Raw genomic sequence first — 72089 nt, forward strand, 5'->3', positions numbered from 1 at the left:
CCCCCAAAAGGGAAGCAGCAAAATACACAAGCGAACTCTTAACCAGAATACAGAGACATATAGATAAAAATACGTTAATAGTAGGGGACCTCAACACTCCACTCTCAGCAATAGACAGATCACCTAAGCAGAAAATCAACAAAGAAACAAGAGCTTTGAATGCCATACTAGACGAGTTGTACCTCATAGATATATATAGAACACTACACCCTAGAACCAAAGAATACTCATTCTATTCTAATGCACACGGAACATTCTCAAGAATAGACCATGCTCTGGGTCACAAAACAGGTCTCAACCAATACCAAAAGACTGAAATTATTCCCTGCATATTCTCAGACCACAATTCTTTGAAATTGGAACTCAATCACAAGGAAAAATTTGGAAGAAACTCAAACACTTGGAGACTAAGAACCATCCTGCTCAAGAATGATTCAATAAACCAGGAAATCAAAAATCAACTTAAACAATTTATGGAGACCAACAAGAATGAAAACACAATGGTCCAAAACCTATGGTACACTGCAAAGGCAGTCCTAAGGGGAAAATACATAGCCATCCAAGCCTTACTCGAAAGAACAGAAAAATCTAAAATGCAGTTTTTATATTCTCACCTCAAGAAGCTGGAACAGCAACAGAGAGACAGGCCTAATCCACGCATGAGAAAGCAGTTGACCAAGATTAGAGCAGAAATCAATGAATTAGAAACCAGGAGCACAGTAGAGCAGATAACAGAACTAGAAGCTGGTTCTTTGAAAGAATAAATAAAATACACAAGCCACTGGCAAGGCTTCTCCAAAAGAATAGAGAAAGGACCCAAATTAATAAAATTATGAATGAAAAGGGAGAGGTCACAACCAACAGCAATGAAATAGGAAGGATTATTAGAAGCTTTAATCAACAGCTTTATGCCAATAAATTAAGCAACCTGGGAGAGATGGAGGCCTTCCTGGAAACCTATAAACTACCAAGACTGAAACAGGAAGAAATTTATTTTTTAAACAGGCCAATTAATTATGAAGAGATTGAGTCAGTGATAAACAACCTTCCAAAAAACAAAACTCCAGGCCCGGATGGTTTTCCTGGGGAATTCTACCAAACATTCAAAGAAGAAATAATACCTATTCTCTTAAAGGTATTTCAAGAAATAGAAACAGAAGGAAAGCTACCAAACTCATTCTATGAGGCCAATATTACCTTGATCCCCAAACCAGGCAAAGACCCCATCAAAAAGGAGAATTACAGACCAATTTCCCTAATGAATATGGACGCCAAAATTATCAACAAGATCCTAGCTAATAGAATCCAACAGTACATTAAAAGGATTATCCATCATGACCAAGTGAGATTCATCGCTGGGATGCAAGGGTGGTTCAGCATTCACAAATCGATCAGTGTCTTCGACTTTATCCAGAAGGAAAAAGCGACAAATCATATGATTCTCTCAATAGATGCAGAAAAAGCATTTGACAAAATACAGGATCCTTTCCTGATTAAAACCCTTCAGAGTGTAGGGATAGAGGGTACATTCCTCAATCTCATAAAAACCATCTATGAAAAGCCTACAGCATATATCATTCTCAATGGGGAAAAGCTGGACGCCTTTCCCTTAAGATCAGGAACACGACAAGGATGCCCACTCTCACCACTATTATTCAACATAGTACTAGAAGTCCTTGCAACAGCAATCAGACAACAAAAAGGGATAAAAGGTATCCAAATTGGCAAAGAAGAAGTCAAACTGTCTCTCTTCACAGATGACATGATACTCTATATGGAAAACCCTGAAGAATCCACCCCCAAACTACTAGAACTTATAGAGCAATTCAGTAATGTGGTGGGATACAAAATCAATGCTCAGAAATCACTTGCATTTCTATACATGAACAATGAGACTGAAGAAAGAGAAATTAGGGAATCCATCCTATTTACAATAGCACCAAAAATCATTCGTTACCTTGGAATTAACTTAACCAGAGACGTAAAGGACCTATATTCTAGAAACTACAAATCACTCTTGAAAGACATTGAAGAAGACACAAAAAGATGGAAAAATATTCCATGCTCATGGATCGGAAGAATTAACATAGTTAAAATGTGCATGCTACCCAGAGCAATCTACACTTTCAATGCTATCCCGATCAAAATACTGATGACATTTTTCAAAGAACTGGAACAAACAGACCTTAAATTTGTGTGGAACCAGAAAAGGCCACGAATCGCCAAGGCACTGTTGAAAAGGAAAAACAAAGCTGGGGGCATCACAATGCCGGATTTCAAGTTGTACTACAAAGCTGTGATCAGAAAGATAGCATGGTACTGGCACAAAAACAGACACATAGACCAATGGAACAGAATAGAGAACCCAGAAATGGACCCTCGGCTCTTTGAGAAACTAATCTTTGATAAAGCAGGAAAAAACATCCGGTGGAAATAAGACAGTCTCTTTAATAAGTGGTGCTGGGAAAATTGGACAGCCACATGCAAAAGAATGAAACTTGACCACTCTCTCACACCATACACAAAGATAAACTCCAAATGGATGAAAGACCTCGATGTGAGACAGGAATCCATCAAAATCCTAGAGGAGAGCATAGGCAGCAACCTCTATGACATCGGCCACAGCAACCTTTTTCATGATATAATCCAAAGGCAAGAGAAACAAAAGAAAAAATGCAGTTGTGGGACTTCATCAAGATAAAAAGCTTCTGCACAGCCAAGGAAACAGTCAAAAAAACTAAGAGGCAGCCCACGGAATGGGAGAAGATATTTGCAAATGACACTACAGATAAAAGACTGGTATCCAAGATCTACAAAGAACTTCTCAAACTCAATACACAAGAATCAATTAAACAAATCATAAAATGGGCAGATGATATATTCATATCATATGAACAGACACTTTTCCAATGAAGACATACAAATGGCTAACAGACACATGAAAAAATGTTCAAAATCATTAGCCATCAGGGAAATTCAAATCAAAACCACACTGAGATACCACCTTACACCAGTTAGAATGGCAAAAATTGACAAGGCAAGAAAAAACAATTGCTGGAGAGGATGTGGAGAAAGGGGATCCCTCCTACATTGTTGGTGGGAATGCAAGTTGGTATAGCCACTCTGGAAAACAATGTGGAGGTCCCTTTAAAAGTTAAAAATTGAGCTACCCTATGATCCAGCAATTGCACTACTGGGTATTTACCCCAAAGGTACAGATGTAGTGAAGAGAAAGGCCATATGCACCCCAATGTTCATAGCAGCATTGTCCACAATAGCTAAATTGTGGAAGGAGCCGAGATGCCCTTCAACAGATGACTGGATTAAGAAGATGTGGTCCATATATACAATGGAATATTACTCAGCTATCAGAAAGAACGATTTCTCAACATTTGCTGCAACATGGAGGGCTCTGGAGGTGATAATGCTAAGTGAAATAAGTCAAGCAGAGAAAGACAATTATCATATGGTTTCTCTCATCCATGGAAGATAAGAACTAGGATGATCAGTAGGAGAAGAAAGGGATAAAGAAAGGGGGGTAATCAGAAGGGGGAATGAAGCATGAGAGACTGTGGACTCTGAGAAAAGAACTGAGGGCTTCAGAGGGGTGGGGCGTGGGGGAATGGGATAGGCTGGTGATGGGTAGTAAGGAGGGCATGTATTGCACGGTGCAGTGGGTCATCGAACTTTACATCAAAAAGTAAGGATGTACTGTATGGTGACTAACATAATATAATAAAATATATTATTATAATAAAAAAATGGAGTCTGAAATTTAGAGACAACTTTTGATAGCATATTCATTTCAAAATAATCTTATGGAAATGGTGTACTCTTTTGCCACTTTAAAAAGTTCTTCTAGTTACTACGATAATTATTTTCATCTCTTAGATGAAACTGCCATAGGAAATGCTAGCTTTCTGGAAATTACAAAAATTTATAATCCAGAATCTCAGTGGAGACTTCAAAATTTTATTATATTTTTTGGTCAGCTGCCTCTCATACATGTCAGTAATGGTTTTACCCTGAAATTCACTCCTTGAACTTCAACCACCTCTCTCTTCTAGACCTTTATTCCCTAATTCAGCTGGGCTTAACTGCTTCAAATCCCTGCCCTTCACCCTCCCACACACACCATGTAGATCTCTCCCAAACCTCCGTTCCTTCATCCAGCCTAACCAAATATGTTCTACCTCCTCTTAGTGAGACTTAACTTCTCTGCCTCTGTGATTGATGCTGTCCTTGGTTCATTTCCTCAGGACTGTATGTTGTGACCATCATACAAAATAGCAGCTTTCTGGATCCCTTAGTAATGGCCTGGAGTAGTAAACCCAAAGGAGAATATGTTGCTTACAATCACAGAGGCAGAGAAGTTTCTTGAGAAACCTCCATATTGTTTTTCATAATGACTATACCACTTTACATAACCTCCAACAATGTACAAGGGTTTCCTTTTCTCCATATCCTCATCAGCATTTGTTATCTCTTGTCCTTTCTTTTACAATTGATTGATTGATAGATTTGAGAGAGAGAGAGAGCACATGTGAGCATGGGTAGGGTCGGTGGGAGAGGGAAAAGCAAAGAAGCAGACTCCCCACTAAGTGTAGAGCCAGACGCAGGGCTTGAGCTCACAATCCTGAGTGAGAATCCTGAGCCAAAATCAAGAGTTGGACACTTAATCGACTAAGCCATGCAGGTACCCCTCTTGTCCTTTTGATAAGGGACATCCAACAGGTGTGAGATGATATCTCATTGTGGTTTTGACTTGCATTTCCCTGATGATTAGTGATGTTGAGCACTTTTTTTTTAAGATTTTTTTATTTGAGAAAGAGAAACTGAGAGTGACAGCACAAGCAGGGAGAAGAGGGAGAAGCAGGCCCCCCAGTGAGCAGGGAGCCCAATGCAGGTCTCCATCCCAGGATCCTGAGCCTCAGGCAGATGCTTAACCAAAGGAGCCACCCAGGCATCCCGCGTTGAGTACCTTTCAATGTATCAGCTAGCCATTTATATGTCTTCTTTGGAAAAATATCTACTCAAGTATGTTGTCCATTTTTCAATTGAGTTAATTGTTATTCTGCTATTGAGTTGTAGGAATTCCTTATATAATTTGGGGATCAATCCCTTATTGCAGCAGTGACTGGCAACTATTTTCTCCCATTCCATAGCTGCTTTTTATTTTGTTGATGGTCTCCTTTGCTCCTTTGCACAAGATTTTTGTTTTGTTTTTGTGTTGATTTTATGTAATCCTACTTCTTTATTTTTGTTGTTGTTGTCTTTGTTTTAGTGTCAAATCTGAGAAATCCTCTTTAAGACCAATGTTAAGTAGCTCACCACCTGGTTTTTCTTCCAGGACTTTTACATGCTCAGGTCTTACATGAAATTTTTAAATCGATTTTAAGTTTATTTTTATATATGTTGTAAGATAGTGGTTCAGTTTCATTTTCCAGTATAGCTGGTATCCAGCTGATCTTTTAATCAGGATTGTATCTGCAGCCATTGCTCAGGAAATTGTTTTTATTTAAGAGAACCTAAAGTCATAGTACTGAATCATCACTTAAATAACAATGATCCTGAAGGCTATTTTTTGTGGGTTTTTTTTGTATTCCTAAATTTAATATTAACAAGCACAAGTATCTACATTGATAATAAATCCCTTGACATATCCCACTAAGGTGGGAATCTTTTAATTATGTGTGCTCATGTAACTTTATTTGAATTATGAGCACTCCTTGGATAACTTTAGTACTTTAGCAAATACTCCCATTACTCTAACCATCCTAGAAAGATGTGACCCATTTAATATATTTGATATGGACCTCATATTCATGGTGAAAAACAAGACAATGTTTCTCTCAATTCTATTCTAGGGATGGCCTCAGGGGCATTTTTGAAAGAGTTTTTCTAACCAGGGCAGGGATCTCTACTACTGATTTGTTTTTTTCCAAGTACGTAAAGAAACAGTAGACACACTCTTCTGGGATTTCTTAACTATGAAACTTATTTCCCATTTCTCTAATATGCTTGGAGATCTTCACAAAAACACCATAGCCATTTCAATTTTTGTTTTTGCTCATTTTGGTCCCATGGAAGTACCAAATCACCATGTTTATTGGGCAAAGACACTTTGATTTTTTCCCCCAAAGTAAAGAAATCAGCTGCTTGTGAAGATTTTGTAAGTGCTGTGGCATCAATAAAAAAAATGTCTCAAATTTGAAGTCACTCAGACTGGCCCAGTTTAGTGAAGGCCCATCTTGGTGAAGAAGCCAGACATGACTGGCCACAGTTCACAATTCTTTTGCTTGATCTTTGGCCACCTGACTTTTCTAACTTAGAATGATTGAGTCAATAGCCCCTACTTGTCACAAGAAATGTACTTTATAATCATTCTCCTACTTTCATCCACTTCATTTGACTCTATATCTTCTTAAGGACTCCACAGAGCTGTGCGGGACTGATACCAACAGCTTTGGTAACTTGTTTACTACCTCCAAACTTCCTTGCCTGAGAATATGTTTTCCGCTTGAAAATGCTGTCCCAGCATCTCTTTCTGGCATGAAAACTCACCTGCTTGAATTCTAATCTAGATCTTAAAAAAAGATCAATATGTACTAAGTTAGTCATTGACTTCTATAAACTACATCAGAGGTGATTAATTTTCTCTGAAAGTAATACATCAGAAAATCATTTAGGGCAGGCAATTAGCCTTAATATAGCTATAATATTTCTTTTATTTCTACTGGACCTACGATAAGTTTCTGTTCATATACTACAAAATGTCAGGAGACAGTTCATAAATTGTATGGCTGGTTGACTTCTGCTACAGCTGACGATTAAGACTTTTACAGAAAATTTGCAATTTCTCTAAACTCTATGAAAGAATCAACTTCCAACTTTTGAGAATTTTAATGTTCCCATTCCAATATCATCATAGAAGACAACTGGACTAAAGACCAAGAGAGAAATACCTAGCTATATAAGTCTTGGACTTCAAATACTATCATGCATAGATTTTCTGCTTCAGCTCTCATGCTATATGACTCTAAGCTGGCTATCTCCACAGTTGGGAGGTACACTAAAAGCTATGCTGGGTAAACCACTGGAGCGTCATAAAAACAAATAATTAAATCACAATTTTAAGCTTCGATTTACATGTATTTGTATGTATTTTTAAAAATGTATATTTTCTATATGTCTCAATGTACATTTAATATTGGTACAATAGAGTGTATAAAATATTTATATATACATATGTGTGTATTGGAATACATTCAAAAAATTTTTACTGGTAGGGCCAAATAATAAGGAAAATTATAGAAACTATTAGTCTAAATGACTGCTTTAACTCTGCAATTCCATAAACCTGGGAGCCTGTCCTAACCCCCCAAAATGGGATTTAAAATTGATTTGAGATTTGGGGGGTTTTGAAAGAACTACCAAACTGTTTTCCAGAGTGGCTGTGTCAGTTTACTGATCTCGTCAGCAATGTATGAGTGATCTAGTATCTCTACATCTTCATCAGCATTTGGTGTTGTCAGTATTTCTTAAAATTTATTTTTAGCTATTCTGAAAGGTAAGTATGACATGTAAACAAGCAACTTTCATATAACCCAGCAAATTGTTTTCCTGGGAATTAATTTCAGAAAAATGAAAACTTACATTCATACAAAAACCTATATATGAATGTGTATAGCAACTTTAATTCGTAATAACAAAACACGGATGGACCCAGATATTCTTTAACATGTGAATAAACAACTCTGGTACATCTGAATCCATCTGGTACATCATGGAATCCAATTCAGCAATAAATACAAAAGTGCTTTAAGAGACACAAAAGCCTGCATGAATCTCTAGAGAAGTATGCTGAGTAAAAAATAAATCCTAAAATGTTATATACAGTATGATTCCACTTATATAATATTCTTGAGATGACAAAGTTATAGACATGGATAATAAGTTTGTGGTGCTAGAGGTTAAAAAGAAGGTAGGTGAGAAGAAAGAGATATGGCTATAAATGGGGAACCCAGGTGCTGATAGAAATGTTCTGTATCTTGACTATATCAATGTCAGTATCCTATTTGTGATATCATCCTATAGTTTTGCAAGATGTCATCCTTAGGGGAAATTGATTAAAGGGTGCATGGGATTTTTCTGTATCATCTTTTGCAACTGCATGTGAATCTATAATTACCTCAAAATAAAGAGGTTGATTTAAAAAGCAATGTGTGTCTTCTTTTCCTATTTTGGGCAATCCTCCAAAAATAGAAGTTAATAATTTTATGCCCTTGTATATCCTTCACCAAAGAAATGGTGAAAGAGGAGAAAAGAAAGGGACATATAGCTAAATGAAGATCTTTGTAAAGTTCAAAACTCCTGAAGATATTTTCCATCCCATATCACCTTCACAGCTAGCAAAACATTTTCCACATTTTATAATTAATATATTCCAATTGCATTTTTCACATATCTAACCAAACTCTCAGATATCAATTGATTTTTTTCACACATCTGAATGAATTTCAAGGTGACATTAAATATAATAGTAATCAACTCTCCAGATTGACCTCTTTTCTAGACTATTTCACCTTCAAGCATTTAAATGCTTACTAAGTTGCTCTTTGAATAGTTTAGCCAAATGAGTTGATTTTTCAAATACAGCCTAATGCATGGTCTAACTGTTAGTTCTCTATTTCGTAATCTCTATTCTTGCTTCAAGGTGAACACCCTAAAAGAGTATATCTTAAATGTATCACCCTATCTCTCTCCAGAATGTCAAATCAAGCACATATCATTTATTTTCATTTGGCCTCAAATTTATATAAAAATGTATACAAAAAAATTTATAAAGATGCTTTCTTTTATTGTAGCTGAAACTGCTAGAAATATTCCTACAAATGTGCTATGGACAATAATAATGTGTCTTTCAAAAAGTGTCTTAAAATATAAGCTTAAATTCTACTCTGAAAGGATGAAATGGATGTACTTTGCTCCTATACCTTCTGTTAACTACAACTAAAATACTGGATATTTTATACAAAACTATTTCAGAAGACTCTTAAAGAGAATAAGAGCATTGAGGAAACTTATAACCCAAGAATATACAGTGGCTACTGCCCTGGGTCTTCTTTTTGCCTCACATATCAAGGACTTAGAACCTAAAAAGATGGAAACCAACAACAACCAATAGGCGTGGTCAAGAATGATCTAGCCAAATCCTGCTCTCCCTAGGAAAAAGACCAGCAAAAAAGCAACTTAGCAAGAAAATAATTTTATTAGATGTAACAGCTCTATTCAAAGCAAACACCTCAGAAAAAAAATGACCATAACCCCACCCACATCAGCAAAGGCAAAGTGGGGAGCCTGACTTTCAACCCTAAGAGGCTATGAAAATGCACCCAACTCTGTTGCGAGAGTGGTATAGATGAGGCCACAGAGGCAAGTAGGAAGCCAAGATTTTCATTCCTGTCTGGTAGTATCAAACTACCTTCTCCCCAGATAGTATCAGTAGAGACAACATGGAAAGCCTGAACTTCCAAGCCCACCCTGAAGTAATAGGGTAGCCCTTCCACTCCCCAGTACTAATGTCAGAAGTCTAATGGAGAGTTGGGAGCACAACAGTAATATGGATACCTCCACCACAACCATTATGGAGACACCATTAAGGATTGAGAACTCCCTGCTCAAAAGGAATGAGGAAACTTCCCGAATTTGGGTGTCAATGGAAGCCAAGGAACCTATACAGTATTCCTATCTGGTATTAAGGAGAGAGGAAAACCAACCTTTTCCTAGCAAAAGCAGTGTCAGAAAAAGCCAATTAAAAGAGGTTTCCAAAAACCCAGAGACCCATAACATAATAAAAAATGTTCAGGTTTCAATTAAAAGTTACTTGTCATACAAAAAACAGCAAGATCTCATATTTTAAGTTAAAATGTTTGCTCCAAGAAAGATACTTTGAAGAGAAGGAAAGTAAAAGATACCTGGTGAGAAAAGTATTTCAAACCACATGGATAACAAAAGACTATTATTTAGGTAATATACAGAACTCTCAAAACCCAATAATAATAATTCAGCAATCCAATTAAAAGTGACATGAATAAAAGGTATCCAAGTCAGAAAGGAAGAAGTAAAATTATCTCTGTTCAGAAACGACATGATCTGATATGTAGAAAGCCCTTAAACTTTCACATAAAATAATTGTTAGAAATAATAAACTAGGGGCGCCTGGGTGGCTCAGTCGTTAAGCTTCTGCCTTCGGCTCAGGGCGTGATCCCGGAGTTCTGGGATCGAGCCCCACGTCAGGCTCCTCTGCTGAGAGCCTGCTTCTTCCTCTCCCCCTCCCCCTGCTTGTGTTCCCTCTCTTGCTGGCTGTCCCTATCTCTGTCAAATAAATAAATAAAATCTTTAAAAAAAAAAAAACAAAAAAGAAATAATAAACTAATTCAGTAAAGTTGCAGGATCCAAAATCAACATACAAAAATCAGTTGCAATTCTATACAGTAATAATGAACAACTTGAAAAGGAAATTAAGAAAACGATCACATCTACAATAATGACAAAAAGAATAAATCCTTAGCAATAAATTCAATCAAGGAGGTGAAACTACATGACATTGATGAAAGAAATTAAAGAAGACACAAATAAATATAAAGACATCTTATGTTCACAGATTGGAAGAATTAATATTGTTAAAATGTCTAGGGGCACTGGGGTGGCTTAATCTGTTAAGCATTTGCCTTCAGCTCAGGTCGTGATCTCAGGGTCCTGAGATCAAGCCCCACGTTGGGCTCTCTGCTCAGTGGGGAGCCTGCTTCTTCCTCTCCCTCTGCCTGCCATTCCCCCTGCTTGTGCGCTCTCTCTCTCTCTCTAATAAATAAATAAAATCTTTAAAAAAATGTCTATACTACCCAAAGTGATCTACATATTCAATGAAATTCCTATCAAAATCACGACGGCAGTTTTACAGAAATAGAATAATCCTAAAATTTACATGGACCCACAAAGGACCCTCAGTAGTCAAAACTAATCTTGAAAGAGAAGAGCAAAGCTAAAGGCTTCACATTCATAATTTTAAAACGTATTACAAAACTATAGTAATTAAAACAGTATGGTGCTGGCATAAAGACAGACCTACAGACCAATGGAAAAGAATAGAGAGCCCGGAAATAAACCAAGGCAAATGTGGTCAACTCATCTTTTCCAAGGACACCAAGAATATACAATAGGGAAAAGAGTTTCTGCAACATCCGGTGTTTGAAAAACTGGATATAAACGTGTAAAAGAATGTAAAAGAATAAAATGAGTATAAAATTTCAGTTACGTAAGCTAAAGTTCTAGAGATCTGCTATAGAACATTGTTCTTAGTTAATAATACTGTACTATACACTGAAAAATCTGTTACGAGGGTGGATCTCAAGAGTCTTTTCTTAACTATAATAAGAAAAAATAATATGAAGAAACATTTCACAAAAGAGGATCTACAGATGGAATATAGGCACAGGAAAAGATGTTCAACATAATTAGTCATCAGGAAAATGCAAATTAAAACCACAATGAGATGTCACTACACATTTATAAGAATAGGAAAAACAAAAAATAGGACATATGCTGGCAATGATGTGAAGAGATTGAATCATTCATATATTGCTGATGGAAACATGAAAGACTAAAGCCATTCTGGAACAATTTGGCATGCAACTACCATATGACCCAACAATTGCACTCTTGGAAATTTATCCCAGAAAAGTGACGACTTAGGTTCCTCCAAAAATGTGTACACAAATTTTTATAGTAACTTTATTTTCAGGAACCACAACATCAAAACAGCGTATGTGTCCTTTAGCAGGCAAGGAGTTAAACTATGATATGTACATATCTTGGAATACTACCCAGCTATAAAAAGGAACACTCTATTGTAACAAGCAACAACCCCTCTGAAGAACTTCTAGAGAATTATGCTGAGAAAAAAAAATACCCCAAAGGGTACATAATGTATGATTCAAATTATATAATATTCATGAAATGACAAAATTATGGAAAACAGATTAATGTTCTACAGAGCTGAATCAATTCTCCAGATAAAAAGATTAGTGACTCTGAGAGGTCAAGGGGAGGAGGACAGAGGTGGGAAGGAAGTGGGTGTGGCTACTGAAGGGAAACATGAGGAATCCTCCTGGTGATGGAAATGTTCTGTATCCTGACTATATCGATGACTATATCCTGCCTGTGATATTTGTGCCACAGTTTTGCAAGATGGGAGCACTGTGGGAAACTATGTCATGGTAATTAGGGTTCTCTGTTTTAATGCTTAAAACTACATGTGGATCTATAGATACCCAAAATAAAAAGTTAAAAAAATTAAATCTAGTGTAGTTTATAAAATCATGTATTAAAGATGCAGTTACATAGGTGCAAACATCCCTCAATTTTGTTTGTATAAATAAATGAAAGAACGTACATACATACATACATACATAGATATGGAGTGTGTGTGTGTGTGTGTGTGTGTGTGTGTGTATGGATATTTAAGAAAGTAATTGCTAATCAATTCATTAAAGTAACAATAGGGAAAATTATTGTCAAAATTAAGATAACTGAAATGCATTATTCTTAAAATGTATGCATTAAACTTAAAACAAGAAATATTTGTAGTAAAATAAAAAATACCTAGTTACCTAATGTTATGCCAATGTAATTGAAATATGGTATTTTTATCAATAATTCCCTTTGAAAAATCAAAAAAATAATGAATTTTTCTTGGAATTGATATTACATGATTAGAACTGTAAGTAATTCTAAAAAATAATTTATATTTAGGTAAATGAAAGAACTGAGAAACCACAAAAATAAAGGCAAATGTTGATCATTCTAGGCACATGACTATCTTTATGAAACTTAAAATTTATAATATTGTTCAATTTAGCATCAGCATTTAAAAATACATGCAATATCACCAGGACATTCCTATTTTAATAGTAGGGTATTGCAATGCACTAGGCCACTGAGGAACATACTTTTATAATGAGTTCAAACCAGATTCATCTGAGTCATAAAAATATAATGATAATAATATAATGGTAATGATGATAAAGTGACTTGTACTAGGTCACTATAGTGAGTCGGGAGTAAATGTAGTTAGAAAACTTAGGTGATCAGCCTATTCACTAAATCATGCTGCCTTTCCAATTTTAAGCACTCAATAATAATGCATATTCATTAAACATGTAACAGCAAAAATTAAAAAGCAATACATCCTAGCTGCCTAAAGGGGAATAAATGGTTTCCACTTCTGGTCATTTTCCATCTGCACCTATGGTATTACCTAAGATATTAATCTCCTTTATTATTTCTGGAAATTGTTGGCTTTAACTGACTGCCTATTGCCAGCAATATCTTTTGCTATGCTTAGAGGAATAGAGAAATTCAATTCAATAGCCATATCAAAGGAAAAGGCCATTGTATTAGTTTTCTAGGGCTGCCATAAAAAGTACCACAGACTGGGTTGCTTAAACAACAGAAATTTATTTCCTCAAGTTTTGGAGGCTGGAAATCCAAAATCAATGTGTTAGCAGGCTTGGTTCGTTTTGAAGGCCATAAGGGAAAGATTTGTTTCTGGCCTCTCTCTTTGGCTTATAGATGGTCATCTTCTTCCTGTATCTTTACATCATCCTCCCTCCATCAGTGTCTGTGTCTAAAGTTCCTCATCTTATAACACCACCAATTATATTGGATTAGAGACCACCCTATTGTCCTCATTTTAACTTCATCGCTCATATAAGGATCCTGTCTTTAAATATGGTCACATTCTGAGGTACTAGAGGTGAGGGCTTCAACATTCAAAATTTGGAGGATACACAGTTCAGCCCATAATGCCTCAAATTTTGTTTCAGCTAAGGTACGAGAGTGACAAGAAGAAACTAAATGAAGGGATTTATGACTTTCCTTTAAAAATACTATCAAATATTATATTTAAATGACAACCTTTGTAAAGACAAGAAGTTAGGGTTGTATTTAACTTTGGTAGTCACTGACATATCTTGCGGAACTTCAAAGAAACATCAGCAAGCTATTAAAAGGATCATTCTATGTATAGTAAAAATCGATAATTGAATTATATAATTTTATTAAGACTGACTAGGTAAAAATTAAAAGCATTTTGGGTAATTAATTATCGCCCTTAAAATATAATTGAGTTGTAGTTATCTCTATCCACAAAATTAAAAAAAAAAACATATACCCACAAATGTTTTCTGATGTATCACAACTTGGGAGATGGAATAGTCATGCAAGTAGTTGACTCATATGTTTCCCTTGTCAAGGATTATTTTTTAGAATTATCATCATCAGTAGGGCATCAATGCTACTGTATGTCAATTATTAATAATATCAAATATTAAAAATGTTTGAAATAAAAATGTACTGGCCGTTCATCATCATTTTCTACTATTTTATAGGAAAGACATGACAATCCTCTGTATCGGACGATCATTTAGTTTTCTTCCAAATACTTAAGGGTCCATAAATTTAAATAGTTAACGTTGATTAGCTTGATAGAGATTCAGACTGAGGGATTAGATATAAAGGCAATATGGCTAAGGTATCAGACTGACTTCACTGATCTTGCCAGTGAAGTAGAAGCCCCATTTTGCTTTAACATAGAAATTTGTTTTGGAGTGTATTTGTTAGAAGATTAAAAACACTCAAAAGCAGAAAAAAAAATCTTCTTTACTTAAGGTACATACATGCGTGTAGGTACACACACAGGAGAGTGAGAGAAAAGAAAAATAATCTTAACAGAAGGCAAAAATAGCAGTCTATGCCCAATATCATAAAGGTTAGAATTCAGTTTTACTGTTGAACACAAGGTATTGTAGAATGTGTGTACTTTACATACAAAATACTTCAAAGGTCAGAATCAATCAGCTGTATTTTACTTGTCATGCCTGCTGGGCTTAACCAATATAACGAATACTGTTCTGTATTTTAGTTTTGTCCCAGCCTGATTGATTCTCTATAAACCCATTATGAAGGTCAGTATATTATGGGTCAAAGGCTACTGTGAAATGAAAAAAAAAAAAAAAAGGAGAATAAGCACACACAACTTGTGGAGATAAAGATTTAATCAACCCTATAGGTAACAAAGTGGTAGCAATACAGTAGTTCCTAAGAGCCTTGTAAAAATGTTTATGTGTCAGAATTTTATAATATGAAGAAAACTTTCCTCTATCAACTTTTTTTGTAGCCTGAGGACTAAAATAGTTATTTACAGGTTTCAGTATTTGGGACATATAAATACGCTAAACTGAAAGAACAAAAAGAAGTTCTGATATAATATGCCAATCATGACCAATTTCCAGTATCATAACAATATATTAAAAAATCTGAGTATGCAAAATAGCGTTTGTTGTATACAATATAAAAAGACAAGAACTAGTCACTGCTTTTGTCACTGTTTATATCTTTATAAGATATAAAATAGGGACTAAATGTATCATGATATTATAAAACTTTTATAGAGTATGAATACAATGTGTATGGGATAATTGATAGAATCACATTAAATTCTACTATAGTCTCTGGTCCTCTATTTGGGGTACAGGTTTAAAGGAATAAATGATCCTTTATTCAGCACTAGCTTGCATTTATGAATAAGGACAATTATTTATGGGGAAATGATTAAAAATGCTTTATGATGATTTTAGAGTAGCCTCTTGGCAACAATGCTTTAACTGAAAGCTGCACAATTAATTCGGATTCGGTTGGCTCTTTAAAACTCTGAATGTACTTTTATATACGTTATCACAGTTGACTGCTTTTTCCTAGAGAGAAAAAGGCTGTGTAAGTCTTACCACAGGTCCATGACTTTTCTTTTTAAGATTTGATATTTATTTGAGAGAAAGAGAATGAGAGAGAGAGCACAAGTGGGAGGGGCAGAGGGAGAGGGAGAGAAAATTCCCCACTGAGTGCAGAGCCGGACAGGAGGCTCAATCTCACAACCCTGAGATCACGACCCAAGCCAAAACCAAGAGTTGGATGCCCAACTGACTATGCCACCCAGGTGCCCCAGGGTCCATAACTACTTAAACACAATACCGAAATACAAAAATCTCCTAAAATTTAAATTTTTCTCACCACCTTCTAGGTAGCAAAACTGACCTGAATTGATGTGGGAAAACCTATAGACCAGTCTGAAAATACATTTCATTAAAAGATAGAGATATGTTTGCTCCTACAGATCATGCTGGGGCCATTTCATATATCTAACATAGGGAACAAGCAAAATAAAATTGAATTCTAAAACATATGTAACCCCAAGGGTTTGGGATAAAAGATCACCTACCTGTTTTCCATAGAAATGAGGAGAGAGAAAGGCTGGTAAAATTTGAGTTGCTCAAGGTTATATAATCTACCTCAACTGTATAAAGTAATTATTACTATTCCCATTGACCTATTGTGAAAAAATTAAGACCAAGAGTTTCAGTAATTTGTCAAATGAACCACAATTAAAGATTGTCTGGACTGACAATAGTATCTCTCTGTCACTAGCAAATGACATTCTTAATCATATACTATCTTGCTTCCTAACACTTTTGGCTTTTATTGTTTATTTGCTTGCCTATGTTTTTGTTATTTCCAGAAATTATTTTGTGGCTCCATTACAACTGCTATACAAATGTCAACTCTGACGTGGTTAAAATAGATTTTACCATTTAGCTAAGGTTAAAGTAAATCTACTAATCCACTGACAGAAACTTGGTTTCTGTGAATCAAATATACATCTTTTAAAATGTCTTCTGTGTTCCTTACTGTATCATACTTTTCTATTATGCCCTCATAAATCCTCAGACATTCCCTTTTAAACTACTTCTTGATTTCTCTAGAGCCTCTTTCCCTGCCTGTGCTACATAGCACACTCTCAATGTATCATTGTGCATCAAAGTTATCTCATCTGAAAGGGCTCCCCTAAAATAGCCCTCCCCCATCATTACTCTCTCTCCTTTTCCTTTATTCTTTTTTCCTTTTCCTTTATTCCTTTCCATGGGAGTAATTTTCCTAATTTACACTGTAATTTTATTTATTTATTAGTTGTTTATCAGTTTTCTCCTGTTAGAATGTAAGTTCCATGAAGGACTGACTTCCATGTACTTCCTCCCATCCTAGTATCATATACTAAAAGGACAGCATGGTGGACACAGGAGTTCAGAGAATAAATAATCCATTCTATCACTAAGGTCAAGAATTCTTCACCAACAACTTGCCTATTGCAATTAACTTGCTCACCATATCTTTGGATCTCTTAGTGACTCCCTCACTGCAGCTTGTTTTCTACTTCGCATCTAGCTTATTTTTTAAAAAAATAAATTTAAAAGTAAACTTATTTAAATCTGTTTATTTTTCCTCCCAGTACTCATCTGCAAAAGCTTAAAGCACTTGAGTGACTTCTTGTTGCTCTGAATCCATAAGATGCTCCAGAACATTCTCCACAGACTGATCCCTGACTACTTCTTCAACAAATTTGTTCTCATTTGTTTTCACTTATTTCCTTCTGCTGTAACTTCAGTAATCTTTCAGATCCTATGCTAACTCTCCCCTTGCTTCCTCCATGTAGGCCTTCTGTCAGAGTGGCTTCTCTGCTTAGAATCCTTTCCTTTCCTTTCTACCACATATACCTTCTCTTAGATACCTCTCTTTGTTTGCTTCAGATCTAAATTTTCAGACCAATTTCCTTAATGCACCTTTCTGTGATCCTCTGAAAATGTCAGTCTTTCTAAACATGTTTCCAGAGCATCAAAATTTCTTCTCCTTTGTGTGGTTACCACAGTTGTAGTTTCACATGTGTATGCCCGTACACACATGTGAGGATATTGGCCAAATGCCTATCTCATTCATTAACCTATAAATCTCACAAGGGTGGGTGCCTGGTTTTTCTTTAGCCATTGCTATGGACTGAATATTTGGAGCCATTCATATGTTAAACCCTAATTTCCAACGTATTTGAATGTGATGACTTTGGAAGTAATTGGATTTGGATGAAGTCATAAGGGATGAAGTCCCCATGATGGAATTAGTGCTCATATAAGGGAATGAAGAGACATGAGATCTAACATTGAGGATATGCAAGAAGGTGGCCATCCACAAACCAGAAAGAGGGCCTCTGCGAAGAACCTAATGAAGCTGGCATTCAGCCTCCACAAATGTGAGAATTAAATGTTTGCTATTTACATCACCTAACCTATAGAATTTTTGTTATAGTAACCTGAACTAAGAGTCTCATCATGTATCACCAGTTCCTCACACAATGCCTAACGTAATAGGAATTCAAATACTATTTAGAGAGTGAAGAAATGGCTGAATAAATGAATGGTATACTAGACCTTAAGATATCCACTCTACCCTAAAGGAAGAAGCTGCCATGCTACAATACAGCTCCGACTTCTCTTTTAAGTGACAACAAGAGTATGAATAGGAATTTGAACTTAATGACATGAATTTATTTTCTTTCCATGTAGTATCTTTGCTTTATATATTTTTCAATCCATTCTATCTTTTCACTGAGGTTATACAAATATTTTGTTAAAATAACATTTCCCTGGTGGTTGGAGGCATTTTGTGCATCTTTGGTGGGGGTGGAGGAGTCTTGCTATTAATGATGAGCATCTAAGGCAATAGCATTAAGATAAATCATAAACAAATACAGATAAGTATCTTGGTGGGGACAGGAAAGCATAATCAGTAAGAAGTCTAGCTAATATAATTAGTGTCTTGGTGTATACAATTATACGATGATGTGTTCCAATATAATTCAAAGGGAGAAGACTAATTAGCTTATCTCTTTAATGGACAGAGCAGAAACATAACTTGCAAAGGCATAAAAAAAAACAGTTTGAAACCAATAATATCTCAGAAAGTAGAACACGTTTATGATTCTCTTTCATACAAACACATGATACATACATTTGCGTATTTGTATATATAAAATTAAAATATTTAAATAATTTGCATAAAAAGAAACCACCAAATTACTTGCCAATCACTGCTGTAAAATAAAAAATTGATTTTTTTCTAATAGGATATTAAATGATTTAGTTCTTCTGAGCCAGCATTAATTAAATAATTAAGATATATATGGTTACCTGCTTTTTAACCTACAATATGAGTCACGAAAATATTAAATATGACAAAATGAATCAAATTATATCTATGTCACCTGGGTCAACTGATTTTTAATATGATCTATAATAAGAGGGAGAAAAATACAACACAATCAACAAAATTATCTGATTAATGAATTACTTTAAAACACAAATATGAGCTTCCTGCTTTTTCCCCATTTTTCTAATGAAGATTTAAGGTATTTACCTAAGTGTACTCAATTTAGTAGCTGCACTCTAAGGACAGAAAATCTAACCATACAGTTGCTGATAATGGCATTTAAAGTATTTTATAACAATAATTTACTTGAACTCCACAATGTCTGTCTAGGGAAGACAAGACAGATTCAAAGGTAATGAATCAGACAAAATAAATGCACAGGTTTTAGTGTTCACAAACTCCCAGCAGTGCTAATATTTCATGTGAAACACATAACATGTCAATAAAGGGAAATAATGTTAGCTCACAGCGCTATAATTTTTAAATAAAAGGTGCAATTAATTAAATCATTAATTTTAATTCAATTGAGTATAGTAGGCATTATTTTTCTCTGCACTAAATTGTTTAGCTTGAATCCTTTTTTTCTTCCCTTTGTGCCCACAGACACCGACTCGAGCCTGGTGTGATCCTCTGTTGGATAGGCCGCGGGGTGTTTGTTGTTACTCAGTATGGCTGAATATGGCCATTCAAAGTGAGCTTTTGATAAATTGTTTATAGATCAAAAACTATTGGCAAATACACCTATGTACGTCATATATTACTAAATGTATATATATGACCAAGTTTATGCAGCGTGGTAAAAGACTAAGTGCATTTGACACAGCCGATTCCAATGGGAGCATTATGTGGACAATCAAAATTTCTTTATGGAGTAATTTCAGACAGTTTCAGGAGTTCCACTAGAACCCCTTATCTCCTATCTGTTGCCTGAAATTATTTTTATCAGTAAGAAAGAATTCTATAACTAGACACAATGCTACGGATTTACGTCTACAGCATACAATAATTTGAATTACTTCCTTTTGGTCTGATGCCTTATTACTCCCATACATCTGTCTCACCCGAGTCAATAGCATCAGCCTCACCTCAGATCTTGAGGAAACACAGTTTCAGGTCCTGCCTCATACTTACTGATCAGGACTCTGTATTATAATAATCTTCTGACCTGATTTGCATGCACATTAAGGTTTGTGAATAAGGGATCTTTTTTTTTTTTTAAGATTATTTATTTATTTATTTATTTGACAGAGAGACAGCCGGCAAGAGAGATAGGGAACACAAGCAGGGGGAGTGGGAGAGGAAGAAGCAGGCTCCCAGCAGAGGAGTGCAATGTGGCGCTCCATCCCATAACGGGATCACGCCCTGAGCCCAAGGCAGGCAGATGCTTAACGACTGAGCCACCCAGTCGTCCCTGAGAATAAGGGATCTTAAAGGTAAATGACAAACAGCAGGACCTCTACATAAAACCTAAGTGGATGAGAATAAGAAATAAGAGGTCAGAAGTATTCTGGAGTTATGAAGAAAAAAAAAAGACGGATGCCATAAACACAAACTAAATGAAAGATAAGCCCAAAAAGAGTGCTGGATTGATATGATTGATAATATGTTTGTATCCCATTTTTCTCCCTCTCAGAAAATATAAATGCCATCATCTCAGATAATCAGATCACAAATCCAGGACTTACTGTTAATCATTCCATTTTGTTCACATCCTAAATCAAATCTATCAAGTATGCTAACTCCATCCCTAACTTTTACACTTCTCCTTATCTCTACTTTCAGCTGAGTCCACACTGGTCAAGGCAGACCTGACATGAAGACTGATATTTATATTCCGTTTTGTTCCTATTCAAAAAGTCCCCGTTACCTAGAAGACTCTGTTGCACAAAATTTCACCTTCAACATTCCCCTATATATAAGGTATAGAGAATGTATGGAGCAAAATCTAGTTAATGAAACTTTTCTAGACGTTACCTGAAAGAAGAAAAATGATAAAGTATGATTTTTTTATGCCAATCCATTAGTGGGGTGGGGAAAAGACAGAAAATAATTCATTGAAGGTATTTAGTTTAACATACTCAATAACTCATAAGATAATTGTTAGTTCAATTTTTTGAACTCAGTTTTAGAAAATGAGTTTTGTTTTGTTTGTTTTTTTTTGGAAAATGAGATTTTCAATTGATATTTACCAAATGAATGTGTACAGTTGCTGGGCAGGCAGGGTTGTAGGGCTTAGAGTATCCTATGCACAGGAAATTGTATTCATATTTTCTGAGACCGTTCTGAATGACAAAGAGCTTTGTGGTCCATGTATATTAAAACTTTGGATTTTATCCTGAAGGCAACAGGAAATCATCACAAGTTTCCTTATAAAAGATTTCACTTTGCACAATTACCTTTAAAAAAATAACAACAAACTAATCTTTTCCTGGTAAACATTTTGCAATGTATGTGTATCAAATCCTCACACTGTATACCTTAATCTTATAGAATGTTATCTCTCAATGAAGCTGGAAAAATAATAAGAAAATGAATGGATGAATGAATAAACACATGATTTCACACTCCAGTTTCACACTACAAAATTTTTCTTTCCCCTCACAATGTGGTCAATAATTTCGTTGGTAAGACTGTTGAGAAAGAGAATACTTAAGGCACTGTTTAGCAGGATGGGTGCAACCTGACGAGCCCCTAGGCTAAATACTAACAAGTGGGGATGCAGAGAAGTGTAATTAAAATATAATTAAGAAAGTAGAATTGACAGAGTTTATAATTTTGGATGTACTGTCAGGGGTGATTCTCAAATTTATGGTTTCTGGACATGGTGAATGATGAAACATATTACTGAGAAAAAGAATATAAGATCAGAAATGTGGTTGTAGGTATCCTTAGGCAGTAATTGCAAGAGGAAGAAATAGTGTCCATTACCAGCATCATACAAAACCACTCTCAAAACTAAGATGAAAAGCTTTTGTAAACAGTAAAGCTGTTGCTGTATTTATATGAATTTAATGAGTTAGATTCTATAAAGAAAATATGCAATATAATATTGTCAATGCTTGAGACATACTCTATGTCAGACATTACATTAAGTACTCTAATATATTATCTCTTTTAAACCTTTAAGGAATCCCATGAGGTAGGTTCTATCATAATTTCTATCTAATAGATGAGGAAATGGAATTTCAGAATGATTATATAATTTACCCAATTATACACCTGGTTATTGAATAAGCCAATATTAAACCAGAGCTACCTGAAGTCTGTATATCACCTGTGTCAGCAAGAATTCCTCTTGAAAACAGATGGTGAAATCAAATCTGCTAATGGTAGAAGTTTATGAGGGGACTGATCAAAGATGTGTGAGAAAGACCAGGGAGAACTAGCAAGGGATGGTCATGCAACTTTACCTCCCACAGGCCAGAAGGGACAGGATGACAGTGACGATTGTAACCCAGAAGCAGGCAAAGAGCCAAGTAAATACCATACTTCTTTTAAAAATGGGAATTTATCCCAACACAATTGATGTAACAAGGAACATTTGTGCATTTGAAGAATTTTGCATTCATTTATGTGAGAATTTATTTGCAAGGAACACTACGTAACCACAGAAAACTGTACCTAGCTGAACAGAGCAGTGTAGGGATATGAAAACAAACATGAACAAACATCTCACGTATCTACCAGCTATGCTAGTTCATTGTCTGCGATAGAAGCCATGCCATCTACATCTGGTGTTAAAATTTTCTTTCCCGTTTCGGATCATTCTCTTTTTCTGGCTTTAGAAATCTACATCTCTTCCACACCCACTTTCATAAGCAAACGTTGGAACTCTTTCAATAGAAAGGGCTGTATTTATTGTAGAATTTATGCATTTCTTAACCATTGAACATGTGGAAAACAGGGCTACTATCTTCATTAGACTTCTGGTTTTTTTAATGTAGGTTTTAAATGTATCACTAGAGAAGCTTTTGAGTGGTATACCCATTTTTGCCATTAGCACGATGGTTTTAATTGCATAATTTTATATAAAGCAGTATTAATTAGGAAGATATATATATCACGTTTTAGCGGAACTGACTGTAAATTCCTCTCCGAACTCAAGTAAAATCCACAGAACAAAGGAACCAACAAAGTCCTTAAATTCAGCTCCCTAGGGCCACAAATACTAAGAATGCAGAGTGGACATGGAGAAGCAAACAAAAAATATTTACCATAAACCTCTATGCTGTGCTGCTTTCCATATAGAAATAAACATGTTCTTCAAGATCCACAATTGAGATTAAAAATTATTATAACCAAAAGAGAGGATATAAATGTCAGAAAATTTATGTCTAAAGAGGCCACATGACATAAATACACAAGTTACTTATATATTTAGAAGATATAATAGTTAGTGGCAAATCCAGAAAAATAAGGAATATGAAGGACTGAAAATATTCAAATACCTAATAAAAATACTTTCGAAGTTAAAGATGGACTGAAGCATAAAATTCAAAAGTCTTCAGTGAATTTCAGGAAACAATACATTTAAACTAATTGTATAACATGTAGGGAAAACAAAACAAAGTCAATATAAAAAAGAGCAAGTTATTTGTAAATTAGTTGGAAAGAAAGGACTCAAGTTCTCCTACATATTATCAAGTGCCAAAAGGCAATATCAAAAATTTCAGAAATATGCACCCAACAAATTCTACACCAAATTATGTCATTGTGCAGAGCCATGGTAATAGAATGGGCACTCTTAGATATGAAGGCATTCGTATTCTTTACGAGTGACATAGTCTTTTTTGGAATAATACTCAGAACAATATTGTGTAGGAGTGAGCAATTAACCAAAAGTGAATATCCAAATGCAAAGGGCATTCTAAAATACAGAAACGAGTAGTAAGGGCACAATTTGTCTAACCCACTGCTGTAACACTATCTCATATTATTATTTATGTGCCACCAAATTAAGCCCAAATTTATCAGCATAAAGGAGAATAAAATATGAAAACCATCAGCAGAGATGAAAATAAGGTAACCAAATTGCATAAATTATATAAAAGAATTTATGATAGAGTTAACTGGACCAGATTGAAAAATAATACATACAAGGACCTGACACAAGGATAGGGGAGGACAAAAAACAAAACATCTTTCTGAGAAAATGTTGGAGACTTAGAGATAGTAAATAGAAGAAATCCCAAATAGATCTCCACTCTGGTGGTTTTAAAAACATATTCACAAATTCTTTGACACGTCATCAAAATATAAAATCTGATTTTCTTTCCTTTGAATGTGGGCCAGCTTTAATAACAAGCTTCTGAAAAATAGAATATGGTGAGATTGATGTTGCATGACACTGAGGCTAGGTTATAAAATAGTATAAAGCTTCCACATGTCTCTTTGTCTCTTGGGATGCTCACCCTGGGTCAATTTGCCATGTAGTGAGAAAATACGAAGAGGTCATGTGTAAATGTTCCAGCTGACATTCCTGGCTAAGGTCCCAATGATGGTCAGCATGAACCACTAGACATATGAGTGAACTAAAATTCAGAAAAATTTCTCCCGTATCATCTTTGGGCCAACCCAGCTGATGCCAAATGGAGCATAGCTGATCTGTCACCATGGAACCTTGCTCAAATTACAGATTCATTTATTACAAAAGGATATTGTTGTTTAAGGTACTAAGATTTTTGTGGCTTAAGAAGCATAAGATAAATGGGATAGGACTATAATTTTAAAAGACAAGAACAAGTGGTGAGGTTGGCTATTCAAGACATTTGTAGAAATTATTTTTCAAGGAAAAATCACGTGTATTTATAATAAATCAACTGTTCAAGAAGGCCCCAGAATAAAGACATAGCTAATGATTGTGGAGGCATTGAATTAGCCCAGAAACAGTTCACTGTTTCCATATTCTGGTTCAAGACAGAAGTCAAAAACCAGCCATCTCAGGTACCAGGAGATGAAAACAAATCAGAGAGAAAATTGTGACGGAAATCTGTCACTACCAAAGTTACTTCAGCATCAGAAAGAAACTCTTTTATAGGGTTCTGGGTAAGTCTGGGGTCATAAAGTACAAGAAAATGAGCATTTTGGGGTTTTCAAATAATTTGTTTACTCTTATAGCTGACTAGATTTTCATATTAGAAAGAACTAAATGTTCATACCTATTGCAGAAGCCTAATATGTGTTACATTTTAGAATCTGAACCACATGACTTAATCATCTATACATACTTCAGCTATGCATCTAATTATTACCTTACATCCCACTGTATACAAATGGGTATAAACAGTGAGCTTTAGGTTTCTTTTAGAAGAAACCTATATAAATATAACCAATATTGTTCAGTATAGTTTTGGAAATCCTGGCAAGCACCATAGAACAATTAAAAGATAGGAAAAGTATAATTATTCATAAGTTTTGTCTTAGATGATTCTATGATACGATCAATAATCATAAAATATCAGAACTCACAAGAAAGTTTAACATAGATGCCAAACATAAAGTTGTTTTACAAAATTCAGTAGCTTTCTTCTACATCAGTAATAACCAAATGGAAAATATTAAAGGACATATTCCATTAACAACAACAATGTAAAATATAGTTCACTGTTACTTACTTCTTTACACAAAAATGTATTTCTCACTTTTTAACCAAATTTGTCCAAAAATCTGAAGTATAACTTTAACTTTATGTAATTATTGATTTAAAAATATAAATATACAAATTTTATGTACATCTTTTTGGTTAGTAAATATTGTACTTTATATAAATCAAATATAAACTATTATAACTATATATTACATATTATATTTACTCTAAATACTACAAATATGTTTTTAAATATATATTAAATTTATAGAAAGTAAGACATATAAAAGTCAAGTGGTGGAACGTCTAGAGAAAAAAGAAAAGTATTGCAGAAGCAGATTATAATTATAGCAGAAGTTACAACTTTGGCTAGAAAACTACAGTATGCTAGCCACTGAAAATTACGGAGTTTCTAATACTGATGAGTTGACTAATGAATATTCTTCAAGCTGTGAGGAAAAAAAATAAAAGATAATGCTAAAAATTTCAGCCTCAGTGAACATCAGTAAGAAAATAAGCTGCCGTTTAAAACACCTTTTAATAATCCTCCTCCATGAAAATTAGGTTTAGTAAAAAAGTGATTTTAACAGAATATGGAGCCAATCATGGACAAGATGCAGATTTTGGAATTTTTATTTCACATGACAGCCAAATTTTTTTCAAAAAATTATTTAATAAAAAGTTCTAATGGTGAGTTGATTCACCATAATCCATTCTTTTATTTGAAAGAAACCTTGCATTTGTTTTGCTTCGCAGGTATTCTTTTTAGCAATAATAGTATAAAATATTTGCAATTCAAAATAAGTTTCAAAGATTGGAAGAAATTATTATGACCACAAAAATTCCAATTTACATTATGCTTTTTAAAAATGGAAATGCCGGGGCGCCTGGGTGGCACAGCGGTTAAGCATCTGCCTTCGGCTCAGGGCGTGATCCTGGCGTTATGGGATCAAGCCCCACATCAGGCTCTTCCGCTATGAGCCTGCTTCTTCCTCTCCCACTCCCCCTGCTTGTGTTCCCTCTCTCGCTGGCTGTCTCTATCTCTGTCGAATAAATAAATAAAATCTTTTAAAAAAAATGGAAATGCCTTTAAAAATATTCAAACTAATATTTTAATACTTGACACCTTGTAGAGGTTGAATACATAAGATAAACAAAAACGGCAGAATATCTTGAGAGTGATTTTAAATGTTGCTGTTTTGTACAAAAATTAATTTACATCTTAGAAGATCAGAAGAATTTATTTAAGTCCAAATGCCAGAAAATTTCTAAATTTAGTTGAACTTACAGATCGTTATAATGCCGATATGGCTAATCATAACAAAGATCTCTTACTTAGCTAATAAAAATAAAAAGTAATTTATAATAACAGTGAAATATCATGTTATATAGGAACTACTATGAATATACTAAAATAAGCAAAATGTTTTCCCTTGTAATGAAATATAATACAACACTGAGATGCATAATCAATTTATTTGGCCATGTGGTTATGCTTCCAAATTAAAATAAATGGTACTATCTTATCATGAAATCGAGGTTGGAACTAAACCACATTTAAGTGGTGCCTCTGAATATATTAAGTTATATACAAGGATTCTAATTTATATGCATTCCCACAGTGATCACTGACTCTCAGCCAGGTAGATGACCTAGTCACCATACTTTACTCTGAAGTCCAGCGGCCTAAGGCAACAAGTTTAGTTTTTTACTCATACTACATATCTAAAGCAGGCCAGAGGGGAACTTAGCTTCATATATATGCTCAAGGACTCAGGCATAAGGCAACTGGAAGATCTCTGAATGACACAGGAGAAAGGAAAGATGAAAAGCCACGTTATCTCTTAAATATTTCAACTGCAAGCAGCATATACTCCCATTTCATTGACTAGAACACATAACATGGTCACACTTTATTCTAAGGAGACAATGAAGTAAAACTCTCCTTAATTTTCAGAAAAGTAGAAAGGAACTTTATATTAATGCACAGTTATAATATTGCCCCAGCACTCCCCGAATACACATTTATTTGTATATATTTACATCTATATGCATCTATATCTATTTGCTTTATATTCTCCATGAGATAGCTTAAGAACATTTCCATAATGTATTTCCACATATTACCTCAGCAATTAACAAATTCTTGTGAAAATATATGGAGTCATTATCTTCGTGTATTTGTAAATGACAGAATTAGTATCATAATCCAAGTATTCAGGTTCCGAATTTTCTGTTCTTTCTTATATGAGTTAGAATATAACTTCAGTTAAGTCGTAAGTGCTATATCAGATATTTACTCATAACACTGAACCAAATCACCAATGACCTCAAATATATCTGGGAATAGATACTGTAAGCAAGAACCTTTTACCCGGATTCCATTCAGAATTAGATAATAAGTCATAAATTCTTCAAAAATTAGGAAAGCATTATCTTCCATATTATTTTTTAATGTCTGCATTTCTGTCATCTAACTATTGCTACACAGTTAACTTCCTTTAAAGGGTGTGGCCTAATATACAATGATCTGTTTTTCCCTCCTGATTCTATGGGTTGGCTGGATGATTTCCCTACTCTCTTGTCAGGCTTCACTCCTGTGGTTGCATCCATCTGGTGGGTCAGCTGTCTGACAAGGCCTCTCTCTTGTCTAGTAGATAGTGCTGGTGGTTAACAGGGTTGCCTCGCTTCTCCTTCATGTTGCTTTCTTACTCGAGTTAGTAGGCAATATCAACCTCTATATTCAAAGCATCCTTCCAAGCTTTTGAAGATGAAAGTTGCAAAACCTCTTGAGGCCAAGCACCATAACTCACCTGTCACTTCCATCAAATTCTTTTAATCAAAGCCACAAGGGCAGCCCAGATTCAAGTGGTGGAAATAGTTCCACTCTGCATGTGAAGAAGTACAGAAAAACTTTTGGCTATATTTAATCAACTGGAGGGTTTATTATTCTGATTTTGTAGACAAGGAATTAGATAAATTATCTAGAATAACAGTTATCACAAAATGTTTCTGAAACTATTAATAAGTAAAGTCTCTTCAATAGCAAGTCATACAAATTAGAGGACATAGGACCAGAAAAATATTAAAGTAAAATGCATGTGAGTGCTGTGTGTGTCAACAGGTTATGGGGAAGTGGAAGAGGGATGGTTTTTTCCTTTATGTTTCAGGCCATTTCTTCATATTTTTTTTTACCAATATATAACAATAGGATTTATTTTAAAATTGAGCTTCCATTCATGAATACAGGGCTTTTGGGGGTTGCTTGTTTGCAATCAGATGATTTAACAAAGCTACACACAGCAGCTGTTTGAATGTTCTATTGTCTTCTGTGAAAAATGCCATATTAAGGCCAAATGAGGCATGTGGCTGTAAAAGTCGCTACCATCAGTAAATGATAGGATGCATTTATAAAAGCTAGGTGATCTGAAATATATTAGAGATCTTTTGACAAAATGCTCTAGACTTAATTTTCAGAACAATGCCACAGGTGGAGGACTTTACAAAAAGGGAAAGATAAAATGCTGATTGAAAATTAGCAGACAAGAATCACAAACTGCTTATACCCAAGTGTCCTAGCAAATGATTTAGATTGACAGATATCTTGGAGAGTTGCTAAAATGGGACCATATGTCTGATAATTTCCAGGGTGATGACAGTTGAGAAAAGTGAACATTGCCTTGATTGGGTTATAGAACTTGTGAATATCAGAATCTCTGTCAGAAACTTGAGAGGCACAGGCACATATTCCTCCACACCAGTCAGAGGCAGAACACAGCATTCAGTTGCACAGCTCATGTAACAACTCCATGACACCCTCAACCTTTTTCATGTCTTTTTGTTTTTTTGACTAGACAGAATCACCCACTCCACCATCTGATCATAAGGGATGAAATTTTCTTTTATTAGCACTTTGGATTGACATACCTAAAATCAGAATTTTAAAAGTATAAATAGGAAATGGAGGAAACAATTTATTTTGTATTTTTCTCAAAGCTTTAAGTAGTACTTATTACCAAATGGCTCTAACACAAATATTTTAATAAATATGAGTGTTAAATGAGTAATTTTTAAAGCTTGCGAAATATTGCAAATGTGGGGAAACAAAAATACCAGATTCCATATTAGTTTACTATGCATAGAAACAAACCACAAAAGATAAATCTCAAACTGTCTTCATTTCCAGTAAAGATAAAACTTTAATTAAATATAAATAACATTTTAAATCCAAGGTTCTCATGAAAAATATACTAGAAATATTTAAGCAGATATCTTCTCTATGATAGTGAGAGAGTGTTAGGGTACAGTTCATCTCCTGTATATATAGAAGCTACTAAATTATTGAAATTTAGAGCATAAAGAATGTGATATTATCTTTAATAGGGAACAGAAGATGAAGATCATGTTTCAAATTAGATGAGATTTTTTGTTTGCTTGTTTTGTTTTGTTTAGATATACTTAAGATATCTGTGAGGCCTTCACATGGAAGGAAGTCAGTTAGAAATGTGTGCCTGCAACTCAGGCTAAAATGCAGAATTAGAATTAAAGACATTCCATGGGTGAGGAGAGAGAGAGAGGAGAGGCAAAACCCTTCAGAAGAAAAACATCAGTGAACTTGGTGACAGCAATAGAAATTATACAACATGAACAGAGAAAACTCATACTTCAAAAAAAAAAAAAAAAGAAAAGAAAAGAAAAAAGAAACATGTTATCAGGGACCTGTGGGGCTATACCTAAATATCTAATGCTTGTGTCACATGAGTCCTGGAAGGAAAAGATGAGAAGGTGATCAGGTTGAAGCCAAAAAAGTGCAGAGAGAAATAAGCAAACTTCCCAAATTGGACAAAAGACAGAATTTTATAGATTCACGAACCTGATTGAACTCTACGGAGGATGATTTCATTATAGTCAAACTTCTGACAACTAAAGGGAAAGAAAACATCTTGAAATCAGCAAGAAAGAAATCACATTTTACCTATAAGGGAGAACATGGAGGTTCAAGAAAGCGATGTAACATCCTTCAAGAGTTTAAAGAGATCTGTCAACCAGAATTTTAAATCCAACAAAAATATCTTTCAGCATCAGCAGAAATCTAGAAATTCCCAGATGAAGGGAAACCTGAGAATTTGATACCTACCCTAAAAGGATGCTAAAGGAATTTCTCTAAACAGAAAGAATGTGGTACACAAAGAAATTTTGGAATATTAGGAAGGAAGAAAAATACAGAGAAAAAGCAAAAATATGGATAAACACATTTCCCTTATCTTCTTGATACACAGAACGACCTAGATAAATATCCAAATAACCATGCTATTGGGAAAAAAAAAAGCCAATTACAAAATATTGCATTCTGTGTGAGTCCATTTATATAACATTTTTGAAATGGTAAAATTGTAGAAATGAAGAACAAATTAGTGGTAAAATTGTAGAAATGAAGAACAAATTAGTGGCATCCAGTGCAGGATGAGGGAGATGGGTGTGTCTATAAAAGGGCAATCTGAGGCATTCCTGTGATTATGGGGATGTTCTGCATCTTGATGTATTATTTTCAATATCTTGGGTTTTTTTTTAAAGGTTTTATTTATTTATTTGACAGAAAGAGAGAGCACAAGTAGGCAGAGTAGCGGGCAGAGGGAGAAGCAGGGTCCCCACTGAGCAGAGAGCTCAATGTGGGGTTGGATCCCAGGACCCTGGGATCATGACCTGAGCCAAAGGCAGATGCTTAAGTGACTGAGCACCCAGACGCCCCCAGTATCTTGGTTTTGATACTGAATTACAGTTTTGCAAGATATTATCATCAGAGGACAGTAGGTAAAGAGTACAGGGCATCCCTGGTATTTCTTACAACTGCATATGAATCTACAATTAATCTCAAAATAGAAAGCTTAATTAAAATATTTAATGGTGATAATTATAACACGAGAGAAAAAAACTGTGATCTTTAAATTTTATTAAGTGTCTAGGCCCTTCTATAAGAAATTGAGAAAGCATTTCCTAGATTATTTCAATAATGGACTCCAGTCTAAGTATATACCAGCCATATTTGCACTGCCACATATATAGATGAAGATTTTCATCTTCTTAGTTGCTATATGGCAACCAGTCTAGTGTTCAATAGCATAGGATTTAGAAACTTACATGCAACACTGGCAGTAAAGCAAAATAAGACATGGAAAATAGAGAGAAGCGGCTGGCTCTTGATAACTTTATCTGAACAATCTAAAGTATTAGCCTACCGATAATATAAATAAATAATTTTCACATTTCGTAATTCATAAAGTGTTTCTTTTAATATTTTTATTGTTACTAATTATAGAAGTAATTAGCACAATTGTAGACTAATATAGGTGGGGCAAGGGACCTAATTCTTTTAAACCTTAGTTTTATCACTTGAAATAGACTACATAAACTACCTCAGAATATTATTTTGAGTTATAAGTGAATATAATATATATGAGAAACATTCATGAAATGCCAAAATTACAGAAATGAACAGATTACTGGTTTCCAGGCATTATGGGTGAATGATGGATAGGTCCATAAAAAGGCAGTATGGGGCCCGTATCTTTTACATATATTTCTATATACACACAAATTACTTGCGTGTATGTGTGTATATACACACACACATGCACATCTAAGTACTTAATCTAGATTCTGATACGCACTAGATGGTTGATATATAGTAGCCATTGTTTTCAATAACTGTTATTATTCTCAATAATATGTTTGAGATGAAAAATGATTATGTTAATAGAAAAATACTGAGAGAATAAAAAGTAGTAGTAACACAGTCATGCTTTGAAGAATAAGCATCATTTTCAGAAGCAGAGAAAAGAGTGAAAAATAATTTCAATCCAGATCAATTTACTGTCATCTAGTGCAGTTCCATAAACATTAGCAATATCCCGGAAACAGAACAAAAGGATCAGTGATCATACAGAGCTGCACAGAGAATTACAGCAGAGTTCCAGCACGACACCAACACAGAGCTCTCCATCACTAGTATTGAATTTGCTTCATATTGAAAAAGTCATCCATGACATCCTCAATCACATTGATTCAAAAAAGATAGTAAACAGGCTTTTAACTAAAATAACTTATTATCCTAAATTGTCAGCCTTGAAAATCACTAAAAACAGAGAGAAGCAGAAAGGAAATGAGATATGTTACGAGATATGAGCAAATAATACAGTGTGATTCATTTTTAAAATAAAGAGGCTATTATGCCCAATGACAGAGTATCTATGACAGATATATTTAATATAAGTGGAATCTTAAAAACAAAGCTGAAAAATATACTGAAATATCAAGGAACTACAAATCAGATTTAAATTTACAGTTCAGTAATATAAGGTTAAAAGGTCAATACAATAGCAGTGTAAAAATCCAAGATCATATATTGAGAGACATAGGCACTTTTTTCCTGATGTACTTGCACCTAACCAGAAAATGTCCATGTTCCAAATAACAATGTTACTGTGTTCCAAACTTTGAATTAATGGAAGAATGTATTACAATCTATTGTTTATATTATGCAATATCTATTCTGTATTATACAATCTATATATGCTCTATCTATATTATGTATATCTATGTAATGTCAATTATGTAATATCTATCCCAATCCATTGTACCTCCCCTGTTTCTTAGGCAGTTTTTGAGGTTTTTTAAATTTATAAAGTCTTCTCATCTCAAACTTCCCATTTCTGTATTCCCATCCTCATCTATAATCAAGGAGAATGCCTGTAAGAGACACTCATTATCTTGACCCAAGGTCAGGTTGCTATTTTTTCCATTATGGAACGATATGTATTAATAAGGAAAAGGTATGTTCTATACCTTCAAAAAGAGATGAATGCGCATTTATACACTGTATTGCAAATTTGCACCTGTTTACCCTCCAAATGCAAACTTCTTTATATATCATTCACTCATTCACAAAGCCAATTTCTGAATAATTCCCATATGCCAGATATTTCACTAGATAGCATCATCTGCTCCAGTTCCAAAAGAGCCTGCCTAAGGTTAAAGTTATTAACCACACTTATATGTGAGATAGAAGTAACAATATAAATCATACATATTGTCTAGGTGATCAAACAGATAATGTGTGAAAAGTGTCTCATGTGGACAAGTTTAGAAAATGCATGCTTTATTTATAAGATATTATGATAGAGGGGTGTCTGGGTGGCTCAGTTGTTAAGCATCTGCCTTCGGCTCAAGTCATGATCCCAGGGTCCTGGGATTGAGCCCCACACTGGGCTCCTTGCTCAGCGGGAGGCCTGCTTTTCCCTCTCCCACTCTCCCTGCTTGTGTTCCCTCTCACTGTGTCTCTCTCTGTCAAATACATAAAATCTCTTTAAAAAAAGATATAATAGAAAACATAATAAATTTGAATTCTGGAAAGTACTAAATAGATACTAAAGGAAAAAAATAAGTTTTCTTTTCTTATATGCTGTTTTCAAGTCTCAAATGTAGTCATTTTTGTTATATCAGTATTCAGTTTTTAGTATTCTAAAACTACCCTACCCAACACAGTAGCCACTAGCTACATATAGCTATTTAAACTCACATTAATTCAAATTCATTTTGTTAAAATTCAACTTCTTAGTCACAATAGACTTATTTCAAGTGCTCACTAGCCATATGTGGCAAGCAGCTATCCAACTGGAAAGCCAGCAATAAAACATTTCCATCATCACAGAATGCCTTAAACAATACACTTAATATAGTGGTATTGTTAGAATCTTGAGGAAAGTGTTAAGCCATCCTAGATTAAAGTTTCATATAGTCAAAATCGTTCTTGCAACTCTCTGGAGTAATCAACATTTAAGAGGCCATAATTAAAATTCTTAGATATTTCATAATGGCTTTTCTTGTCTCCCTCTGCTTTGGAAAATACTGGTTTCCCTGGAAAACGCAACATATAAAGTAGGTGGTTTTTATATGGATTCCATTTATTTTAATTAAAAATTACATCTCCTATAAATACTGGACTCACAAAGGATAGGGAGACACAAGAGAGTCACAAGGGAACTGACACTGAGAGAGAAACAATTTTTCTGTCTGGCTTTAAATACTCACTTGGGGAAGTACTTTTTAGTACTATGCACTATTTATGGATTGACAGTAAATTCTCTTCCTCACTCTCTTTCTCTTTCTCCTAATTACTTAGAGGTAAGTTCCACTTTGTTAAATAAATTTCTGAAGTGATTCTACCTCCAACTCTTGATTTAGCTCCCAGTGACAGTAAACACGGACTCTCTAGAAAAGAGATGTAGAAATTTGGAATTGAACTTATAGTCACATCCCCCTTTTCTTTTTGACATTTCCACCACTTTTAGACCTAGCACTTCTAAGACAAATTATGCAATCTATTCAGAAAGCACCTTTCTTTCTTCTTTTTTTTTTCTTTCTTTCTTAGCTTAAATGCAAATAGTCTTGTAAATGGCCTTTGTTAGTGGGCAGATAAGCCACGTAGGGACGGAGTTAATTGAATCAGGTTTCCCATCAAGCGTCCTTGATTAATAATTCTCCCAAAACTTGTCTATAAACTCCAAGCTTGAAGAATTCCCATTCTTCCACCTGGCAGAATAAGCTACACATTTTTTTTTGTCTTTTTCAGTACATATTTGGAATTCAACTCAGGTGTATATTTAACGAAAAATCTACCAGCTTGCTGTATTCCAGAAAATTATTAAAAATTCTGCTTAACCAATAGCCCATCCTCTTAGCCTTTGTATCACTATAAATTTGTCACATGTACTCTTTTGCTGTCAAAGTAATAGAAATTTAAGAGGGGGAAAAATATATATGTAAGGTCAGTCTCTTACCTGAACCTGAAAGCTGAATACAATTTTGAAGTATTTTTTATTATATGGGATTCTGCTATATGGAAATAACATTTGGGCCAGCAACTAGTATCTAGTGTTAGATTTTACCCTAAAATCTGTTCAATCTCTTATGAAAAGAAATAAAAGTGCTAGGAGTTTTATGTTCATTCCTCCACTGAACAGGAGAGTACAAAGCCCAGCTCTTTGCTTTGATGTATAAGGAAAATTTATTCTCCAGGGCTCCTTGCAGGATCAGGCTGTGTCTGGGATCTAACTTGAAATTACAGGCTTGCTTGGCTTCCTCTCCTTCCCTATTCAATTCCCCCCAGTCTCCAACTGGTTTCTCCTGAGAACACTTCCTTAATATATCACTCACACCATAATCTTTGGTTTGGCATCTGCTCTATGAAAACCTCACCTAAGACATTTGGTATTAGAAATGGTCCTGGGAAGCAAGCTCTAAAACAGTAATTGGATCACTTGTCATCCAGATGTTAATGAGGACTCATCTCTGGTATTAGGTGAAGTGGTGAAAAGCCTGGTATGCATCCAATTTTAATTATAAAATAGCATTTAACATATAATCTGAAATACATTTCATTTTGGATTTTTTCCCTAAAGGAATGGGTAGGTATATGCTTTGCATCTGGTGACTAAAAGCTCATTGCTCAGATCGTTCCCAGAATAAAGAGAAGTGTAGTCTAAAGACTAATTATGTTTTCCAATACAGAACATAGAAAGTGGTTATAATGTCCCATTGGCAGAATACCAATTTTAGAGAGTATGAGATCATACCTGCACTAAGCACTTTATTCCCTTTTCTTCCTGACTTCTTTGCTTATGACACTTCTGTGTCCTGGAATGCCATCAACTATCACCCTTTTCTGCCTGCAAAATCTGTAAGGACCACCATCAATGTCACAGAGACAGTGAATCTCTCTAATCTTCCTTTCTAAAGGAGAACTCCCATTATTCTTAACTCGTACAGTTTCATTACAAGTTCATACTATAAAGTCCCAAATCACTTGTTCTATAAGACTCTGAATAAAGAAGCCACTACCTAATTCTCCACTCTCAGCTCAAGCCAGTCTTCTTGCTTATATATACCAACTTTACCGGCCTGCTTTCAGTTCTTTAGATCCTCTAGCTACCTTTCCCTTAAGACCTCTGTTCATGTTGTTCATGTTCCTTCCTTCACTGAATTAACTCTGGCACTTCCTCCAGGGTTCTGAGAGGCCCTGCGCAGTTCCGCAATAATTAGTCCAGTTATGTAGTCTTGTATTAGGCTCACTTTCATTTTTCCACTTATACCATGACTACAAATTTAATAATTTTTGCATTTGTTATAAGCATTGTTGTAATCTGATCAACTAATACAGTTCTTATACTATTGCATATGTTCAATAAATATTTATGGAATAAATGGGTCAATGAATAAATACTTCATCCTATTTAATATATGCTCTTTTGTTACATAGATCTATTTCAGTTGTAATTGCATCTCTGAAGTTAAAGTGTTTATTTTTTTATTATTTTTTTAAAGATTTTATTTATTTTTTTGACAGAGAGAGAGACAGCCAGTGAGAGAGGGAACACAAGCAGGGGGAGTGGGAGAGGAAGAAGCAGGCTCCTAGTGGAGGAGCCTGATGTGGGGCTTGATCCCAGAACGCCGGGATCACGCCCTGAGCCAAAGGCGGACGCTTAACGACTGTGCCACCCAGGCGCCCCTGAAGTTGAAGTGTTTAAATCCTAGAGTAGAAATCTTTTCAAGAAAAAGTTTTTGTGCTTTGAAGTACTTCAGTAGAGTTAAGCAAATGCAGAACCAAAACATGCATAATATTTATTTAAAGACAGATATGTTGTAGATGATATTGGTTAGAGAGGTCTTGGTCTAGTGGTGGGGGTAGAAACTTCACTGAAGTGGGTTGAGGACTAGATGAGAAGTCAAAGGGAGGGTAAAAGGCACTAGCTCAAAAGTATGTGAAGTCATGAGATACTGTGTGTGTATATGTGTTTACATACATGGAGGATATTCATTTTCAGGTGGAAAAGATGTGTGTGTTTAATGTTATGGAACTGTCAGTAGGGAATTTAGAGCCATGGAGGATAGCCAAAATTACAGATGCATGTCCCTGGAAAAGAGAAACGAATTGGGATCCATTTTTGGGGGAAGGATTAGCCTTAGTCTGTGATATGTCTTTTCATTGTGATACAAGGGAAGAAGAAATGTGTAGGTAGGGTTGCAAGTTTAGTGACAAGATACTGAGGGGTTTCTTTTTTGATAAAAGTTAGGATAGAGGTAGGGAAGTAGAATTAGAGGATAATGGAGAAATATTGCAATCTATGCTATATTAAATTAAAGCATGGACTATCAATGGATATATGGAATTTCTGGGTAATATTGGTGGCTACATTAAGTTAACAGACCAAAATTTCTAATGTTCTCAATCTTCAGATATATATATATATATATATATATTTTTTTTTCTAAATAGTGTTTAGAAGTTCAAGGATAAGTTTAGTCAAAACGGCAAGAAAGCTGATATTGACAAGAGAATGATTAAAGTTTTAAACTATGTGGGATGAAAAAATAATTAAGGAATTGAACATTTTAGAGATAAAAATAGGCTAAATGAGTGTTTTATGTCAGAGTTTTAATTCATTCACTAATGATCTTCCAAAGTAAGTTTCGTTCTTAGAGTGGCATTTGTTATGATTCCTTAAGGTTATGGCTATTGTTTCCATTGCTGACTAGCTGTACATGCAAGGAATGACTGTTTTTTACCGTTCATCTTTAAAGATGAAAAACAGAGGGATGTCAGGAGGACTATTTTATTTCAGTATTCAAATATTTTATGCAAATAGGTAAGAAATAAGATGAGTTTCCATTCCATGTAATTTTATTTATGAAAAGGTTTATGTTTGAGTTCCTCATGGAGAATGGGGGGGGGAGGCGGGAATACATGGTGAGAAACTGTATTGGTTTGCTTGTTTCTATTTTACCTGATGTTTTAAATGTGGATACCACTAGATGAAGTTCTTTAAATCATATTTCTGTTCTGCTGCTGAAAACTGGAAGGGGTCTGTGTGAGGGCAGAACTACAAGGAAAGAAAAAAAATGGGAACAAATTTCTATGGAAATTGTGAATTGTCTGGGAAATTCTGAATAGTATGTTTATTTTTTCTGTTTGTTCTATGGACCAAGATTAGTTGGTTTATTGTATTCTAAAGCAATAATAATATAACCACCTTTAATAAAGAAAATACTATTTACTAAATACTAATTTTGGTCTGGCCATTGTGCTAAAAGCCTTGTGAAGATTATCTCAATTATAACTGTAGCCTTAGCTGCAGGGAGTATTTTTATCAACACGTAATAGATGAAGACAGAAAAAACTTGAGAACTTACGTAACTTCCCCAATGTTACAGTTAGTAAAATTCAGAGAGGGATTCAAGTGCAGGAAGCAGCCTATTCCATAGTTTATACTCTCTTTTCAGAAGTGTATAGCAACCACATTTCTATATTACTCAGAGTGACCTTTGCCAGGTGAAGCAAGAATCATTGCCGGCTCCTGTGTGTCAGAGAGAAATGGCTCCTTAAGTGTGGTTTCCAGGCCCGTAGCAGTGCCATCACCTGGGAATTTGTTAGGAATACCAGTTCTCACACTACCACCTCAGACCAACTGAAACAGAAGCTCAGATTGCCAGTTGAGGCAATCTAACACAATTCTGACACATGCCATGATCTGAGGACTACTAATGTAGAGTGCGGTCACAGTTTCTGAAGTCATTTGATTTTCTTCACTGACTGTCCATGACAGGGTTACTCGCATTGAATTCTATGCTTAGGCATTTTCATTTCCTGAGCAAGAACCTCCTATTCCTGTATTGTTGGAAAGTAAGATCAATACTTAATCTGATCCCATTTTCACTGAGTCATTTAGACATTTTAAAATTTTTCTGAACTGTGGGTAATATTCTTCTCATCTTTTATCTGATACTAGTGGTCAAATTTGCCTGGCTTTAGTGAATGTCCTTTGTCATTTCAATAGATGGAGATGTTAAGCGATAATTTTAAGTTCTCTAGTAATTCAAACATTCTTTTTCTCCCTTTTCCATGGCACCATAATCGTTCTGCAACATCCCTCTGATGCTCCTCATCTGACCTTACTTTATAAGAAGAATTTTCTACAGGATTTTGTATTTGATTTTCTCTAAACAGAATTTACAGGTTGAACTGAAATCTAAGCTTTGGGAACCACTTAAGTCAATATCTAATACGCTAAGATTACTATTTTAAGAGTCATGAAAACATTTGACTTCTATCCTGAATAGATAATCCCTGTGTCTTTCACACATTCCTGTGGGCGGGTCAAGCTGGGACACTTTTGAGATCCATTTAGATTCATCAGCGCTCAGGATATTTACATTTTAGAAGACTAATAGTTTTAAAGGCTGAAAGGTCAAAGATTATTTCCTCCTTTAGGAAATAATTTTTTTCTTGAAAAATCTGCCTGTTATTTATAATCAGTTGAAAGAAACTAGAAACAAATACCATCTTAGACTCTCATTTTCATAGTATGTGTCCTTTGTTTTCTATGTTTACTATTCTTCTTTTAAAAAATCAGCACGTTGGGGCACCAGGACATTCGTTGAATGTCCAACCCTTGATTTTGGCTCAGGTCATGATCTCAGGGTCATGAGATCAAGCCCCACATCAGGCTGTATGCTCCGCACAGAGTCTGCTTGTCCCTCACCCTCTGCTCCTCCCCTCGCTTGTGCAGTCTCTCTCTCTCTCTTAAATAAACAAATAAATAATCTAAAAATCAGCAGGTCATCTTTGGAAATATGAATCAATGAAAAATGTTTCAAATACTTTGTCTTAACCACAAATGCATCCTAATATTTTTGCTTGTTTCTATAGCAAGCTTTGCTTTGTTTGATAAATATACATAGGTTACCTTAAGTAGACTGCCACACATTTATCAACAAACTGATAAACACCAAATTTATGTGTATGTTCTGTTAACACTACATCTCAATACATTTTACATTGCTCCTATCCATGTTACTAGTATTTTAAAAACACTTTAAAGCAATCAGGGGACTATATAATGAATGGTAACTGTATTCTGGTGTCTAAAGAATGTTTATAAAGATGGATATAACATTGCTGGTGGGGAAATCTTTGCTTGCTGAGTAAATCACAAACATCAGTAATGGAGTTTTGGCTTTGATATGCTGGGGAATTCATTCTCAGAGCACTCTTCATCCTACAAATAACTCATCAATAAATCATTTCAAATAAGTTGGCATATTCTTCCTTTACAACATAACTGGTTAAATACAATGTGAAAATTTTGTTCCTGCTATAGTTAGTGCAAAAAAAAAAAAAAAAGTGTCCTATGCTATGATGATCATATTAACATTAGAATTCAGTGAGAATTTTTACATAACAGGAAAAGACCCATTAGGTATGAATTCAAACTTTTTGTATTGATTCAACAGCATATTTCAATTAAGTATTGGCTATGTTAGACTGAAAACATTTTTTGGAAGCACATTTTCAGATATCAGTTCAGGAAATCCCTCTTGTTTGAAGTTAGTATCCTATTAAACACATCTTTTAATACATCAAAACACCTACAGGCTTTGATACTCTTGTACATTTTCGTCTTTTCTATAAATGAATCAGTTGATAAATACAATTTACTTTTCACTGTTCTGGTCACACACAGCATTATCTGAGTTCTAGGTGTTTCCATTTAAGAGTTGTTGCAACAAACTGGAATTATTACATAAGAGAACACAGGAAGGTAATTTTGGGTAAAGAGCTTTTAGGATGAGACTTAGGTCAGGGACTTGCACAGAGAGTCTGTCTACCATCAATTCCTTCATCCAGCACCTAACAGCATAAACATTGATCCATGAGCTAACATCTTCCCTCCTATGTCATATGCAGAATGTAGAATCAATGGTGTTTCCAAACTAGCATCACTGTAATCGAATTCGACAGGAAAAAAAAAAATCTTCAGATGAATAAAAGTATACATTCATGAAAAGTACCTCAAAACACATACTTTACTTTTTTATTCTTATTCCTCACTTTGAGGAAGGAAGTGAGATAAATCAACTTCAGTATCAGTAAGATCTCAAAGAGGTACTTATTTCTTAACTTTCATAAAAATTTGCCTAATTGTCATTTACCAGTACTTTCTCTATGACTCCAAAATATAAAAATTGTATTTTCTGAGATCCACATATTTCAATGTGTAGCACTCTGCTTCTCTTAATACTTTAAGAGGCATTGTAATGTTGATGCAGTATATTGTATTTAGTGTCAATCCTTCCATTTCTAACCAATACAGTATTCTATATCCCCTCTTTCCTTTATTATTATATAGTTTTCTTCTAAAGCTCTACCTCCGAAGGCATATGTTACTTTTTGATAGCTACATTTTACAATTTGTCTCAAAGAGAATTTCCTTTTCCCTCAGGTTGGGACACCATAAAAGTTTTGACAGATGAATAATGTGACTTACAATGCTTTTACATTCATAGTTTCCTAAACTTAGCATTGCGATTTTTCTCATTTTAACACCCTATTTATAAGAGAAAAAAAAATAAAGATTGCAATATCGCTTTTGAGAAATCATTCCCTTCCACGTTGCTTTTCTCTTTTGCTTCCCCACTTTGCACAACAGGCTCATTCTTACTTTGCTGTGAGCTTTTTGCACATTACGAGGCAGAGAACTCACATCAAGTCAAGTGAGGAAGACAGGTGAATGACAAACTGGAAAAGAAAGCATCAGTGTAGCATTCCAGTTATGTACTCATTACTTCTTAATAAAATGTCTTTAGGAAAACCACCATTACCCTAGTAACCTGGATACATGCAACCTTTACTCGCCTCCCTGAACCAATTTCATTTTAAAGTGATGATATATCAAAACCATATTTCATCGTAATGAAATCACTATGAGGCAAACAGCATTTGAAAAAGTAGGCTACTAAAACCTTTTCTCTACTTTTCTCCCCCATCTAAACACAAAGAAATACACATAAAAATTGTGTAACTGGGCAGGCTCTTACTCCTCTGATAATAAAGCTTCGCATGTCAAAAACAAAGACATAGGGTCTTAGATAATAAGTTACTCATGCAAGATTGTTCTTTGCTGATATTCCAAAAGTAACACGACATCCATCTAACTGCTCCGGTTTGGGGCCTTCTTCCCTTTAGGATTGTTCCTCACCCTTTTCTGTTTATTCTGGACTGGAGTGCTGTTCACTGCAGGTAAATCATCAAGGCTTCCACATCAGTTAAGTAAGCAGAGTCACTGCAGCATGCTGGAGTAGCCTAGTTGTTTGGTTCTCTCTCTTTGTCCTGGCAGAATCTTCAGTAATAAACTGAGTCTTCTGCCAGGGACCCTTGTTCCTGAACTCAACACCACTTCCTCTGGCCTAGAAGAATATTTTTTTTCTTTCTCTTGCTGCTTTCTAGGCTTGCTCATTACATCCAGTTTGAATTTTCAGCTCTTTCATCAATTATGTAACTAATTCCCTGCATGAAGTTCCCTATGCTTAAATGTTTAAGTGTACTTCCAATTGCTTGGTTGTTCCCTGATACACTGCTTACAAAATAAAGGGTTATAAAGAAGATCTCTATTATATACCATATGGCATTCAGCCAATAAATATTTTTCCATAAAACCTCAAAATTTCAGTGTTACAATGGATCTTAATATCCAGGTATTATGTAACTATCATCCTGAATATGGTTCCTAGCAAGGTCTTTGTTATTTCCAGTATTTGTTAGATCTAAGCATGATTTTGCCTGTTAACTTATAACACACACACACACACACACACACACAAACACACACACACACACACACACAAATTCTTTCTTCCTGTCAAATTGGAATCTGACCTATTTGGCTTAGATCTATTACTCTTTCAGGCCTTAGACTGTGAGTTTAAAGAGCCTACATATGGTACTATATCACCTTATTTACTTCATCTGAAAATACAGCCTCAAAGCTTTTGCTGAAATAACTAAATGAGATGAGGAATGTTAAACCATTTGTTTGCCAGAAGTATCAATTCTTTCCCTCCTTTCTTCCTCTATTCCCAATTCTCCTACTTCTCATATGACAGCTTCTTGGATATTTTAAGAACATCTCCCAAGTTTTTCTTATCCAGTTCAAGAAGCCCAGACTACTCAAGCATTCCTTGTAGTATGTATCATCTTTTTCTTTCAGACTATCATTCATTGATCTCTTATGTAATAATCCCAGTTTGTTGCAATAACTCTTAAACACCTAGGTGGCTCACCTGTTAACTCTTAAACACCTGGGTGGCTCAGTCTGTTAAGCATCTGCCTTCAGCTCAGGTCATGACCCAGGGGTCATGGGATCAAGTCCTGCGGCAGACTCCCTGCTCAGTGGCGAGTCTGCTTCTCTCTCTCCCGCTGCCTATCCCCCCTACTCCTGTTCTCTCTCTCTCTCTCAAATGAATAAATAAAATCATTAAAAAAACAAAACACCGAGAACTCAGATAATTCTGTGTATGCCCAGAACAACACAAAGTTGTATATATCAATTCGTTCATACATAAATGAAGAAAATATACAAGATTATATGAGAAAGTGAGAAGTAGAGGAGGAGGAGTTAAGATGGCGGAGGAGTAGGGGACCGCTTTTCAGCTGGTCCCCTGAGTCAAGCTGGATAGGTACCAGACCATCCTGAACATCCACGGAATCAGCCTGAGACGCAGGAAGATACATCTGGATCTCTACAAATGAACATCTCCAGCGCTGAGTATTGACTACGAAGTGGGGAGCTGTGAAACCGCGCACAGATATCGGAAGATAAACGGAAGGGGGAGGGAGCCGCCGCGTTCGGGCGCCGGGAAGCGGTAGCCACCTGCACGGGGAAGCGGGAGGACTCGCGGACCAGCACCCGTGAGAGAGCAGCCTGAGACCATGAGCCGGGGAACGCGAGTGACCAGACTGTAACGGAAGCTCCAGAGCACGTGCGGGAGCAGCTGGCGGTGATAGAAACACAAAGGAAAGAGATGTGCCGGCCCTGGAAGTGAGGGCTGGAACGCTGGGTGTGGAGCGCACATCCCCGGATGCTGCAGGGTTGAGCACTACCAACAGAAACAGCGTTAGAGTGGCCAGAACGTCAGTGGAGAATGGTCCACAATCCCTCTGTTCTGAGACAGAGGCTGAGATGCGGCCACTGCTGCTGACTCTCAAAAGAGGCTCAGCAAACCGCCAGGGAAAGCTGCCAGGCAACAAAAGCCTGGAAATACTGGCTCACAGTGTGCCCACCCCCATCCCCCCTTGCAGGGGACGCGGAGACTCTACCCAAACAGGGTTGCCTGAGTATCAGCGTGGCAGGCCCCTCCCCCAGAAGGCAGACTGAAAAATAAAGAAGCCCACATCCCTAAGATCCCTATAAAACAAGTGCGTACGGCCTGGGTCCCGGTCAATAATCTGGGCTCTGGACAACCCCGCAACCTCTCCTCATCAGAATGATGAGAAGGAGAAATACCCCCCAGCAAGGAAAAGACAATGAGTCTGGGGCCTCTGCCACAGAACTAATGGATATGGATATAACCAAATTATCAGAAATGTAGTTCAGAGTAAAAATGGTCAAGATGATGTGTAGACTTGAAAAAAGTATCACGAAAATGTTAATGAGAATATAGAATCTCTAAGGGCGGAAATGAGAGCGAATCTGACAGAAATTAAAAATTTTATGAACCAAATGCAGTCAAACTAGAGGCTCTGATGGCCAGGGTGAATGAGGGAGAAGAATGTATCAGTGATTTGGAGGATGGGTTACTAGAAGAGAAAGCTAAAATAGAAAATGGCTCAAAAAAATCCAATCTCAAGAATGTAGGTTACGGGAGATTACAGACTCAATGAAATGTTCCAATGTCAGAATCATCTGCATCCCCGAGGGGATGGAGAAAAACAGAGGTCTAGAAGAGATATTTGAACAAATTGTAGCTGAAAACTTCCCTAATCTAGCAAAGGAAATAGGCATTTGTGTCCAAGAGGCAGAGAGGAAACCTCCCAAGCTCAACCACGACAAACCTACGCCACGTCACGTCATAGCGCAATTCGCAAATATTAGATCCAAGGATACAGTATTGAAAGCGGCCAGGGCAAAGAAATTTCTCACGTACAAAGGCAAAGGTATCAGAATTACGTCAGACCTTTCTACACAGACCTAGAATGAGAGAAAGGGTCGGGGGGGGGGGCATATTAAAGCTCTTTCAGAGAAAAACATGCAGCCAAGGATCCTTTATCCAACAAGGCTGTCATTCAGAATTGATGGAGAAATAAAGACCTTCCAGAATCATCAGTCACTGAACAATTTCGTAATCACGAAACCAGCCCTACAGCAGATATTAAGGGGGGTTCTTTAAAAACAAAAAGGCCCCAAAGTGATACAGAACAGAAAGTCACAATCTATAGACACAAAGACTTTACTGGCAACATGGCATCATTAAAATCATCTCTCTCAATAATCACTCTCAATGTAAATGGTTAAATTCTCCCATAAAATACCACAGGGTAGCAGATTGGATAAAAATACATGACCCATCCATTTGCTGTCTACAAGAGACTCATTTTGAACCTGAAGATACATTCAGACTGAAAGTAAAGGGATGGAATACCATCTTTCACGCCAATGACCTCAAAAGAAAGATGGGGTAGCAATTCTCATATCAGAGAGATTGGATTTTAAACTAAAGACTACAGTTAGAGACACAGAAGGGCACTATATTATTCTTAAAGGATGTATCCAACAAGTGGATATGACAATTATAAATATCTATGCCCCCAACAGGGGAGCAGCAAGATACAAAAGCACTCGTAACCACAATAAAGAGACATATAGATAAAAATACACTCATAGTAGGAGACCTCAACACTCCAGTATCAGCAATAGAACACCGGAGCAGAAAACCAACAAAGAAACAAGAGCTTTGAATGCCATACTCGACAAGTTGGACCTCATAGATATATATAGCACAGTACACCCCAGAACCAAAGAATACTCATTCTATTCTAATGCCCATGGAACATTCTCAAGAATAGACCATGTTCTGGGTCACAAAACAGGTCTCAACCAATACCAAAAGACTGAAATTATTCCCTACATATTTTCGGACCACAATGCTTTGAAATTGGAACTCAACCACAAGGAAAAACTTGGAAGAAACTCAAACACTTGGACACTAAAGAACCATCCTGCTCAGGAATGACTCGATAAACCAAGAAATCAAAAATCAATTTTAACAATTTATGGAGACCAACGAGAATGAAAACACAATGGTCCAAAACCTATGGGATACTGCAAAGGCAGTCCTAAGGGGGAAATACATAGCCATCCAAGCCTCACTCAAAAGAACAGAATAATCTAAAATGCAGTTTTTATATTTTCACCTCAAGAAGCTGGAACAGCAACAGAGGGACAGGCCTAATCCATGCACGAGGAAGCAGTTGACCAAGATTAGAGCAGAAATCAATGAATTAGAAACCAGGAGTACAGTAGAGCAGATCAACAGAACTAGAAGCTGGTTCTTTGAGAGAATCAATAAAATTGACAAACCACCGGCATGACTTAACCAAAAGAATAGAGAAAGGACCCAAATTAATAAAATCATGAATGAAGAAGGGGAGGTCACAACCAACACCAATGAAATAGGAAGGATTATTAGAAACTTTAATCAACAGCTTTATGCCAATAAATTAAGCAATCTAGAAGACATGGAGGCCTTCCTGGAAACCTATAAACTACCAAGACTGAAAGAGGAAGAAATTAATTTTTTAAACAGGCCAATTTATTATGAAGAGATTGAAACAGTGTTAAAAAACTTTCCAAAAAAACAAAACACCAGGACCGGATGGTTTTCGCGGGGAATTCTACCAAACATTCAAAGAAGAAATAATACCTATACTCTTAAAGCTATTTCAAAAAAAAAAAACAAAAAACAGAAGGAAAGCTGCCAAACTCATTCTATGAGGCCAATATTACCTTGATCCCCAAACCAGGCAAAGACCCCACCAAAATGGAGAATTACAGACTGATTTCCCTAATGAATATGGACGCCAAAATTCTCAACAAGATCCTGGCTAATAGAATCCAACAGTACATTAAAAGGATTATCCATCATGACCAAGTGAGATTCATGTCTGGGATGCAAGGGTGGTTCAACGTTCACAAATCGATCAGTGTCATAAATTTTATCCAGAAGGAAAAATCCAAAAATCATATGATTCTCTCAATAGATGCAGAAAAAGCATTTGACAAAATACAGCATCCTTTACTGATTAAAACCCTTCAGAGTGTAGGGATAGAGGGTACATTCCTCAATCTCATAAAAACCATCTATGAAAAGCCTACAGCAAATATCATTCTCAATGGGGGAAAGCTGGAAGCCTTTCCCTTAAGATCAGGAACACGACAAGGATGCCCACTCTCACCACTATTATTCAACATAGTACTAGAAGTCCCTGCAACAGCAATTAGACAACAAAAAGGGATCAAAGGTATCCAAATCAGGGGTGCCTGGGTGGCACAGCGGTTGAGCATCTGCCTTCAGCTCAGGGCGTGATCCCAGCGTTATGGGATCGAGCCCCACATCAGGCTCCTCCGCTAGGAGCCTTCTTCTTCTTCTCCCACTCCCCCTGCTTGTGTTCCCTCTCTCACTGCCTGTCTCTGTCTCTGTCAAATAAATAAATAAAATCTTAAAAAAAAAAAAAAGGTATCCAAATGGGCAAAGAAGAAGTCAAACTGTCTCTCTTCACAGATGACATGATACTCAATATGGAAAACCCAAAAGAATCCACTCCCAAACTATTAGAAGTTATAGAGCAATTCAGTAATGTGGTGGGATACAAAATCAATGCTCAGAAATCAGTTGCATTTCTATACACGAATAATAAGACTGAAGAAAGAGAAATGAGGGAATCCATCCCATTTACCATAGCACCAAAAATCATGCGTTACCTTGGAATTAACTTAACCAGAGACGTAAAGGACCTATATTCTAGAAACTACAAATCACTCTTGAAAGACATTGAGGAAGACACAAATTATGGAAAAATATTCCATGCTCATGGATCAGAAGAATTAACATAGTTAAAATGTCCATGCTACCCAGAGCAATCTACACTTTCAATGCTATCCCGATCAAAATACCGATGACAGTTTTCAAAGAACTGGAACAAAGAGTCCTTAAATTTGTATGAACCAGAAAAGGCCCTCAATCACCAAGGCACTGTTGAAAAGGAAAAACAAAGCTGGGGGCATCACAATGCCGGATTTCAAGTTGTACTACAAAGCTGTGATCACAAAGATAGCATGGTACTGGCACAAAAACAGACACATAGACCAATGGAACAGAATAGAGAACCCAGAAATGGACCCTCGGCTCTTTGAGCAACTAATCTTTGATAAAGCAGGAAAAAAAATCCGGTGGAAAAAAGACAGTCTCGTCAATAAATGGTGCTGGGAAAATTGGACAGCTACATGCAAAAGAATGAAACTTGACCACTCTCTCACACCATACACAAAGATAAACTCCAAATGGATGAAAGACCTCGATGTGAGACAGGAATTCATCAAAATCCTAGAGGAGAACATAGGCAGCAACCTCTACGACATTGGCCACAGCAACCTTGTTCATGACACATCTCCAAAGGCAAGAGAAACAAAAGATAAAATGAACTTGTGGGGCTTCATCAAGATAAAAAGCTTCTCCACAGCCAAGGAAACAGTCAAAAAGACTAAGAGGCAGCCCACGGAATGGGAGAAGATATTTGCAAAGGACACTACAGATAAAAGACTGGTATCCAAGATCTACAAAGAACTTCTCAAACTCAATACACAAGAAACAAATAAATCATAAAATGGGCAGAAGATATGAACAGACACTTTTCCAATGAAGACATACAAATGGCTAACAGACACATGAAAAAATGTTCAAAATCATTAGCCATCAGGGAAATTCAAATCAAAACCACACTGAGATACCACCTTACGCCAGTTAGAATGGCAAAAATTGACAAGGCAAGAAACAACAATTGTTGGAGAGGATGTGGAGAAAGGGGATCCTTCCTACATTGTTGGTGGGAATGCAAGTTGGTACAGCCACTCTGGAAAACAGTGTGGAGGTCCCTTAAAAAGTTAAAAATTGAGCTACACTATGATCCAGCCATTGCACTACTGGGTGTCTAACCCAAAGATACAGACGTAGTGAAGAGAAGGGCCATATGCACCCAATGTTCATAGAAGCTCTGTTCACAATAGCTAAATCGTGGAAGGAGCCGAGATGCCCTTCAACAGATGACTGGATTAAGAAGATGTGGTCCATATATACAATGGAATATTATTCAGCTATCAAAAAGAATGATTTCTCAACATTTGCTGCAACATGGATGGCACTGGAGGAGATAATGCTTAGTGAAATAAGTCAAGCAGAGAAAGACAATTATCATATGGTTTCTCTCATCTATGGAACATAAGAAGTAGGAAGATCGGTAGGAGAAGAAAGGGATAAAGAAAGGGGGTCAATCAGAAGGAGGAATGAAGCATGAGAAACTATAGACTCTGAGAAACGAACTGAGGGCTTCAGAGGGGAGGGGGGTGGGGGAATGGGATAGGCTGGTGATGGGTAGTAAGGAGGGCACGTATTGCACGGTGCAGTGGGTGTTATACGCAAGTAATGAATCATCGAACTTTACATCAAAACCAGGGATGTACTGTATGGTGACTAACATAATTAAAAAATATTAAAAAGAAAAAGAGTACATGAGAGAGTATAATCAAACAAACTGATGTTGTCATTAAGTTGAAAATTTCAGTGATCATTAGACATACTCTGACTTTAGATGTGCTAAAATGTGGCAGAAAAAATGACCAATACCACTATAAGATATCATCAGGTGTAAGATTCAGCCTGAATTCAGAAATGGAAAAATGTGAAAAAATGGCTAACCGTGTCATGCTGCAGATGTTCCATATTTCAAAACACAAATTCAGGTAAAAATAGTGTGTTTTAGATTTATCAAAACCATTCTGCAATATAGGTAATGTTGCATGGCAAATTTTTACCTACATATTTCCTATTTTTGGTGTTTTTACAAATGGTATTTGTAAAACTTACACTTCCTGATACCGTTTCAAGTATAGATACTAGCCATATCTTGTTCATCCTGCTGGATCAGCATGACACCATCAATAAAACAGATCAATGTTTTGATCTGTGGGATAATGTAATGGTCTAAATCTCTTCTGACTATATTATGACAAAAGTTAGAGAATTAACATAACATGGGACAAAATTATAAATATTTTTGACTGTTCAAGTGAATGCAAACTGTCTATTTTTCCGGATAAGAATAGAAAAGCAATCATCAAATCTAGACCCACACAGCTTGTACCTGAAGACTTATGCTCTAATAATGCATACACATGCAGCACAGCAGCTGCAATGGTGGACACTAACTGCTTAAGCTTGTGGTAACATACAGTCATTCTCTGGTTTTTGCAGGGACCAGATTAACAAATTAAGCAGGGTGATTATATGAACCACCACCAATCTTCTTCTGTGATTGCACATATTAAGGAGTACCTTCATTATCTGTCCGTTAATTTGGGCCCTACTGATGTCATGCTCCGTTAACAATCTCTACAAATTAAATGTGTCAAATTCCCTTGGTGTTCTACCCTTCCAGTTGTCTCTGTAATTAGGGCCTGCTGCTACCGTCAGGTAAGTTCCACTACCTAGCTTCTATTACCGTGGGATCTCATCATCTACAAGGCTATTAACAAGACTAACTGAGCTACTACTTCAGCTATAAGCCCTGATAGGGAAAGAAGAGACACCACTAAACTTCTTGGTGATGTCAGAGCCCCATTCACTGGCACATTTCTAATGGATTCCTTGATTAAGCGCCTTCAAATCCAATCTCAGAGGTCATCTATGAGCTCCTGCTGGTATATTCTAGATAATCCTTTTAGCTCATTCAGGCTGGAATCTCTTTCCTCCCTCATCAGGACACAGATTATGCTTAGAATTAACCCTAGTAATGATACTGTTGTCCACGAGAAAAGGGATTTGTTGCCTTGAAAGTAGTGGTCTCTGAAATATCTTTCCTCATCGACCAAGGGCTAGTTCCTAATAGGGAAGAGGGTAGATGCAAGATCTTTGAAGGAATCAACCCAGATGTCTCCATCCTGTGTTTCAGAGATTTTCCCAGTAAAAATTTTGATCTTAGTATAATAAATCTACCTTGACTGAACATTTGGCCTCTCTACTACTGAGACTTTATTGGACTCTGTTGGGAGTAATCCAATATACACAAGTGAGTCAGCTCTTTAGCTTGTCTGCTTTTCCACTAAAAGTTATAAACACCTTTTTGTAATCTACCAAAAATGAAAAAAAATATACCCACTAGTTCTCACATTTAGCCTTTAACTATCTGTTTATTGCCCTCGATGTCTTACCAATCTTCACAGGTGTCAATACAACTTAGTAGCAACCAGCCAACTTGGCTGACCTTGTAGGCACTGTTAAACCCATATATCTGTAATGCCTAAACAATTACACTGGCGATCAGAATGTTTTGCCAGATTATTACTGGTGAAATCTTCACCAGCTGTGTGTTACCTTCTACACGGGAAGAGTTCTTCCTTGCGGTGTTGTGGGTGATCTAGTTATTAAGGCCTATTTTACTGTATGCTTTTGTTGACCACTCATAGTTACCAACTCTGTCAATTCTGGTCATCTGAGAAACAGACACCACAATGGAATATGATGTGTGAGAGAATTGTGGGAGAAACACTTGTAAAGGTTAAAGGGCAGAGAGGACAAAAGGAGATAGGAAGACTCTTAAGACTGCAATGCAAGTGTCATACTGGTGACAGAAAATGGGAAGAAAAGGGATGGTGTAGAGAAGTTTAGACTGCTGTTTAGCTCTGAGAAATCTTGGCAAAGCTCATAGTAAGTTCTGGCAGAAAAGTAGGTCATTAGTAGAGTCCCTCATCAGACAGCAATAGCCTGGGTCTAGTACCACCATCATCACAGTTGTTGTCTGAGAGATGCTCAAGACAGGGTGGTCCCATTGGGAATGCTGTGGTGGGTATGAAGGTGCATCAGGTAGATGTGTATGGTCACTGGTGCTCTCTGCAGCATTCTCTCTTTGTTAGATAATGTGAACAGAACTCTTCTATGGCTGCCATCTGTACCAAGGAAGAATGGATGTGAGTGGACCATCTGTGTGCAGGCAACAGGAGGTGCCCTATGTGTATGCAATTTAAAAACAATCATAGACTAAACATCTGTCTTCTTTTTTTTATTATCTATGTATATCAGTAATTCTAAATGATGTCAAAGATAAAATACCCCTCCTCACTGGGCCGGACCTCTGCCTCACTACTCCCTCCCATGGGTATGCCATTGCTGCATAAAATACTTTTTCATTTCTGAATTTCTGAATTTGCTACTTTCTGTGAAGTGGTAGGACACAGAACCTTGAAGAGAAGATGCCTAGTTGTGAGAATTATCCCTATTTGTCACAAAAGGCTAATACACTATTCTTCGTAACAAAAACACTTGGAACCCAGATGGTATTCACTATGATAGAATTTGCCCTATGTTACAACAAATTTTCTGAATATTTTCTCTCTAGTAAATGTGGAATACATATTTACAGCTTTAAGATTGTTACTGTTCTCTCGAATCAATCTCTTTATTCTCCCTCTTACAGAACTAAATATCTACTATATTTCCAGAAAGCACATTTGAGAATTCTGTGCCCTTGACCAGGAGGAACAGAAATTTATTTATTATGTATTTACTGAACATGTATTTAAAAACATTTAACACTGAGTGAAACAACAGAAAGTTCCTGTGGGGAAGTAAATATAATAACTGGAGTTAGAAAATTTATATATAATTTACAAAATGCATATTATTTATAGTTTGCTGAATTTGAGCAATAGTCCAACATATAAGCATTTAAACTTAAGACGAATCCACTTGCATTTTAGGAAAAATCTTTAGCTATTCTGTTAATATTTTAAATAATCAGGCATTTTTAGAGAACTGTAATAACCAAAAGCAAATTAAAATTATTATAAGAAAGAAAATGATGCAAGGGCTTCTATTAATGCCTAGCACAGAGCCACCGTCTACTTTGACAAAATAAAACAAAAATCCTTGGTAGGAAAAGAAATATCACTCTACCTATTTATTTAGACTTGATCATTAAAGTTAAAATGCTGGGCAATGATTATAGGGGAAATTATTCAGAATGATTAGCAAAATACGTGGCACAATCACAGTTATTACAGCTAAATGAACTAATATGTTCTACGGCCAATGCAATTTTTTGCTTATGTAACTGCTTATTTATAGGGCAATATATAAAAGTATTTTTTTGGAAACTTTAGAAATATATCCTACTGGAAATAAATTCATTTCTTAAGAATAATTTGGCCATATATCTTGTAAGATTATATTACATGTGGATACTGATTTACCCTTAACTTTTTGAAAAGGGAGGAAGCACTTTATATATCGTATCTATCCATCTGTGCACTAATATAGAGGCTTCATGCTTCTTTGGGAGTGCCAGTTTACTGATATATTACAGAGCACACAAAGGATAGCACAGAGATTCTAATGGGACTGACCACCAAAAACAACATAAAACTAGAAAGGTAGCTTAGACTTCACATTAAAGGCCCCTTGCAAGAAATAAGCCACCCACTTTATTCTAATTATGTGTTGGGTTTTCCAAAAGTACTCACTGAGATGAAGTTTTGACTGCAAGATGTTTGTTAGGGAATGAGTAGTATGATGGAAAGGAGGAAGAGGTAAAATCAGGCAGATGGATAAGCTGAGCTGAGATTCAGGCCAATCAAACTTCAGCCATCCCTCTAAGAAATTCTGCAGCAAATATTGTCCATCAAAGTTGTCCCACATTGAGCCAAATGGCTGGGCTTTTATATTCCCATCTTGCTCGGTCATGGAATATAGGGTCTTTCTGTAAGGATATGAACACAGGCAGCTAAGGCAAATTCTAAAGCAACTGACAGGTGGAGACTATTGGCTGACCACACTCTCAGTAAGAAGACAGCAAGCCTTTGCTTAAAGGAGAGTCAGGGCAGCCCATCTCTTTGTCTTCAACAATTTGAAAAACATTTTTGGAATCTTACTCCTTTTCATGACAAAGACTCTATACCCTGACATAGACTAAGTAAATAAAAATACTATGGTAACCCTAAGTATTATTAATCCTAGAAACCGCAAGTAAAAGATTACATTTTGATATAATTTTCATAATTCATGTCTTCATTGTAAATTATTTTTTGAAGCCTTTTATATATGTTCATATGATGCCATACACACACACACACACACACACACACACACATAGTTGGCTGAATTTAAGCAATAGTCCAACATATAAGCATTTAAACATACATACATATATATCTTAGAAACTAATGGCATGCATTTAAATTTTACCTTAGGAACAAAACTTCTTTTCTGTTTAAGCTTACTATTAAAAAATAGGTTATCATAGAATTCCGAGTTGTACAGACAAAAATAAATAAATGATGAAACAAAAATAGAAGGATCTTTTGGGTTAAAAATGGGCTTTTTTACTTTATTTTAAACCAAGAAAAATAGGTTTAAAAATAGAAACATGGAAAAACATTGTATCAAACATAATTAACTACAACTATAATAGATTTTCTACGGTTAACTGAGAAGCTCTGTATCATACTTACTCTTCTATTCGTTGCTTGTGATCAATTTGACTTTAGAATTGACTACAGGGTCCAGATAGTAAACATTTTACTGGAAACAGCATCCTTCTCTCTTTTGATTATCTCCACATATACACTAAACTGATGATTTTATTTGTAAAAGAATGAGCGCTATTGTAATCCCTTGGGTCGTTTTTCATTCAAGCTCTGATCAGCCACCCAATATATTTGGCATGTTGCTTTAAGGGTTTTCTGTTTGAGAAGACCTTGATTTAACTCATTTTCTGTCTTTAAATGGATTTTTTAAAATTTATTTCTCACAATAATGATGGATAATTGAATCATAGTTGAGAATGGATTGTGGATGAAAAAATCAATCAAAGCACATTAAATGTTAATTGAATGGGGGAAAAGGGAGAAGCAAAAGACAAACACCAAAGAAACATTAGAGCAACAACTAAAAGTACTCAGTATAAGAAATAATGCAAATCTTTTATGATGAGCAAGGTAAAAATAGCCTATGTCATTTTTCTCCCTCCAACAGAGAATGACTTAAGGAACAACACAATAAAGAAGATTATATAGAACTACTAGAAGATTAGGAGTCTCAAGAGTTGATTTCACATAGACTGTAAGTTATAGGATAACTTGTATTTTAGATAGTTTTTAGATATTCTCAACTCTTTCTGTGATTCAAATGAAATAACTCTTCTGAGAATCACTGCTTATGTGTATAACATTACTCTTTCCATGCTCCAGTAAGAAATCGGAAATTGTCATTCCATTCCACCCTCTTCCAATCACTTCCATCTGTTTCTTTGGTTATATCCTGTCCAGTGGCAAATGGTTACGACTCTGGGAATAAGTCAACAGAGAGAACTTTAGTACTCTGAAGTAAGAAATTTCCCTCAGAAATCATTATTCATTACCTTGGAAATATATGTCATCAACATCATTGTACTTCACAGCAATTCACATTTCCAGAATTCAGGGTGACTGACATTTTGAGTATGGGTATGTTCGTGTGTGTGGGTGTGTGTGTGTAAATTTTGACAATCCACAATTTAGAGTATGATGGCTATGTGAAGAAGCCCATATTCATTTACCAAAATAAACTGATGTTTGCAATAAAAAACTTATTAGGTAAAAGCAAAAAAAAAAGATGCTTGAGGATGACTTTTCAATGAAATTACTTGATATTATCCTCGAAGGTAAAAAAAAAAATTATTCTACTAATATGATTATGTAAATGAGCAATCCTCTTTGATTGTGCTTTACAATGTAGATAAATGTAAATATATAATAGGGGAGAAGGACCATAAAGTTTAGATAACCTAAAAGAAAAAAAATGATTTTGCACATCCTAATACAGGAAAAATACTATATCAAGGAGATAGTGGATGTCTCAAAAAATGTATTAAAAGTAATCCACTTTAAAGTAATGATTACACCATTGTATTTGCTTGATTTTTAATTTTAGTGGTTAATAAAAAGGATTCTGGAGTCACACAAACACTAATTTAAATACTGTTTCGTTTTGAAGACTTTGAGTAACCTACCTAACTTGAGCTAATTAACACCTCTGTGTATCCTGAGCATTTCCAAGATCTCTAGGCCTCTGGAACTGAATTACCCTTTAAGACTGAAGTAAAATTCTTGAACTCAAATCTCATGTGACTCTAGGAAATACAGTTTCCTTCACAGTACTTCTAGTGAGTCCTGAAGTTGTGTAAACCAGGGGATATTTGTGTGCTCCTGCGATTGTCTGTCTCTCTCTGCTTGCTGACACACTAATGTAGCCTGTACTTTAAAAAGTGAGCTCTGGAGGACAGGGATTTCATTACGGTAGAGGAGGAGCTTGACAAATCCTATTACTAAAAAGAATTGCAACTGGATAAAATTTTCAAAAATAGTCATTTCAGGAGTTAAGATGGTGGAGGAGTAGGGGACCCCTTTTGCAGCCGGTCCCCTGAGTCAAGCTGGATAGGTACCAGACCATCCTGAACATCCACAGAATCAGCCTGAGACGCAGGAAGATACATCTGGATCTCTACAAATGAACATCTCCAGCGCTGAGTATTGAGGTACAAAGTGGGGAGCCGTGAAACCGCGCACAGATATCGGAAGATAAATGAAAGGGGGAGGGAGCCGCCGCGTTCGGGCGCCAGGAAGCGGCAGCCACCTGCACGGGGGAGCGGGAGGACTCGTGGACCGGCACCTGTGAGAGAGCAGCCTGAGACCGTGAGCCGGGGAACGCAAGTGACCAGACTGAAATGGGAGCTCCAGAGCACGCGCAGGAGCAGCTGGCGGTGATAGAAACACAAAGGACAGAGACTTGCCGGCCCTGGAAGTGAGGGCTGGAACGCTGGGTGTGGGGCGCACTGGAAGTGAGGGCTGGAACGCTGGGTGTGGGGTGCACATCCCCGGATGCTGCAGGGTTGAGCAGCACCAACAGAAACAGCGTTAGAGTGGCCAGAACGTCAGTGGAGAATGGTCCACAATCCCTCTGTTCTGAGACAGAGGCTGAGATGCGGCCACTGCTGCTGACTCTCAAAAGAGGCTCAGCAAACCGCCAGGGAAAGCCGCCAGGCAACAAAAGCCTGGAAATACTGGCTCACAGTGTGCCCACCCCCATCCCCCTTGCAGGGGACACGGAGACTCTACCCAAACAGGGTTGCCTGAGTATCAGCGTGGCAGGCCCCTCCCCCAGAAGGCAGACTGAAAAATAAAGAAGCCCACATCCCTAAGATCCCTATAAAACAAGTGCGTACGGCCTGGGTCCCGGTCAATAATCTGGGCTCTGGACAACCCCGCAACCTCTCCTCATCAGAATGACAAGAAGGAGAAATACCCCCCAGCAAAGAAAAGACAATGAGTCTGGGGCCTCTGCCACAGAACTAATGGATATGGATATAACCAAATTATCAGAAATGGAGTTCAGAGTAAAAATGGTCAAGATGATGTGTAGACTTGAAAAAAGTATTCACAAAAATGTTAATGAGAATATAGAATCTCTAAGGGCGGAAATGAGAGCGAATCTGGCGGAAATTAAAAATTCTATGAACCAAATGCAGTCAAAACTAGAGGCTCTGACGGCCAGGGTGAATGAGGGAGAAGAACGTATCAGCGAATTGGAGGATGGGTTAGTAGAAGAAAAAGCTAAAAGAGAATCTGGACTCAAATAAATCCACACTCAGGAATGTAGGTTATGGGAGATTACTGACTCAATGAAATGTTCCAATGTCAGAATCATCTGCATCCCCGAGGGGGTGGAGAAAAACAGAGGTCTAGAAGAGATATTTGAACAAATTGTAGCTGAAAACTTTCCTAATCTAAGCAAGGAAAAAAAACATTCGTGACCAAGAGGCAGAGAGGACCCCTCCCAAGCTCAACCACGACAAACCTACGCCACGTCACGTCATAGTGCATTTCGCAAATATTAGATCCAAGGGTAAAGTATTGAAAGTGGCCAGGGCAAAGAAATTTCTCATGTACCAAGGCAAAGGTATCAGAATTATGTCAGACCTGTCTACACAGACCTGGAATGAGAGAAAGGGTTGGGGGAGCATATTTAAAGCTCTTTCAGAGAAAAACATGCAGCCAAGGATCCTTTATCCAACAAGGCTGTCATTCAGAATTGATGGAGAAATAAAGACCTTCCAGAATCGCCAGTCATTGACCAATTTCATAACCATAAAACCAGCCCTACAGGAGATATTAAGTGGGGTTCTATAAAAGTAAAAAGGCCCCAAGATTGAAACAGAATGGAAAGTCACAATCTATAGAAACAAAGACTTTACAGGCAACATGGCATCATTAAAATCATCTCTCTCAATAATCAGTCTCAATGTAAATGGCCTAAATGCTCCCATAAAACACCACAGGGTTACAGATTGGATAAAAAGACATGACCCATCCATTTGCTGTCTACAAGAGACTCATTTTGAACCTGAAGATACATTCAGACTGAAAGTAAAGGGATGGAATACCATCTTACACGCCAATGGACCTCAAAAGAAAGATGGGGTAGCAATTCTCATATCAGAGAGATTGGATTTTAAACTAAAGACTACAGTTAGAGACACAGAAGGGCACTATATTATTCTTAAAGGATGTATCCAACAAGTGGATATGACAATTATAAATATCTATGCCCCCAACAGGGGAGCAGCAAGATACAAAAGCCAACTCTTAACCATAATAAAGAGACATATAGATAAAAATACACTCATAGTAGGAGACCTCAACACTCCAGTATCAGCAATAGAACACCGGAGCAGAAAACCAACAAAGAAACAAGAGCTTTGAATGCCATACTCGACAAGTTGGACCTCATAGATATATATAGCACAGTACACCCCAGAACCAAAGAATACTCATTCTATTCTAATGCCCATGGAACATTCTCAAGAATAGACCATGTTCTGGGTCACAAAACAGGTCTCAACCAATACCAAAAGACTGAAATTATTCCCTACATATTTTCGGACCACAATGCTTTGAAATTGGAACTCAACCACAAGGAAAAACTTGGAAGAAACTCAAACACTTGGACACTAAAGAACCATCCTGCTCAGGAATGACTCGATAAACCAAGAAATCAAAAATCAATTTTAACAATTTATGGAGACCAACGAGAATGAAAACACAATGGTCCAAAACCTATGGGATACTGCAAAGGCAGTCCTAAGGGGGAAATACATAGCCATCCAAGCCTCACTCAAAAGAACAGAATAATCTAAAATGCAGTTTTTATATTTTCACCTCAAGAAGCTGGAACAGCAACAGAGGGACAGGCCTAATCCATGCACGAGGAAGCAGTTGACCAAGATTAGAGCAGAAATCAATGAATTAGAAACCAGGAGTACAGTAGAGCAGATCAACAGAACTAGAAGCTGGTTCTTTGAGAGAATCAATAAAATTGACAAACCACCGGCATGACTTAACCAAAAGAATAGAGAAAGGACCCAAATTAATAAAATCATGAATGAAGAAGGAGAGGTCACAACCAACACCAATGAAATAGGAAGGATTATTAGAAACTTTAATCAACAGCTTTATGCCAATAAATTAAGCAATCTAGAAGACATGGAGGCCTTCCTGGAAACCTACAAACTACCAAGACTGAAACAGGAAGAAATTGATTTTTTAAACAGGCCAATTAATTATGAAGAAAATGAGTCAGTAATAAACAACCTTCCAAATAACAAAACTGTAGGCCTGGACAGTTTTCCTGGGGAATTCTACCAAACATTCAAAGAAGAAATAATACCTATTCTCCTAAAGCTATTTCAAAAAACAGAAACAGAAGGAAAGCTGCCAAACTCATTCTATGAGGCCAATATTACCTTGATCCCTAAACCAGGCAAAGACCCCATCAAAAAGGAGAATTACAGACCGATTTCCCTAATGAATATGGACGCCAAAATCCTCAACAAGATCCTGGCTGTACATTAAAAGGATTATCCATCATGACCAAGTGAGATTCATCCCTGGGATGCAAGCGTGGTTCAACATTCGCAAATTGATCAGCGTGGTACATCATATCAACAAGAAAAGACTCAGGAACTATATGATTCTCTCAACAGATGCAGAAAAAGCATTTGACAAAATACAGCATCCTCTCCTGATTAAAACCCTTCAGAGTGTAGGGATTGAGGGTACGTTCTTCAATCTCATAAAAACCATCTATGAAAAGCCTACAGCAAATATCATTCTCAATGGGGAAAAGCTGGAAGCCTTTCCCTTAAGATCAGGAACACGACAAGGATGCCCACTCTCGCCACTATTATTCAATATGGTACTAGAAGTTCTTGCAACAGCAATCAGACAACAAAAAGTGATAAAAGGTATCCAAATTGGCAAAGAAGTCAAACTGTCTCTCTTCACAGATGACATGATACTCAATATGGAAAACCCAAAAGAATCCACTCCCAAAGTATTAGAAGTTATAGAGCAATTCAGTAATGTGGTGGGATACAAAATCAATACTCAGAAAGCAGTTGCATTTCTGTACGCGAATAATGAGACTGAAGAAAGAGAAATGAGGGAATCCATCCTATTTACAATAGCACCAAAAATCATACGTTACCTTGGAATTAACTTAACCAGAGACGTAAAGGACCTATATTCTAGAAACTACAAATCACTCCTGAAAGACACTGAAGAAGACACAAGAAGATGGAAAAATATTCCACGCTCATGGATCGGAAGAATTAACATAGTTAAAATGTGCATGCTACCCAGAGCAATCTACACTTTCAATGCTATCCCGATCAAAATACCGATGACATTTTTCAAAGAACTGGAACAAAGAGTCCTTAAATTTGTATGAACCAGAAAAGGCCCTCAATCACCAAGGCACTGTTGAAAAGGAAAACAAAGCTGGGGGCATCACACTGCCGGATTTCAAGTTGTACTACATAGCTGTGATCAAAAAGACAGCATGGTACTGGCACAAAAACAGACACATAGACCAATGGAACAGAATAGAGAACCCAGAAATGGACCCTCGGCTCTTTGAGCAACTAATCTTTGATAAAGCAGGAAAAAAAATCCGGTGGAAAAAAGACAGTCTCGTCAATAAATGGTGCTGGGAAAATTGGACAGCTACATGCAAAAGAATGAAACTTGACCACTCTCTCACACCATACACAAAGATAAACTCCAAATGGATGAAAGACCTCGATGTGAGACAGGAATTCATCAAAATCCTAGAGGAGAACATAGGCAGCAACCTCTACGACATTGGCCACAGCAACCTTGTTCATGACACATCTCCAAAGGCAAGAGAAACAAAAGATAAAATGAACTTGTGGGGCTTCATCAAGATAAAAAGCTTCTCCACAGCCAAGGAAACAGTCAAAAAGACTAAGAGGCAGCCCACGGAATGGGAGAAGATATTTGCAAAGGACACTACAGATAAAAGACTGGTATCCAAGATCTACAAAGAACTTCTCAAACTCAATACACAAGAAACAAATAAATCATAAAATGGGCAGAAGATATGAACAGACACTTTTCCAATGAAGACATACAAATGGCTAACAGACACATGAAAAAATGTTCAAAATCATTAGCCATCAGGGAAATTCAAATCAAAACCACACTGAGATACCACCTTACGCCAGTTAGAATGGCAAAAATTGACAAGGCAAGAAACAACAATTGTTGGAGAGGATGTGGAGAAAAGGGATCCCTCCTACATTGTTGGTGGGAATGCAAGTTGGTACAGTCACTCTGGAAAACAGTGTGGAGGTCCCTTAAAAAGTTAAAAATTGAGCTACACTATGATCCAGCCATTGCACTACTGGGTATCTACCCCAAAGATACAGACGTAGTGAAGAGAAGGGCCATATGCACCCAATGTTCATAGCAGCTCTGTTCACAATAGCTAAATCGTGGAAGGAGCCGAGATGCCCTTCAACAGATGACTGGATTAAGAAGATGTGGTCCATATATACAATGGAATATTATTCAGCTATCAAAAAGAACGATTTCTCAACATTTCCTGCTACATGGACGGCACTGGAGGAGATAATGCTTAGTGAAATAAAGTCAAGCAGAGAAAGACAATTATCATATGGTTTCTCTCAACCATGGAACATAAGAACTAGAAGATCGGTAGGAGAAGAAAGGGATAAAGAAAGGGGAGGTAATCAGAAGGGGGAATGAAGCATGAGAGTCTATGGACTCTGAGAAATGAACTGAGGGCTTCAGGGGGGGTGGGGGAATGGGATAGGCTGGTGATGGGTAGTAAGGAGGGCACGTATTGCATGGTGCACTGGGTGTTATATGCAACTAATGAATCATTGAACTTTACATCAGAAACCAGGGATGTACTGTATGGTGACTAACATAACATCATAATAAAACATTAAAATAAAAAAAATAGCCATTTCAGGGCTATGAAAATCAACCAAGGAAGGCAGAATACTGGAAGAATTTATTCATAATAAATAGCTGCCCTTTAGGTAAAAACAGTATGAGGCAGTGAATTTATCATATGAGGCTGTCCGCCCCCCTCCTTATACCAATGGGTTAGTCAACACTGACTGAGAGCCAAACAAGCTATAAAAACCACAAGTTTTCCTGCCTGAAGATGCCCCCTTGTTTTAAAGTGGACCGCAAAAACTCTATATACCCTGCAGCATGTTCAGTAATAATGGTAATCTGGGGTAGGAAATGACAGAGAAGGTCAGAGCCTCAGAGAGGCTGAATATGCAGTCCTAATCAGGAGATGCAAAGGACTAACAGAATAGGCAGAAATATAACATGAAGATCTGGGCAATGAGACAGTTATGGGGCAATGAGAACACCCACATATGTCTGGTTGACTGAAAATCTATATGCATGTACTAAAACTTAAATAAAATTGTACACTAGGCTATAATAATGGGGCTCATACTTAGAGCTAAAATTTATGAAATAACAAAATCCCTTTACTGTAGTGGGTCTCAATAAGTACATACACTGGTTCTTCGAGAAGAATAATTATATTAATAAACCTAGGTCAGACTGATTAAAATAAGAGCCACCAATGTCATGGAAGAAAAAGTAACTCAAGAAAGATCATATTTAAAAAGATAAAAAAGAGCCATAAAGTTTTATGTGAAAAAATTAAAATAAAAATAAACTAGTTACAGTTATCCAAAATGATTTAATTATAGATATCTGCAATACAACACAGTGTCTACAGTTAACAGTATGGTGTTATCAACTAAAAATTTATTAAGATATTTCATATTAAGAGTTTTTACCGCACATATACATAAAATAAAACCAAAGAGACACAAAGAAACTTTTGGAGATCATGAATATGTTTATCACTTTGATCATAATGATGCACACATCTGTACATATGTCAAAACTCATCAGATTATACCCTAAATATGCTCAGGGTTTTTTTTGGGGGGAGGTATGTCAATTATACCTTAATAAAACTGTAAAAATAACAGAAAAAGAAAAAATCTAAAATGGCAAAATTCTTTGAAAAATACTACTAAAAACTGACACAAGAAGAAACAGAAAAGCCTAATAATTATGTATCTATTTCATAAACTGAATGAATGCTTATATAAAAACTTTCCATAAAGGAATGCGAGGCCTAGATATCATTAATGTTTAATTTTCTCGATATATATAAAGATGGGAATACAAACCAAATTGTGCTAAGTCACAAAATATAATTTTAATATATGTTTTTAATATTATTATACTATAAACCCAGAATTTATAATTTGTAGAGATGATTAAGTTTTTTCTCTGACATTTAATATAATTCCTACTTTATCTAGGAAAAAGTGAGAGTTTTTTCTTGGTCTCCTTCTGCAAGTAGTTACCTGTTAGGCTTCTTTGCACATATAAATATTTTTAAATTAATACATTTTAATGCATACTACTAGACACAGAAAGATTCATGCAAATTTTTCTAATTTTTTATCAATATTCATGTTTCATTATATTTAAGAAAAAAAACCTCTGAATTTCCAATCAAGTTTTTACTACTATTACACTATGAAGAACACCCTGATCTAGTTTACCAGTGACTTCCAGGCTCATAAATACCATTGGTCAATTTTCAGTCTTTACCTTCTTTAATGTATCAGCAGCATGTGACACAGTTGGCCACTCCCTCCTCTTTGACATGTTTTCTACACTTGAACTCAATCTCCTACTTTTAATTCTACCTCACTAGTAACTTATTCTCAGGACCTGTTGCATGTTATTTTTCTTCTCATAAATTTCTTAGTGTAGGAGCATCTTTAGAGTTTCTATCTTGTTACTTTTTATTCTGTTGTTATTACTGCCATTGTAGTGTCTATTATATTTCTGGCTTTAAATCACTTTAATACCCACAATTCCAAAACAGACTTTCTAACATTTAATAGAATAGTATAAAAAGTTCCCAGGGAGGCTCACATAACATTTGCCTATTTTAAGTTATAGTATTATGAGACTTATTAATATAATAAACTCAAATGAAATTCATTATAATAGCATACTTTAATATATATACGAAAAACATGAATGACCAAATTTGAGTTTAAAATTCTTGGAGTGATTCACTGTAGTAATATGGGGATTTGGGGAATGGCCCTGCACTAAAAAGGTCCCACATATATGTGATAAGATATACCCGGATGGAAATATAAACTCTATCTATACCCCTGCAGAGTCATTGCTTGTCTATCCTTTGGAGGCTAGATTCAAGAAAGGTCCTACTACACAGGCACTGTAAGTGTTCTTGGAACATTTTGGTAGAATTCCGGCATCCTAAACATTTGAAACGGGGTTTAGAAAGGGTTGTGGGGATTCCAGGTGGGCATGTGCCTTTACTGAACAAACTACATGTGCTAAGGGGAGTTGAATAGTCAGACAAGGACTAAATCATGGTCCTCTAAGTCTTGAAGCCCAGGACAGAAATTATCTTTGTAGTATCTAAGAACAATATTACCTCAAATTGAAATCATCATGTCAGACCTCTCTCCCACACATGAGGCTTATTTATCCAACTGACGGTTTTGCATCTGTCCCTGGATGGCCAATACTCAGCTCCAGCTCAAAACTCCAGTCTCCGATCATTTCTTAGATAATAAAAGTCAAGGTCCTGAAAATGGCCTAGAAAACCCACAATGACTTGGCTCCTATGGCATCTCTACTTATATTGCTTCTCTCTCTCCTCACTCACTGACTTGCATGCATTCTGGTCTTTTTGATGCTCCTGAATACACCAGGCATATTTTTCATATTATCTTTGCTTCACCTGTTTACTATGCCTCAATTATAAGAAACACAGGAAAGTAAAAAACAAAAGCAAAACAAAACAAAACCCCTTAAGCCATTATCAAAAGATAAAGTAATTAATAGAATCAAATTCAGAAATGTCCCCAAAGTTAGGGTTATGAGGTAGAAACTTTAATTATTAGTAGTCTGTTTAAGAAACTTGTCAATGAAGTGGATAATATATAAAAACAACTGAAAGAATTTAGGAGAATAAACAGAATTTTTTAAAAGGTCAAATGCTAGAATTTTTAAAATACACGATATTGAACATTATAAATTATTTCTTTGGCTGTAATAGAAGATTGGACACAGCTTAGAAAGGTAAGTGAGCTGAAAAACAGGCCCATGACAATTACTCAAAAGCAAAAAGATAGAAAAGTTTGATGCATACCATACAAGAGCTATTGAATGATACTAAATGATCTAGTACACACATAATAGAAAATTGGAAAGGATAAGAAACAGAGAAGACAGCATTTTTATTTCATTAAAAAATAGATAGGAATGTTCTAAAATTATTGAAAGACGAAAGAAAAAAGACATATTCAAAAGCTCTGAGATCCCCAAACACAGTAAAATGCACATTCAGGGACATTCTAGTCAAAATTAATTTTGAAACTCTGAATTATTTTTCTAAAGCTTCCCATTTGACATTAGATTCACCTGAGTTAGTTATTCTGTTTGTTTCAGGATGTATTTACTGACCAAGAAAGGTAAAACAAACATGTATGTTAAAATACATCATTATCTTTTAATTGTCTACTAGGAAAAGATGAATACAAATTACCAAAACAGTATTTGCAGTCATTCTTCTAATAAATTATTTTTTAATATTTATAATACTAATGGAATCTAAATAACTTCACAAGAAACATAAAACCTTATTATTTTTTAATTATGAAAAAACTGAAGCATTCATATGTGGTCCTGTTATTTGATGAGAAATTTGGGGTGTAATTTTTATAGCCTATTACATAAACCACAACTATTTTATGCCATATTATCAACTATAAGAAAAGAAAAATGCATGCAGGATAAAGTTACCATCAAAAAAGAATCTCTGTATTGAATACTTTTCAGAACAGTATATGCCATTCATTTTTCTTTCAATATGCTGTAATTGGTAGGTGACATAACATTGACACTGAGTGCTTTAAAATTATCTACCATATTTAGATCTTCTATACTAACATGATGGACAATCTAATATTAAATACTTTCTCAAAACAAAATTAGACACCAAAGTAGCAGTTTTCTGTCAATGTATACTTCTAGATATGACAGTTTTAATCTTTTTCAGTGTCTGCTGATAATGAATGTTCAGAGATTCTGTCACAGAAAATGACCTCCACAACTTAGTTTTTTAAAGCAGTAAAGACATTAAAACAAGAAAAACTTATCAAACACTAGGTAATAAGGAAAATTAAATAATTAGGTCAGTATTTTAAGTATAGATATTTTTTCATTCAACTTCAATAAAACTATGTTTTCAATATGGTTATTAGACACTTAAATGTTAATATTTTAAAATATTATATTTATTAAACTATATTTCAATAAATGAAGATGAGTTTTGAGTAATTTTACTTAAATAATAATGGACATTTTGAAACAAATAAATTCCTTGCTATAAAATGGGTATACTTAAAAATTTCTAATAAAATTTTGTATTATTGGTTTTAAAGGTAGATTGTTTATAACCATATTTTAAAAACCCTGATGTGAGAGCCAAATTTGTTTAGTGCCCGAGCCATATTCTATTTTGTTTTAATTTAGCCTTTTAAAAAATCTTTATTAACATTTCAGTCAACCTTAGTAAATTATCAAATACTCCTAAACTACCCCAAAATTAACCTCTTAGTAGAATGTCTAATTTACAACTAAAGGGCAGCTTAGATTATTGGAAATGATTGGTTAATCATAAAACTCATAAGCTTACTTGTGATTAATACTTTATTTCCAAAGAGATTCTTTTGGCAATGAAGAAAGCACATATTGAAAACTATACAGTAGTTTCATTTAAAGAATATATTTAATTATTGTTGGGAGTTCAACCTACTCAGTATTGTAAATAGAAGAAATGCTCTTGTTGTCATCTAAAATGTTGATATTAATATCAATATGCACATAAGCCAAATATTTCTTCCTTTATACTATGGTATATTTTACATTTTTAGCACATTCTTGGAAGCATTTCCTTTTGAATTTTCTCTTTGGCATTTATATTAAGACCTCTTTCTACTTTTCATAGAATTAATTCTCAGTTGCTTTTTTATTAGTTGGCCAAAAAAAACAAAAACAAAACCCCACAAATAATACACAATATTATTTGATAATATCTTACTTATTCATTCTCAAAATATTTATTTTCAATGGAAAGAAATAATATATTTCAAGGATATTATAGCTGACATACAGAATTAGATTCAAATTAACAGGTTATGGTTAATTGATGGGGAATACAGTGGTTTAAACTGAAATTATTATGCTCAGTTGAATTGCTGGTGAATTCTTTTAATCAGAAGCCTAGTTTTTTCTTTTATTTGCATGAATCTATTTCAGTTTTAATCCTAAGGTATGGCCCTTAATCTAGGCTGTGCCCCTTATTTTTAAAGTATATCTCTTCTTCAGACTCAACTAAATGCTTGAGATGCTCAGCAAGCATCTCTTGACTGTCCTGAAACACAATGTCCCCCAAGGAGGCACAACTCTGGTAGCTTCCTTCATCTCTCAGCTGTTCTACTTGAGGAGTCTTGTAGGCACTCCCCAGACATTAGCCAACAATACACTGTCACATGGGAAAGTCTGCTCAGTTTTCTGAGCCTCTCTTCCTTTTACACCATAGGCCTTTCTGATCCCCTGCCCAGCCAATTCTAACCACTTCAGCAGCCCTGACTATAACTCGTCTTCACACTCAGTGAGAACCCCTTGTGCCCCCTTCTTTACTGCTGCTGAGAAGGTATTCCAGGATTAAAGCTGAGTATACTGTAAAAGTAAACTCATGTGTTTTTTCTTCTCAAGGATCACAGTGATTCAAGGCCTGAAAACACTTAACTCAACATATGGTTTTCATGGTGGAGAATAAGTCTGATTCTTCTGATAAGCGGAAGTGGAACAAAAACTATGTTATCTTCACTAAACCTAAATAGATAGGGGTCTGCTCGCCTCCTCCTGGCCCATGCACAATCAAAATTCCATGTATAACTTGACTCCCTTAAAACTTAACTATTAATAGCCTGCTGCTGATCTTACCAATACCATAATCAACTAACAATATTTTTATGTTACATATATTACATACTGTATTCTTACAATAAAGTAAGCTAGAGAAAAGAAATCTAAGTCTGTCTATGTCTTTCTTATAACCAAACTAATCCAAAGACTTGTCATTTCACTTTGAATACAAGCCAAGTCTTCATAGTGGTGTACAAGTCTACATATTTTCTGGAATCCCTCCTCTCTATACCCCACTGTCATTATTTCTTTGACCTTAAGTCTTCAATGTCTTCAATGTCAGGATTCAAACACAGATCTGCGCAATACTGAAGTCTGTGATGTAAAGCCTCTGAATGCCTTATATTTATATGTATACATGCACAAGTGTATTCATTATTTGATAGCATAATTTACAGAGTAAAATTTTTTAAAAGTACCTTTTTTGATTTTCTAGTAGAAGAAATATAATGGATTAAGTATAAAAAATGAAATAAGCACATTACATTGTGCATGTTTATATACAACTTTAGGGATGAGTTTAAGTAAATGTTAATGTTTTTACTAGAGCATTCAAGTTGTTTCTCTAGTAGGTATTCTATATGTGCAAAAATGTATTTTAAAAATCTGTTACTTTTGGGGTGCCTGGGTGGCTCAGTCATTAAACGTCTGCCTTTGGCTCAGGGCGTGATCCCAGGGTCCTGTATTGAGCCCCACATTGGGCTCCCTGCTCTGCTGGGAGCCTGCTTCTTCTTCTCCCTCTCCCCCCTACTTGTGCTCCCTCTCTCGCTGGCTGTCTCTCTCTCTCTCTGTCAAATAAATAAATAAAATCTTTAAAAACAAATAAATAAAATAAAAATCTGTTACTTTTTCATTTTTGAGGATAATTTTTGTACTGTAGTATAATATTGACAGTAATAAAACAAGTGGAACTAAAATTCATAATAAAATTATTAATTTATAATGATATATATATATATATATATATATATATATATTTACTTGCTCAGGCTTATTGGCAGCAGTGAATATGCATTAGTTTGTGAGTATAATGTATGCTAATACCTAACCCACCTTAGGGATGTAATAAGTCAGCTACTATAAATCATTTTTAATCACTCTTTCTGTGGTCTTTACTCAATACAGAGGTAAAAAGCTAGTTTACCAGAACTCAAGTGACAGCAAAAAAGCAATAATCAGTCATGGACTATTCCCTCCTTTCATGGAAGACACTGCTATAGCTTTCAAGACTTATCATAATTATTATTTCCTCTTTGAAATCTTTTTTAAACACACTAAATATTCAGGCAATGAGATTGTGATCCTTTTTTTTTCTTGTACATTCAAAATCTTTTACTCATACACTTCTTACAGAGCTTACCACATTATGTTGTAAAAATTTAAATCTTTGCATGTCTCATCCCTTCTCAGACATTAAACATCATGGCAACTATAATTACATGTTTACACTTTTGCATCTTCAGAAGCAAGTGCAGACTCGTACAAAATGGGTGTCAAAAGATGTGTTCAGTACAAATGACTAGCCATGAAAGAAAACTGGACACCAGATTCATGTACAAATTTTATGAATCCTGTGTTTATTGGTGGTATGGAAGTGAAATGAATATCCTTAAGTTGTCAATTTTAAGATCAAATCATTATTATTTGGAAATATAAAGACTGAGCCCTATCCAGAGAAATAATACTTTATATTCTAGCTTCTTATGTATTTCTTCTATAGAATTAGAAATAGGCATAGCAATAGAAACTATACAAAATAAAACACAGAAAGAAAAGAGAATCAAAACAATAATCAATGAACTATAGGACAATTTCATGCGGCTTGAAACCCAGGTAAACGAAATCCTAAAAAGAGAAAATAGAGGAAGGATCATACAAAAATGACTCAAGAAATAATATCTAAAATCTTTCCACACAAGGAAAATTATAAACTCAGAAATATAAGAAATTCAATGAAATCCTAAGACAATAGATGTGAAGGAAACCATACCAAGGCATAGCATAACTGAATTTCTCAAGGCCAGTAATAAAGAGAAAATCTTAAAAGCAACCAGAATTGGATGGATAGATAGGCAGTGCATTATTTACAGAGGAACAAAGAAAAGGAAGAGAGCATATTTCTCTCAAACAATCTGGGCATGAAGATGTGAATCAACATGTTTAAAGTAATAAAAGGAAAACAAAATAAAACAAAAAACATTGCAACCCAGAATTCTATACCAACCAGAAATACTAATTTAAAAAAATGAGGTGAAATGTTCTCTATTTAAAAAACAAAAACAAAGTAAAATATAGATTTTTTTTTTTGCAGACATACAGAAATTGAAATAATTCACTACCAGCAGACCCATTACATGAAATGTTAAAGGAAGTCCTTCAGACAGAAAGGAAATGATACCAGATGGACATGTAAATCTACACAAAAGAATAAGCAGAGACAATGCAGTTAATTATAAATGATACTAAACATAAGCTATGAAGGAGATCTTGGAATAAGTGAAGCAACCTTAGTTTTTCTTATCAAATTCAATTTTACAGAATTCAATAGCAAATGCAACTGCGAACACCAAATATTTAAGCTCAGGTTACCAACAATTAATTTATCTAAACAAGAGAAGACAAAAATAATTGTGGTTAAGTTTTGAGTATATATTCACCAGGATGGAAAGGTCACAGTGAAGACATATAAATGT

Source organism: Ursus americanus, chromosome 10 (assembly GCF_024610735.1).
Source record: "Ursus americanus isolate L20-20 chromosome 10, mUrsAme1.1.p, whole genome shotgun sequence".
Taxonomy (NCBI): Eukaryota; Metazoa; Chordata; class Mammalia; order Carnivora; family Ursidae; genus Ursus; species Ursus americanus.